This window comes from Amblyraja radiata, chromosome 19 (assembly GCF_010909765.2).
Source record: "Amblyraja radiata isolate CabotCenter1 chromosome 19, sAmbRad1.1.pri, whole genome shotgun sequence".
Lineage (NCBI taxonomy): Eukaryota > Metazoa > Chordata > Chondrichthyes > Rajiformes > Rajidae > Amblyraja > Amblyraja radiata.
Window position 1 is genome coordinate 7,478,805 of NC_045974.1, and position 61,680 is coordinate 7,540,484.

General features: G+C 47.3%; 1 protein-coding gene across 2 annotated transcripts; it reads right to left on the reverse strand.

The window, feature by feature from the left end:
* Positions 1-650: 650 nt before the first annotated feature.
* arhgap8 (Rho GTPase activating protein 8) lies at positions 651-47,024 on the reverse strand. 2 transcript variants are annotated; one of them, XM_033037591.1, is made up of 14 exons: positions 46,616-47,024; positions 31,259-31,333; positions 29,287-29,358; positions 26,077-26,164; positions 22,440-22,571; positions 19,562-19,648; positions 16,960-17,058; positions 13,216-13,326; positions 12,465-12,538; positions 11,369-11,446; positions 9,981-10,109; positions 3,623-3,726; positions 2,796-3,022; positions 651-1,526 (listed from the first exon to the last, which is right to left on the reverse strand). In XM_033037591.1, the coding sequence occupies exons 1-13, from the start codon at positions 46,698-46,700 to the stop codon at positions 2,825-2,827; spliced, it is 1,332 nt and encodes a 443-aa protein (XP_032893482.1). In that variant the 5' UTR covers positions 46,701-47,024; the 3' UTR covers positions 651-1,526; positions 2,796-2,824. The 2 variants fall into 2 exon arrangements, with proteins under 2 accessions (XP_032893482.1, XP_032893483.1); XM_033037592.1 differs by having other exon boundaries at positions 651-1,428; positions 46,616-47,023.
* Positions 47,025-61,680: the final 14,656 nt, after the last annotated feature.

The window sequence follows — 61,680 nt, forward strand, 5'->3', positions numbered from 1 at the left end:
TCTTTGGTGGAAATGACTTTAAAACAGTTCAATGCAGAATATTAAGTTAGTATAATGCCAATATTCCAATTATTTTCTCTACTTGTCCATTGATATCTTAAGAAGTAACTCATAGCTGCAACGAAGTATGAGATGCTAGCGACAAAGGTGGTCAACATAAAATCTCGTTTTACATGGCTCATGGAAGTTCTGGTAACACCACTAGTCTGAACCAGTATCTCAAACACATTTTAAGATGGTGCATTAGGAGGAAAATAATTAGAAGGAAGCATCTGATCAAGAGAACTCCCTTCCAGTCTGGAGGTTGTAGATCTTAAATCAAGTACCTGTACATAGAATTATTGTTAAATATTATTAGCAAAAGCTATTGGTCCAGGAATTCACTGAATATTGTGGAATTTTGAGGCCGTTAGCCACTGTGGAAAGAGTCCAAGGACATGGAACAATTACACCAGCCTCTGTCATGAGCTAGCATGGAAGACGTTGAGTGGTGACTAAATGAGTAGCAAAATATATTTACGAATGACCTTTTACCCACGATCTTTTGCAATGTACTTCTGCTCAGGTTTGAAAAGAACTCCCTTTCTGCATAATTTGCACATGAATCAAGTACCTTATTAGAGGAAAAATAATCATCTAGTTTGTGTGACAAAGTTTAAATCGCAAATCAGTTTATTGAGGGTGTAGAGAACACAAACGCAACAGAGACCAGTCGAGCCAATTGGCCTTTGTTACAGAACCTCATTGAATACAAGAAACAAAACACTAAACATGAAGTTTTGGGAAAAACAGTAAATTACAGAATATTGCAGACCTAATTGTTAAACATCTTTAATATAAATACAGAAAATTCAGCTTAGGATCTGGCACGTTTCTTAATTTTAATAACAAAAAGTATAAAAGAGCTTATGTTTATATCGCATTTAATTCTTTCCAAATGCAGGGCATAAGCTCAGTACATTTAAGATGGAAATAAAGTCACAAGGATTTTAGGCCACGTTGGTTTGTCATCGTTGTCCCTTGAATTAACCATTCTCTGCTCCCTTTGGGGAGAAGGGACCAGTGAAGACTCCTCGCCAGTAATCAACACTCTTGTCTTGAATGGTGCGAACCGTATCTCAAACAATAATGCTGAATAACATTTATATTTAATTGCCACCGTTTGTAGCAGTAGCAAACATGGAACTCAACCTATTCTAGACAGAATAAACTATCAAAAACATCTTTGAAAAAAATGATCATTTGCTGATATTAATAAAAAACTAGGCAGAGGCGTAGGTGCTAAATTTCTTGTTTTAAATGGATGAAAATGTAAACTCCTCTCCCTTATACATAAATTTCAAGTTGGCTGGATTCATTTGAACACTGGATTCATTTGAACACTGAAGCAAGTCTGGTCTGTTGAATTGAAAGTTTCTCCTCTGCCACCTCCAAAGTAAAAAATATTCCTACCAAACGACTGATTATTCTTGGCTCATGAAATTAAATCTTTCCGTATTAGTGTCTGGAGAGCCTAACGATAGAATCTATGTACGAAATACAAAAGGAAACCATAGGGCAGTGGAAGCTTTTTTAACCTATAACTTATTCTGCGCAGTTTTGAGATTTTACTGAAGTCACAAAACACATTCCTAAATGGCTCAGCCACAATATTTCCACTGGCTGCCCTTGGTAATACATGATTTGCATTTGAAACTTTTTAATTCTGATCGGTTCTCCCCCTCTCAGTAGTTAAAGGAACATTTCACTCAAATAATTATGTTATCCCACACCCAAACTGTACAATTAGAAAATAAGATCAAGGCTCGACGTGAATAGAATCTCGAGACCATGTGCACCCCGACCCAAATGAATTGTCCTTGCAGATTATTCATTTTGGTATCAAATTGTTAATGATGTTTCAGACTTTGTACCACACACACACAGTGCAGGAGGAGCGCCCGCCTATTCTTCCACTTGCATCTCTCCTTCTTGCACCATGGAAACCAGAACTTGGCAAGACGAGCTGGCCTCCCACGGAATGATCTTTAAATTCAACGCCACCATCATTGTAAAACACAAACAAAGTCTGTCTACAATTGTGTAGCATGGAAGAGGAATGAGGTTACATTTAAATACCATTTAAAACTGATGACAAAAAAAGCTGGAGAAACTCAGCGGGTGAGGCAGCATCTACGGAGCAAAGGAATAGGGGATGTTTTGGGTCGAGACACTTCTTCAGGCTGATGTGGGGGGGGGGGGGGGGTGGGAAGAAGAAAGGAAGAGGCGGACACAGTGGGCTGTGGGAGAGCTGGGAATGGGAGGGGAATGAAGGAGAAAGCAAGGACGACCTGAAATTGGAGAAGTCAATGTTCATACCGCTGGGGTGTAATGGTAAGCGGTATGAACATTGACTTCACCGATTTCAGGTAGTCCTTGCTTTCTCCTTCCTTCCCCACCCCTTCCCAGCTCTCCCACAGCCCACTGACTCCGCCTCTTCTTTTCTTTTTCCCGACATCAGTCTGAAGAAGGGTCTCGACCCGAAACGTCGCCTATTTCTTCGCTCCATAGATGCTGCCTCGCCCGCTGAGTTCCTCCAGCTTTTTTTGTCTACCTTCGATGTTTTCCAGCACCTGCAGTTCTTTCTTAAACACTTTCTCATCCTCGGCTCCTTCACCACCTTCGTGACAAATGACGTCCAAGTATTATGAAGGATGTCTATTTAGCAGTGCAATTGGTTCAAGTAATACAGGCAACACTGGGGATGTAGCTGGTCGAACAGTGATTCAGATCGCCACTTGGTTCAGTTCACTTACCAAGGTTATGCGCTGCTTCCAAAACGCATTTATGGTAATATCTCATTAGGCAGAATCCTGGAGCTGAAGACTTGGTCGTAGTATTCGATGATCAGCTCAGTAAACATGTTTATCGGGGGAAGGGCTTGCAGTGTTACAGGTCCTTTCGGGGGCCAGATAAGGTTCACTCCAAAGACTGAAGCCAAGTTTGAGGGGTTCATTTTATTGAAAATGCTCTGCTGGGATACCTAACGCAAAAGAGACTTCATTAGACTTTAACGACATGCACCGCATTAGACCATCAACACTCAGCTATCTGGCAATATCAAAGTTTCAACATCTGGCCACCACAGACCAAAGATCAATGAGCTCAATATACATTGATGCAGATCCTGGGACCTGGAGCAAAAGACTGCTGGAGGAACTCAACAGGTCAAGGCAGCATGAGTGGAAGGAAATAAGCAGTTGACATTTTGGATTTCTTGGATATCTCTTTTTCACACAGAGAGTTGTGAGTCTGTGGAATTCTCTGCCTCAGACAGCGGTGGAGGCCGGTTCTCTGGATACTTTCAAGAGAGGTAGATAGCGCTCTTAGAGAAAGCAGAGTCAGGGGATATGGGGAGAAGGCAGGAACGGGGTACTGATTGTGGATGACCAGCCATGATCACATTGAATACTCCTGCACCTATTGTCCATTGATTTGGACCCTTCATCTGGCACTGACCCATTTCCCTCCCCAGATGCTGCCCGACTTGCTGAGTTCCTCCAGAAAACTCAGCCTTTGCCCCTTGCAAAACCTCGGTCAGATCTTCAGTCCAGTTTAAAAAAATCCTTCTGCAAAAACTCACCATGTTGAGAAAGCATATCAGGTGCTTCACCACGATGTAGTTATGCTCAGGAAGTCTCTGCATTAGTTGCTTGCAGCGAGTCACACGTAAACTGCTTTCAACAGCTAGAAGTTAAAGTACACACCTGTCAGATTTTACTTTGATCCATGTTGTTTTCTGTGGCAGGGAAGTTTAACATGAAAACCATTTATTTTTCCACTTACTTCAATATCGATGAAAGAAAAAGGCTATTTATAGCCTGCATTAGGTGTGGAAAAGCTGCACAGTGAAGAACTATCAACATTATTTCTTGTGAAAGTGGATTTCTCTCCCCTGGAGCACTGACCCCATCTGTACGGCAATGTCTGACATGTACAGATAATACTGCTTTCGATTTCTTATCTTTCTGCGCAGAAAAACCTCTTCTCCAACACCTTTAGACATTCTCCTCACAAATACGTCTGGCAAATGCACTCGTTATTGAAATGGAAGTGCATTTCATTCTCATCATCACAGATCTCTCTCCCTGCAGTGACTGCATTCACCCCATGATTAAATATTTCACGACCGTATGCAATTGTTGAAAGATGCAAGGCTCATCTCTGGGGCAAGGCACGGTGTTTATACAACACCTTTCAATAGACAATAGGTGCAGGAGTAGGCCATTTGGCCCTTCGAGCCAGCACCGCCATTCAATGTGATCATGGCTGATCATCCCCAATCAGTACCCCGTTCCTGCCTTCTCCCCATATCCCCTGACCGCTATCTTTAAGAGCCCCATCTAGCTCTCTCTTGAAAGTATCCAGAGAACCTGCCTCCACCGCCCTCTGAGGCAGAGAATTCCACAGACTCACAACTCTCTGTGAGAAAAAGTGTTTCCTCGTCTCTGTTCTAAATGGCTTACTCCTTATTCTTAAACTGTGGCCCCTGGTTCTGGACTCCCCCAACATCGGGAACATGTTTCCTGCCTCTAGCGTGTCCAAGCCCTTAACAATCTTATGTTTCAATGAGATTCCCTCTCATCCTTCTGAACTCCAGAGTGTACAAGCCCAGCTGCTCCATTCTCTCAGCATACGACAGTCCCGCCTTCCCGGGAATTAACCTTGTAAACCTACGCTGCACTCCCTCAATAGCAAGAATGTCCTTCCTCAAATTAGCATCTGAGAATAATCCAGACGTCATTTAAGTTGGCATCACGCATCACTGAAGGGCCCGTTCTTTAGACTTTAGATTTTAGAGACCCAGCACAGAAGCAGGCCCTTCAGCCCACCGAGTCCGCGCTGACCAGCAATCACCCCGTATATCAGCACGATCCTACACACAAGGGGCAATTTATAATGTTTAACCAAAGCCAATCAACTTACAAACCTGCAGGTCTTTTGGAGCGTGGGAGGAAACCGGAGCTCCCGGAGGAAACCCACACAGGTCACGGGGAGAAGGTACAAACTCAGTACAGACAGCACCTGTAGTTACGATTGCACCCGGGTCTCTGGCGGGCGCTGAGAGGCAGCAACTCTACCGCTGCGCCACCGTGCCGCCCACTGAGAACAAATGTAGCTGCCATTGGAGGAGTCTCTTTCCTGTTGCATTCAGACAATGCAGCCCTCCGTCCGTCAGTGTTGCACTGAATTGCCAGCCTCGATTTAGATCTCATCTCATAACAGGTCATTCAACATAGGCAACATTTTGCAGTTTGTGCACAAATGAACATCATCTGGGAAAATGTCTGTGGCTCTAAATGTTTAAATTAAACAGAAATTGCCACAACAAGCCTTTGACGGCGTTTCATTCCTTTGGGCCTAGTTTCATTACAGAGCGATTTGGCTGGAGATGTATTGCTGATCGTTTAATAAAACGGAATAGAGGAGGGCGGACGGAGGGTGGAACTTTGTATCGAAGCAGGTTGTAAGTCTGAAGAAGGGTCTCGGCCCGAAACGTCACCCATTCCCGCTCTCCAGAGCTGCTTCCTGTTGCCGCTGAGTCACTCCAGCATTTTGTGCCTGCCTCTGTATCGGAGCAACAGGTTCGTGCATTTTCACCCCTTACAGTTTCTGCAAAAAAACTGAAAGAGAGTCTGGACCTTTTAATTAATTTTCAAGAACAGTTGCAGAACAATGCGTTGGCTCAGTGTTGTCCGTTGAAGCCATGTGCGGCGGCTCGGTGGAGTTGCTGCCTCACAGCGCCAGAGACCCGGGTTCGATCCTGACTACGGCTGCTGTCTGTACGGAGTTTGTACGTTCTCCCCGTGACCTGCGTGGGTTTTTCTCCGAGATCTTTGGTTTCTTCCCACCCTCCAAAGACGTGCAGGTTTGTAGGTTAATTGGCTTGGTATAAATGTAAAATGGTCTCTAGTGCGTGTAGGATAGTGTTAGTGTGCGGGGATCGCTGGTCGGTGCGGACCTGGTGTTTACGCACTGTATCTGTAACTAAACTAATTCCCTCCTCTCCTTGCAGGCTCCAGCAAACGTGATCTCATACGTGGGTCTTGTTGCATGTTTGAGCTACGAGTAATATTCTCACTGGGATCACTGCATACAATAGACAATAGGTGCAGGAGTAGGCCATTTGGCCCTTCGAGCCAGCACCGCCATTCAATGTGATCATGGCTGATCATCCCCAATCAGTACCCCGTTCCTGCCTTCTCCCCATATCCCCTGACTCCGCTATTTTTAAGAGCCCTATCCAGCTCTCTCTTGAAGGCATCCAGAGAACCTGCCTCCACCGCCCTCTGAGGCAGAGAATTCCACAGACTCACCACTCTCTGTGAGAAAAAGTGTTTCCTCGTCTCCGTTCTAAATGGCTTACTCCTTATTCTTAAAATTAAAGACAACATTACTCTTCTGTACTCTAGAATTTAGTTCAAATGTTATGGTGTCAGCTGAAGTCACTCCGAGCCATGGCGGCATACAGCGCAGAACAGGCCCTTCGGCCCAACTTAGTTCATAACGAATAGGAGTAGAATGAGGCCATTCGGCCCATCAAGTACACTCCGCCATTCAATCATGGCTCCCTCCTGACGCCATTCTCCTGCCTTCTCCCCATAACCCCTGACACCTGCACTAATTAAGAATTGCCCTTGCCCATGCCGACCAAGATCCACCACCATGCCTGTCCCACCTGCCTGCTTCTGGCCCGTATCTCATAGATAGCTACCTTAACGCATTGAATCAATAAAGTTTCAAACCTGCTCCTGGCAAATTGGTAAAGGTGAGCAACTTAAATAAATTCCACTGTAGATTAAAATAAAACAAACTTTAAATCCAGAACTGCCCTGAGCAAAGCAAGGCCAATTGTACCAACAATGTCAGAGTGTTATGGGCGAGGATTGCTGTGGGTTTAGTTTAGTTTAGAGATACGGTGTGGAAATAGACCCTTCGGCCCACTGAGTCCATGCCGACCCTCAATCACCCGTACACTAGTAGACAAAAATGCTGGAGAAACTCAGCGGGTGCGGCAGCATCTATGGAGCGAAGGAAATAGGCAACGTTTCGGCCCGAAATGTTGCCTATTTTCTTCGTGCCATAGATGCTGCCTCAAGACCCTGTCCCACTGTACGAGCTCATTCAAGAGCTCTCCCAAGTTTAAAAAAAAATCAAACTTGTGGTAAGCACGTAGAATGTACGTAGCGGGTACGTCGGAGCTCGGGGATGTCTCTTAGCGGCTCGTAACGCTAACGGCAGGTACACACGGGAAACGGCGTAAGCTCGGGAAGACTCGTGAAGATTTTTCAACATGTTGAAAAATGTCCACGAGAGCCCCGAGTACCTAGGAGCGGCTATTACCGTAAATCTCCGAGTTCGAATCAGGGCAAACTCGGGAGAACTCTTGAATGAACTCGTACAGCGGGACAGGGCTTTCGCCCGCTGAGTTTCTCCAGCATTTTTGTCCACCTTCGATTTTCCAGCATCTGCAGTTCCTTCTTTAACACCCGTACACTAGTTCCATGTTACCCCACTTTCCACATCCTACACATTAGGGCCAATCCTCAGAAGCCAATGAACCCACAAAGCTGCACATCTTTGGAGTGTGGGAGGAGACCAGAGCACCCGGAGAAAACCCACACAGTCACAAACTCCGCACAGATATGATCGGACCCGGGTGTCGGGCGACGTGAGGCCGCAACTCGACCGCTGCGACTCCGCGCCCCCCTCATTTCTCATTGAAAAACATCAAAATCCATTCTTCACGACGGCAAGAACCACGATGCATTGTGAGCAATTGCTTGTAAGCGTTTGCGTTAAAGGATGTCTGAATATATTTCACCAGTGTTCTCTTCCTGCAGTAAGCTATTGTTTACAGAGTGCACATTACAAGTGGAACACAGCCACAGGCAAAATGCTAATATTCACTGGCTTTGCAGAATCAGCCCTGTTCCCAGGGTTGGGAGATGATCCAGAATTTCATAAATGCCAGGAAAACAAGAAAAATACAAGTTAAAGGGTAAATTGTTGTTTTTTTTACATCTACATATATATTTGGACAAACCTCATCTTCTGATCCTCCATCTGTTAACACATGCCTGAGCACCACTTCAGACAATGATTCATTGGTAGATCAGGCACGCCGACAATAACCTTCAAACTGTTTAATTTAGAAACACACAGGGCTCATTTCTTGGATTAGCTCACAGCAGAGTGAGTTTGTTCCGCTTATAGATGTAGAGTCATGCAGCGTTGAAACAGGCCCTTCGGCCCAACTTGCCCATACCGGCCCACACGTCCCATCTACGCTAGTCGCACCTGCCTGCATTTGGCCCACATCCCTCTAAACCTGTTCCATCCATGCACCTGTCTAGGGGATCTTATTGAAACATATAAGATTATTAAGGGTTTGGACACGCTAGAGGCAGGAAACATGTTCCCGATGTTGGGGGAGTCCAGAACCAGGGGCCACAGTTTAAGAATACGGGGTCGACCATTTAGAACGGAGACGAGGAAAGACTTTTTCACCCAGAGAGTTGTGAATCTGTGGAATTCTCTGCCTCAGAAGGCAGTGGAGGCCAATTCTCTGGATGCCTTCAAGAGGGAGTTAGATAGAGCTCTTAAAGATAGCAGAGTCAGGGGATTTTGGGGAGAAGGTAGGAACGGGGTACTGAATGTGGATGATCAGCCATGATCACATTGAATGGCGGTGCTGGCACGAAGGGCCGAATGGCCTACTCCTGCACCTATTGTCTAGTGTAAATGAATCTTAAACGTTGCGATAGTCCCTGCCTCGACCACCTCCTCCGACAGCTGGTTCCATGCACCCACCACCCCTTGTGTTTAAAACGTTACCTGTCAGGTTTCCGTTAAAGCATGGAGGCCAATTAACCTGTAGCGCACGGGTTTGGATTTGCCATGGGTCAGGCAGGAATTGTCGCACGAGTTTATGCTCAGGGAATTTGAGGAACAAGAGTACAAATTAAATCGGAGCCACAATAGGAAATAATCTCCGGATATGCTTGGTGTGATCACTGATGTAATCTGAGAAATGTGGTTCAGCAAGTTCCCACAAACAACATTGCACAATGCTTCATGTAACGCAAGTGCAGAAGATTCATTGATCAAGGAGTCAAACAGACAACACAAGTTCACTAGAGTACAATTAGGCCATTCAGCCCATCGGATCTACTCTGTCATTCAGTCATGGCTGATCTCTGCCTCCTAATCCCATTTCATGCCTTCTCCCCATAACCCTTGTCACCCGTTCCAAAGGAATAGACTTCTTTATAGCTGCTTTAGTTTAGAGATACAGCTCGGAAGCAGGCCCTTCGACCCACCGAGTTCGTGCCGACCAGCGATCCCCCCGTACACTTACACTACTACCCTGCAGGTTAGGGGCAAATTACAATGTTATCAAGCCAGTTAACCTGTTGTTCTTTGGGATCCCGGAGAAAATCCACGGGGAGAACATGCAAACTCCGTACAGACAGTACAAGACATGGGGTTAGACACAAGAGACTGCAGGTGCTGGAATCCTGAGCAATAAGCGAATTGCTGGAGGAACTTTGTGGGCCAGACATCGTCTGTGGAGGGAAATGGACACGTTTTGGTTGGAGGGACTCTCGAGTCCCAAGTGCCATTGGTCCTTTTTCCTCCACAGATGCTGCCCGACCTGCTGAGTTGCTCCAGTGATTTTTCTCTAACTCATTATACAAACCTGTACGTCTTTGGAATGTGGGAGGAAACCGAAGATCTCGGGAAAAGACCCACGCGGGTCACGGGAAGAACGTACAAACTCTGCGCAGACAGCACCCGTAGTCGGGATCGAACCCGGGTCTCAATAGTTTTTAAATATTTTAAAAATCTGCCGTTCATTCAACAGAGGGAGAAACGGGTCTGCTTCGAGTTGTGCACATTGGGGGCGGATACAAGAGGAAAACAAAACCTTTACTCACTTCCAATGCTCTGGACGTGATCGTAAATCTGAGAGGTGAGGATTGGCTCCGGGAGTTCTCGCAGGAAGGTTTTTAAGATTACAGCAGGAACATGTTCATCTCCATATTCTTCAAACTTAATGGGTTTTCCTAAAGTTGAAGTTACAGATAATATTAGTCTCCACTGAATACATCAACATTCCCGTCTATTGGAGCGTCCATTCTGATACAAACATTGTTGCAAATAATCCCACCAGCAGCAGATCTTTAGTCAGAGGGCGGTGAATCTGTGGAATTCTTTGCCACAGACGGCTGTGGAGGCCAAGTCAGTGGATATTTTTAAGGCAGAGATGGATAGGTTCTTGATTAGAATGGGTGCCTATACCATTGGGCGGTGAGCTCAAATCCAATCAGCCACCAATGTATTGGTTACTGGTGGACCTGTAATACTATAGGTGCATACGATCCATCAAACTCGAGTACAACGGGTAGATCAAGGGTGACGATACTGAGGGTAGATCCTGGTTGCTCAGCATTGCAGAGTACCAGTTCCAGAGATGAAGTCTAATGTCTGCAATGAGGTTGGTTGGAAAATCAAAACCGCACCCTCATTTACAGAAGGACTGTTCAGGAGCCTGATAACAGAGGGGGGGGGGGGGGGGGAAGCTGTCGCTGAGTCTGGTGGTTCATGTTTTCTGTCGCCTGATGGAAGCGGGGAGAAGGAATGACCAGGACGAGACAAGTCTTTGATTATGTCAGCTGCTTTTCCAGGGCAGCATGAAGTGTAGATGGAGTCCATGGGAGGGGAGGGGAAGGGGAAGGGAAGGGAGGTCGAATCAGTGAAACTTGGGAGAACTCTTGAATGCCCTTAACTCTGGCGAAATTATCACGTTTGCATCTGACCCCTAAAAAAGTGCTTGAAGGAACTGCAGATGCTGGTTTGCACTGAAGATAGACAAAAAGAGCTAGAGTAACTCAGTGGGACAGGCAGCATCTCTGGAGAAAATGGAACAGGTGACATTTCGGGTGGAGACCCTTCTTCAGACTGATGAAGGGTCTCGACCCGAAACGTCACCGTACCTATAAATACAAAGATAGACACAAAATGCTGGAGTAACTCAGCGGGACAGGCATCATCTATGGAGAGGAAGAATGGGTGACGTTTCGGGTCGAGACCCTTCTTCAGGCCCGAAACGTCACCCATTCCTTCTCTCCAGAGATGCCGCCTACACCTGGCTGAGTTACTCCAGCATTTTGTGTCTATCTTCAGTGAAAACCAGCATCTGCAGTTCCTTCCTAAAAAAACGAAGCTGGTCACAGGGTTGAGAATACAACTTGATGTTTATTTCACTATCACCACTTTATGAATGAGTTGGTCTGGTGATCACGTTGACCAGGTGGACACTTACCCAGATTATATTGTTTCTGGATTTCCTTAATGATCTGGATGTTGGCCGATCTCCTGAATATTCCTTCCGTTTGAAGTGCTAAACACAAAAGAACATTAGTCTTAGAGATACAGGATACAGATAGGAAACAGGACCTTTGGCCCAACATAGGCTTTTCACTGTCCACACTGGTCAACCCGAGGAGCACCTTCAGCAACAGACCGGTCCCACCAAGATGCAGCACAGAACGCCACAGGAGATCCTTTTCCGCTGTGGCTCTCAAACTGTACAACTCCCCCCCCGCCCCCCCCGGTTTGGGACGGGACACTTCTTCAGACTGGAGGAGGTTCCCGATCCGAAGCGTTATCTGTCCGTGACGTCCAGGGACGCTGCCTGGCCCTCTGAGTTACTCCAGAACTTTGTGACTTTAGTTGAAAACTATTGTTCAGATTTAGAAAATGGCCAGGTAGGTTTTTTTCCATATTTTAGTTTTAGAGATACAGCGCGGAAACAGGCCCTTCGGCCCACCGGGTCCGTGCCGACCAGCGATCCCCGCACACTAACACTATCCTACACCCACCAGGGACAAGTTTTACATTTATCAAGCCAACTACCCTACAAACCTGGACGTCTTTGGAGTGTGGGAGGAAACCGAAGATCTCGGAGAAAACCCACGCAGGTCACGGGGAGAACGTACAAACTCTGTGCAGACAGCGCCCTGTAGTCGGGATCGAACCCGGGTCTCCGGCGCTGCATTCGTTGTAAGGCAGCAACTCTACCGCTGCGCCACCCTGACCGCTCAGATATTGACAACTGAATGGGAGGGATTGTAATGCCTCTGTCCCACTTAGGAAACCTGAACGGAAACCTCTGGAGACTTTGCGCCCCGCCCAAGGTTCCCGGAGGTTGCAGGTGGTTGCCGGAGGTTGCAGGTAGTGGAAGCAGGTAGGGGAGACTGACAGAAACCTCCGGGAACCGCACGGAAACCTTGGGCGGGGCGCAAAGTCTCCAGAGGTTTCCGTTCAGGTTTCCTAAGTGGGACAGGGGCATAACTCTCCACAGAGTAAATCACATCAAAAGCCAACATTCTTCACACAGAAGGGGAAGCACAACGTACCATTCTGTTTCAGGAACTGCACCGTCTGTCTCATTACCAGAGGAATCGTTTCTCCGTTCCCTTTGTCTCGGAGGCTGGTGGGTTTTATTAAAAAGAAAGGAATAGATTTCGGTAAAATAGTAACTTGGCTGCACCCATGTCAGTTCTGTGACAACGGCAAGTTAAAAAGCCACACAGAGTAATTCATTTACATTCATTTTGTAAAATATCCCAAGGTATTTTTACAAGAGTATTTTCAAACACTTCAGAGATTGGGCCAACTTGATGTGGAACTTGATGCCGAGGATGAAGGCAGTTTAAAAAATGGGGTTAACAATAAGAGAACGAGATGAAGGAGTTTCGAGAGGAGAATTTGATTTTGATTTCTTTGCGCCAATCACCATCTGCGAGAGGATTTTTCATGCAACCAGAGTGGTCCCCAGCGCCATCTCACCACTGTCTCCATCTCATCCATCGTCTTAAGTGATAGGTGCAGAATTGGGCCATTCGGCTCATCAAGTCCACTCCGCCATTCAATCATGGCTGATCTATCTCTCCCTCCTAACCCCATTCTCCTGCCTTCGATCGACAGGATCGAACCCGGGTCTCTGGCGCCAATGACTGGGATTGACCTGAAATTCACTACTAAAGCTTAAAATCAACTCCGATATTTATCCAAGCCACCGGTTGTTCAGATTAACAACTCAGTTTAAATACGAGATTGAAAAATCATAATTATAATAAATCTCAGATGAATCATGCAAATACTTACTACTGCAGACTGACACCAAACTGCTGCTGAGGAAGGGGTGGTCGGGGTGGGGGGGTCTTCGCTGCTTGGGGTGCTCCTCCCTTTTGAGAAACTCTCAGTTTCTCATCATACCTGACAGAAAGAGGCCGGGCGTGATTATCACTTCAAGCACATGTAGTTTAGTTTAGTTTAGAGATACAGCACGGAAACAGGCCCTTCGACCCACCGAGTCCACGCCCACCAGCAATCCCCGCACAATAACACTATCCTACAAACACACACGGACAATTTACATTTACACCAAGCCAATTAACCTACCAACCTGTACGTCTTCGGAGTGTGGGAGGAAAGCAAAGATCTCGGAGAAAACCCCACGCAGGGTCACGGGGAGAACATGCAAACTCCGTACAGACAGCGCCCGTAGTCGGGATGGAACCCGGATCCCTGCCGCTGTGAGGCAGCAACTCTGCCGCTGCGCCACCGTGCCACGCATGCAGTCTATTTATTTATTTATTTATTTAAAAACAATTTATTAGAAGCAAATGTACAACGGCATTTAAAACTATACAGCTATTGTACAGCTTCAATTTTAACTTTCTAGCTTGAGTTGGAAGAAAAGAAAGAAGAAAAAGAAAGAGTAAAAGTGAGATGTGCAAAGATAGACCCCCACCGCCCATGTAGTTAAAGGCAGTGTGGAACAGGCCGCCTGTTCTCTCTCTCTCTCTCTCGCTCCGAGTCCTGTATTTAGCAGCGGGTTGGCCCCATGGTTTTACACTGTGCGACTTCTATGTGTTAACCAGCAGGAAAATGCATGCCCTCAGCAAGCAGCATTGCCCTGCAGCCCAACACTCTTCCGCATGGACAGAGTGCTACAGAGCGCCGATCTGCTGCACTGAAACCTTCACCAAAACGACAGCAATGCCCATCATTGGTGACAGGGGCAGGGACTCGGAGGGCCGAAGGGCTCGTTTCCGTGCTGTATCTCAAAACTAAACCACGGGGAGAGTTTGGCCAGACTGTGTTTTATCCGGGACGCTGGAGGCAGCACGGAGAACGATGGAGGCGGGTATACTGTTGAGAGGCATAGACCCGGGTTCAAAGAGACCGTCACACAGAGAGTGGTGAATCTGTGGAACTCTCTGCCACAGAAGGTAGTTGAGGCCAGTTCATTGGCTATATTTAAGAGGGAGTTAGATGTGACCCTTGTGGCTAAGGGGATCAGAGTGTATGGAGAGAAGGCAGGTACGGGATACTGAGTTGGATGATCAGCCATGATCATATTGAATGGCGAATGGTGCAGGCTCGAAGGGCCGAATGGCCTACTCCTGCACCTATTTTCTATGTTTCTATGTCACCCAATCATCATTTATTTCAGGAAAACACAAGGACGTTGCGGATGACCTGAAGCAGTGACCCAGACAATGTCGTGTGCGTGCAGGGGAATGGGAATACGACAAAGGAAAGGTCACAATAATTAAATAAAAGTGCAGAGGAATTAGTTTACAATTCTGCAGAAGTGACCTGTGGGGAAAATGCAGGAACAGTGAAGGAGAGGTTACGGTCATTAAATATGTACAGGAATTAGTTAATCATTGCTGGGTGCTGAAGGTACGGTGGAGCAGCTGGTACAGCCGCTGCCTCACAGCCACTGACTGATCCTCGGGTGCTGTCTGTGTGGAGTTTGCACGCACCCTGGAAAAGTGTGCATTTACCCCGGGCAATTTGGTTTGGCAATAAGCGCAGGCCAGTGGATGATAGAGTCATACAGCGTGGAAGCAGGCCATTCAGCCCAACATGCCCACAATGTCCAATCTATACTAGTCCCCACCTGCCTGCGTTTGGCCCATATATCCCCCTAAACCTATCCTATCCATGCACCCGTCCAGCTGTTTCTTAATGGGCTGCGTTAAATTGCCATTGTGTGAGGGTGAACGTAGAGAGAATGGGATTCATCTAAATGGGTGGCTGATGTTTGCCGTGGATTTGGTGGGACGAATGGCCTGGTCAGTTCAGACATACATCATAGAAACCGGCCTTTTGGCCCACCGAGTCCCCGCTGACCACAAATCACACGCTCACACTAGTTCTGTGTGTTCCCAATTCCTCATAACCATATAACAATTACAGCACGGAAACAGGCCATCTCGGCCCTACAAGTCCGTGCCGAACAACTTTTTTCCCTTAGTCCCACCTGCCTGCACTCATACCATAACCCTCCATTCCCTTCTCATCCATATGCCTATCCAATTTATTTTTAAATGATACCTACGAACCTGCCGCCACCACTTCCACTGGAAGTTCATTCCACACCGCTACCACTCTCTGAGTAAAGATTATTCAACCTATCTCTGTAACTCATCTGCTCCCTACACACTGGGGACCATTAAACTACAAACCCAGATGTGGGGAGGAATGTGGGGGAAACACCCAGACAAAACCCTTGTGGTCACAGAGAGAACGTGCAAACTCCACACAGACAGCACCTGTGGGAAGGATTGAACCCAGGTCTTCCGCACTGTGAGGCATCAGCTCGGCCAGCTTCGCCAGCGTGCCACCCTGTTTCATTGCTGCGTCTCTCCACAACCGACTGCAGAGAAGAAAATTGCTGGAGTGTTGTTGTTATGTTTGCATTTCACGGTTAGCGCCAACAAGTTAGCGTGTCACCGAGCCGGTGGCTCTGGGAAGGTTGGGAATCTCAACGCTCCGAAGGTGCCTGCCTAACTTCAAAAGGTTTGGTCGCTGAGCTTTGACCATCTCTGGTCAATGTTAACTGGATTACCCCAGGCAACTGAATGCTGCAGTTACACTGATCAATGCTGTGTGAAGAAGTCCATTATTAAAGAATGCTAGTGATTGCCTTACGCACAACAACCATGGCCACAAGCTCACTCTTATACATTGTAAGGTATACAAGAGAAGGGTCAAACACAGGCAGGTGGGACTAGTGTAGCTGGGACATGTTGGTTGGTTAGTGTGGGCAAGTTGGGCCGAAGGGCCTGTTTCCACGTTGGGTAACCCGATGGCTCTACAAGAGGAGAAAGCAAAAGACACCTGCATACTTTAGGGCGCCAGAGATGGGGTTTCAATCCCGACTACGGGCGCTGTCTGTGCGGAGTTTGTACGTTCTCTCTGTGACCTTCTCCAAGATCCACACCTCAAAGACTACAGGATTGTAGGTTAATTGGCTTGGGTTTGTACACTAGGTATAAGTGTAAATTGACCCTACTACTGGAGTTTAGGAGGATGGGGGGGGGTTCTTATAGAAACATATAAGATTATAAAAGGACTGGCCAAGCTAGATGCAGGAAAAATGTTCCCAATGTTGGGCGAGTCCAGAACCAGGGGCCAGTCTCAGAATAAACGGGAGGTCATTTAAGACTGAGGTGAGAAAAAAACTTTTTCACCCAGAGAGTTGTGAATTTGTGGAATTCTCTACCACTGGGGGCAGTGGAGGCCAAGTCACTGGATGGATTTAAGAGAGAGTTAGATAGAGCTCTAGTGGTTAGTGGAATCAAGGGATATGGGGACAAGGCAGGCACGGGTTATTGATAGGGGACGATCAGCCATGATCACAATGAATGGCGGTGGTGCTGGCTCGAAGGGCCGAATGGCCTCCTCCTGCACCTATTTTCTATGTCTATGTCTATGAGTATGTGTTGGGGATCGCTGGTTGGTGCGGAAACGGTGGGCCGTATCTCCAAGACTTAAAAACTAAGACTATAGAAGGAAACTATAGCAAAAATAAAAAATAATTTCAAAGCAAACCTGATCACTTCTGGGGCAATAATGAGTTGATCGCAGTTGAGATGTTCCCTTAGTTCGCTTAAGTAATTCACATAAGTGACTTTCTTTCCAAATTTATGACTGAAAGCAAATTCAAGAATGGACAAGATTTTAAAAAAAAGCTTTTGGCCAGGTTGCAAATTACTTCAAAATATACACATTCTAACTCAATCCAAGAGAATCGTTCCCAACAATCAGCTCTGGGAAAGAGGCTTTTGAGGGAAGGTGTCACCTTCCCTCAAGGTAAAACACAAGCGGCAAACCGAACGACAAATACACCAGAATTAGTTGGGATACAGGACCAAAGAAGCCAAGTTACGAAGTGATTTAATTTTTGAGTCAATTGGGAAGGGGAAAAGACAACACATTCTTGGAGCCACAGCAGGCTGCAGAAGGTACAAAAATATCCAGAAACCAGGAAAGGGGCATAAGAGAAAAAATGAAAAATCTCAAAAAATAAGTGGTCAGGAGGAAAGTGTAAGGCACACAAGGGTGGCACAAGATGCTGGTTTACAAAAAAAAAAGTGTCGAGTCGAGACCCTTCCTTCTTCAGACGAAGAGAACATCTGAACTACCATCTACTCATTGTCCCACAAAAAGTCAGGCAGCATCTCTGGAGAACATGGAACCGTGAGATATAAGGTCCCAATAGACAATAGGTGCAGGAGTAGGCCATTCGGCCCTTCGAGCCAGCACCGCCATTCAATGTGATCATGGCTGATCATCCCCAATCAGTACCCCGTTCCTGCCTTCTCCCCATATCCACTGACCCCACTATTTTTAACAGCCCTATCTAGCTCTCTCTTGAAAGCATCCAGAGAACCTGCCTCCACCGCCCTCTGAGGCAGAGAATTCCACAGACTCACCACTCTCTGTGAGAAAAAGTGTTTCCTCGTCTCTGTTCTAAATGGCTTACTCCTTATTCTTAAACTGTGGCCCCCGGTCTGGACTCCCCCAACATCGGGAACATGTTTCCTGCCTCTAGCGTGTCCAAACCCTTAACAATCTTATATGTTTCAATGAGATCTCCTCTCATCCTTCTAAACTCCAGAGTGTACAAGCCCAGCTGCTCCATTCTCTCAGCATGTGACAGTCCCGCCATCCCGGGAATTAACCTTGTAAACCAGTCCCGAAACAACACCTTTCCATGTTCTCCAGAGATGCTGCCTGATCTGCTGAGATACTCCAGCACCTCTGCGGCTTTCTGTGTGGCAATTAGGTGGTAGTTCAGATGCCCTCTTCGTCTGAAGAAGGGTCTCGACCCGAAACTTCACCCATTCCTTCTCTCCAGAGATGCTGCCTGTCCCGCTGAGTTACTCCAGCATTTTGTGTCTACCTGCAGGTGTGCTCTTCATTCACTTTCAGCAGTTTACACAAGTTACTTCCTTTCCAAATTTATGAATGAAATCAAATACATTTTCTGTGAACTGTCCGTAACAAAGTTATTCAACATTTTGAGCAAATCGAATCTGCTTGTGATATTTCTTCTACTACCAAAAGAAATCGTATTAATTCTAATTTACGATGAAAACCAAACCAGTACCGACAATGCAGCTGCTTAAAATCTCCTGAAGTCCCAAAATGTCACCTACCCTTTTTCTCCAACATGATGATACAAAGAACTGCAGATGCTGGTTAATACCGCAGGCAGGCACAAAGTGCTGGAGTAACTCAGCGGGTCAGACAGCATCTCTGGAGAAAAAGGGATGGGCGACGTTTTGGGTCGGGACTCTTCTTCAGATTGCCACCAAAGATAGATGCAAAATGCTGGAGCAACTCAGCGGGTCAGGCAGTATCGTTGGAGAAAGCGGATTGCAGTCTGAAGAAAGGCCCCGACTGGAAACGTCACCCATTCCTTTGCTCCAGAATGTTGCCTGATCCACTGAGGTACTCCAGCATTTTGTGTCTATCTTCAGTATAAACCAGCATTCCTTTTTCTTATTACTTAAAATCTTCCATTCATTGTTCCAACCACAACCCCCACCTAATCCCATTACAAAAATGACAAGAGAGAATCACGACAGCATTCACAGCAATGAGCAAAGGGTCAATTTACTTCAATAGTCTAAAGCCAGCCTACATCCCTGGATAGGAAGGGGCTCACACTGGTTGGTGGAAGTGGTCAGGATTTCTAACCCAACCTATCCCACTGGTTTTTTTTGGTAAACCAGTAATTGCAGTTCCTCGAGTCCCCATCCCTCTGTTTTAAGGGCCTGTCCCACTATACGAGTTTACCCAAGAGCTTTCCCGAGTTTAAAAAAAAAAGAATCAAACTCGTGGTAAGTATGTAGAATGTACGTAGTGGGTACGTCGGAGCTCGGGAAGTCTCTTAGCGGCTCGTAACATTAACGGCAGGTACTCAGGAAACGCGGTAAGCTCGTGAAGTTTTTTTCAACAGTGTGAAAAATGTCCACGAGAGCCCCGAGTACCAACAAACGGCTATTACCGTAATTCTCCGAGTTCGAATCAGGGGAAACTCGGGAGAACCCTTGAATTACCTCGTACAGTGGGACAGGCCCTTTATGCTTCATTTTGCTCCTGGAACCTCGACCAGAGTAATTACAAGCCATTTCACAAAACATACCTTATAAGTGGCTTAAAAATATTCCAGAGAACTCGGATAAAGTTTGTCGGATGTACAACGTAGAGAGCTTTGAGATTTTTCTTGTATCTGGAAGAGAGAAAAAAAATTTTTGAACCAATGCTGTGGAAAAATCCCTGGTGAGTGTAAAGGGCTTGAACCACATACGCAATTTTTTTCGGCGACTGCCGGCACCCGTCATAGTCGCAGCAGGTCGCTGAAAATTTCCAACGTGTTGAAAATCCAGCGGCGACCAGAAACAGGTACGACTCTTTGGTCGACAACTCACGATCATGCAGGCGTCATCCCGCAAAGGAATGGGTGACGTTTCGGGTCGAGACCCTTCTTCAGACTTCGATTCTGCAGTTCACTCCCATCCTTATCTCTCTGTGCTCTCCCATTTCCCCAATGATGCTCAATAGAAACATCTCATCTTCGCACCAGGAATGTTACACTCAGCAATGTAGATATTTTCCAAATCAATCACCATTTACAGAACTTCCATATTTCCAACTTTTTCTTTCTCTTGTTGCAGTTCTACCCCTCCAGGCTTGCCATTCATTTCTTTACTTGCCCCATGCCTCATCCTCCATCATTCTATTTCTTTCACTTTTCATTCAACCACAAACCCCCCCATTCATTCTCCATTACCTAAAGAGAGGGGCTGATCAAGTCAAGAGAGTTTATTGTCATGTGTCCCAGATAGGACAATGAAATTCTTGCTTGCTGCAGCACAACAGAATACTGTAGGCATAAATACAGAACAGTACAGTGTGTCTATATAGCATAGACTATATATATATATATACACACACACACACATACATACATACACACATAAATAAACAGATAAAGTGCAATAGGCTGTTATAGTTCAGTTTGTTTGATGGTGAGTTTAATAGCCTGATGGCTGTGGGGATCAAGAAGCTGTTCCTGAACCTGGATGCACCAGATTTCAGGCTCCTGTACCTTCTACAGTAACTCAGCCTTCTACAGTAACTCAAATCTTTACTCACTGGAGTAAAAAAACTGGAAAGAGAGCAGAGAAGATTCACAAGGATGTCACCAGGACTCGAGGGCCTGAGCTACAGGAAATAGGCAACGTTTCGCGAGCTTACCCTGTTTCCCGAGTACCTGCCGTTAGCGTTACGAGCCGCTAAGAGACGTCCCAGAGCTCCAACGTACTCGCTACGTGCTTCCACGAGTTTGATTTTTTTTTTTTAAACTCGGGAGAGCTCTTGAATGAACTCGTACATTGGGACAGAGTCTTGAGGCAACATCTACGGAACTAAGGAAATAGGCAACATTTCGGGGCGAAACGTTGCCTATTTCCTTCGCTCCATAGATGCTGCCTCACCCGCTGAGTTTCTCCAGCATTTTTGTTTACCCTAGAACTTTATTCCTCTCAGGGCAGGTGACTGAGGAGTGGCCGCATAGATGTGATACAGGTAAAGTGGGATGGATATTAGTGTAGATGTGGCCGTGTAGATCAAGGGATATGGGGGGGGGGGGGGGGGAAACCAGGAACGGGGTACTGATTGTGGGTGGTCAGCCATGATCGTATTGAATGGCGATGCTGGCTCGAAGGGCCGAATGGCCTACTCCTGAACCTAGTTTCGATCTTAGTCAGTCAGCATGGACGTGTTGAACCGTTTCCTTGCTGTATGAGCGAGTCAGAAGGTCCTCGGCTTGAAACGTCACCCATTCCTTCTCTCCAGAGATGCCCCCCCCCCCCCCCCCCGTCCCGCTGAGTTACTCCAGCATTTGGTGTCTATCTTCTTGCTGTACAAGTCTGCGCCATTACGCCAAGAGTTCAGGAAGTGCTGTTGAATTCAACCAATTCAAACAATCGTCCCCTTCCCTTTACCTAAGCAAATGGCGTGTGTTTGGAATAAACAGAGGTAAACTGCATCTTTCTTCTGAATCTTCTGAATTTGTAGTCGGTACTCTGCCTATCGCCAACTTGGATGTATTGTGTACACTAATGTGCTGTTAGTGCCCCCTTAAAACTGTCTAGTGAAGGTGATTTGACTATATTGTTGTCTAGTTTATTCAATTCCCTTAAGGTTCTTACAAAGAATGAGTTCTTATAAATATCTGTCCTGGCGAATGGAATTTCTATTTGAAACATAGAAATTAGGTGCAGGAGTAGGCCATTTGGTCCTTCGAGCCTGCACCGCCATTCAATATGATCATGGCTGATCATCCAACTCAGTATCCCGTACCTGCCTTCTCTCCATACCCCCTGATCCCTTTAGCCACAAGGGCCACATCTAACTCCCTCTTAAATATAGCCAATGAACTGGCCTCAACTACCTTCTGTGGCAGAGAATTCCGGAGATTCACCACTCTCTGTGTGAAAAATGTTTTCCTCATCTCAGTCCTAAAAGATTTCCCCCTTATCCTTAAACTGTGACCCCTTGTTGTGGACTTCCCCAACATTGGGATCAATCTTCCTGCATCCAGCCTGTCCAACCCCTTAAGAATTTTGTAAGTTTCTATAAGATCCCCCCTCAATCTTCTAAATTCTAGCGAGTACAAACCGAGTCTATCCAGTCTTTCTTCATATGAAAGTCCTGACATCCCAGGAATCAGTCTGGTGAACCTTCTCTGTACTCCCTCTATGGCAAGAATGTCCTTCCTCAGATTAGGAGACCAAAACTGTACGCAATACTCCAGGTGTGGTCTCACCAAGACCCTGTACAGCTGCATATCATAATTGCATATCATTTCTCCTTCTTGTTCTTCTTTCTGTTGAGTATGTTATGTATCTATCTGCAGTTATGCCCACCATCCCCTTTTGAATCTTGTACAACATGTCTAGTCTGTTCCTTTTATACTAGCGAGCGTAGGTGGACCAACTAGGAAGAAACTGCCTCACTTTCTGTCGAATTCCTTGTAGGCATTCTGTAGCCAGCTTAAAGATGGCTTGTTGAAGCTCTTCAAGCCGTGGTGGAAGTAAACCAGAATGTAGTCGCTCTCTACGTACTGATCCAACGTATACTTCAGGTATCTAGACGGGGTAGAGAAAACAGTGTCAGAGGTTTCACAATTACTTCCTGCAACTCCGGCCAATTTTCTAAAATGACATTCTCTTTTAAACCCCGCCAAGGTCCACACAGACAAGCGGCAGAAACTGATATTGATCAGAGCACACGTTTCACCACACGGACAGAGATTAACCTCGGCAAAAATACCGCCGTTTTCTCGAGATCGACTTAGGAAATAAGTTTCACTGACAGGATGGTGGATTGCCAATCCCCAGTTTATCCAACTGATTGAAATCATAGCATCTCACCCCCACTCTAGTTTAGTTAAATTAGTGGGATATACTGGGGACTGGTGGAGTTGCTGCCTCACAGCACCGGAGACCCGGGTTCGATCCTGACCTCGGGTGCTGTTCGTGTGGAGTTTGCACGTTCTCCCTGAACGTGTCCCGGTTTCCTCCCACATCCCAAAGAATTAGAGGTCTGCAGGTTACTTGGCCTCTGTACATTGTGGACGGGTGATCGATGGTCGGTGTGAACTTGGTGCACTGAAGGGCCTGCAGATGCTGGTTTAAACCGACAACAGGCACAAAAAGCTGGAGTAACTCAGCGGGACAGGCAGCATCTCTGGAGAGAAGGAATGGGTGGCGTTTCGGGTCGAGACCCTTCTTCAGGTTCAATTTGATGAAGGGTCTCGACCTGAAACGTCACCCGTTCCTTCTCTCCAGAGGCTTAATTATAAATGTAAATTTGGCCCTAGTGCGTGTAGGATAGTGCGAGGGTCGCTGGTCAGCGTGGACTCGATGGGCTGAAGGGCCTGTTTCTGCGCAGCATATCTAAACTAAACTACCCATAGTTGAGAAAAGAAGGAAAACTGGGAACGAGGATTAAATTTGTGTGAATCCTAATGTCCCTTGTGCTACATTCCACAAGATGGCGCTGTCTGGCCAGTCTTTATCCTCAGCTAACAAGAACTTGCATTCATGGGATTCCAATCAGTCCATTCACCTACTGTTGCGACAGAGTAATAATCACGTGCATGCATCATTGCATTGGAGTGTTGCAAGACTGCGTGCAGGAGGTTCACTGGTTTACACCGAAGATAGACACACAAAATGCTGTAGTAAAGGGCCTGTCCCACTTGCATGCGTTTGGCGTGACCAAACGTGGTCGCTTGAGGCGCAAGGGCACCGTATGGCTGCGCGGGGCAGGTCCCACTTAGAAGCGCGGAGCCGGTCCTGACATCGCGCGGGGCTCCGAAAATCTGACCGTGTCCGAAATTTCCGTGCGCCAACGGCGCGGACTCGGTGGGCTGAAGGGCCTGCTTCTGTGCCGTGTCTCTAAAATATAAAGTCTAAAGAACGGGCCCTTCAGTGATGCGTGATGCCAACTTAAATGACATCTGGATTATTCTCAGATGCTAATTTGAGGAAGGACATTCTTGCTATTGAGGGAGTGCAGCGTAGGTTTACCAGGTTAATTCCCGGGATGGCGGGACTGTCATATGCTGAGAGAATGGAGCAGCTGGGCTTGTACACTCTGGAGTTTAGAAGGATGAGAGGACATCTCATTGAAACATATAAGATTGTTAAGGGTTTGGACACGCTAGAGGCAGGAAACATGTTCCCGATGTTGGGGGAGTTCAGAACCAGGGGCCACAGTTTAAGAATAAGGAGTAAGCCATTTAGAACGGAGACGAGGAAACACTTTTTCTCACAGAGAGTGGTGAGTCTGTGGAATTCTCTGCCTCAGAGGGCGGTGGAGGCCGGTTCTCTGGATGCTTTCAAGAGAGAGCTAGATAGGGCTCTTAACAATAGCGGAGTCAGGGGATATGGGGAGAAGGTAGGAACGGGGTACTGATTGGGGACGATCAGCCATGATCACATTAAATGGCGGTGCTGGCTCGAAGGGCCGAATGGCCTACTCCTGCACCTATTGTCTATTTATTAAAATCTGACAATGTGCACTTTAACCACATGTGATTTTTTTCTATTACAAATCTCAAATTGTGGAGTACAGAGGCAAATAAATAAATGATGGGTCTTTGCCCCAAACATTATGGAGGGCACTGTATAAGTTAATTGGCTTTGGTGGAAATTGGAAATTGTGCCTAGTGAGTAGGATCGTGTTCGCTGGTCGGCGCGGAGTCAACCTGCTGAAGGGCCCGTTTCCACACTGTATCTCTAAAGTAACAGTCTAATGAAGAGTGGAGATAGGGGTAGTTGTGGAGGAGAACTCCATGTGTATTCCATGTAACTTATGATCCCGTTTAATGGGAGGTTCTACCTTGCTTAGGTTTTTTTTAGTGAAACCAAGTGCAAGTGGTTCTTTTTTAGAGATACAGAGCGAAACAGACCCTTCGGCCCAGCGAGTCCGTACCGACCCTATCACCCCGTACACTAACACTACCCTGCACAGGAGGGACAAATTACGATTTTTGTACCGAAACCAATTAACCTACAAACCTGCACATCTTTGGAGTTTGGGAGGAAATCGGAGCACCCGAAGAAAACCCACGCAGTCGTAGGGAGAAGGTACAAACTCCATACGGACAGCACCCATGGTCAGTATCATACCCGTGTCTCTGGCGCTGTGAGGCTGCAACTCTACCACTGCGCCACTGTTCTGATGTAACCACATGCAAGTTATTTAACAAATTTCACAAAATATGTTCTTCTTTATGAATCTTTCAGAAACATTTCATGTGTTATTGCGTATGTTTTCTTGGATCTCATGCGTTTTTAGTTTTAATAATACAGCATGGAGACAGGCCCTTCAGCCCACCGAGTTAGCCAACGTTCCATGTTAGCCCACTTTCCCATCCACTCCCTACACACTGGGACCAATTACGCAAAAAACCTGCGTGGGAGGAAACCAGAGCACCCAGAGTAAACCCACTCGGTCGCAGGGAGAACGTGCAAACTCCGCACAGACAGCACCCGAGTTCAGGATTAAACCCGTGCGTTAAACGCTACGAGGCAGCGGCTCTACCCAGCTGCGCCACCGAGACAGTAATTGTAGAAGTTTCATACGTCATGTTTCAATTCAGAGCAAACAAATTCCCTCGTCAGCAAAGAAAGCCACAAAGAATGGTGCAGATTAGGACGGCCGTGTGGAGTCTCTTGCCCATAGTTGGGGAACCGAGAAACGGAGAACATATGTTCAAGGTGAGGGGGGATAGATTTAATAGGAATCGAAGGCTCAACTTTAAAAAAAAATTACATTAAAAAAATATTATTTAATTTTTTTACGCAGAGGGTGGTGGATGTATGGAACGAGCTGCCAGAGGAGGTAGTTGAGGCAGAGACTATTACAATGTTTCAGAAACATTTAGACAGGTACATGGATGGGACAGGTTTAGAGGGGTATGGGCCAAATGCAGGCAGGTGGGATAATGTAGATGGGGCATGTTGGCCGGGGTGGGCCAGTTGGGCCGAAGGGCCTGTTTCCACTCTGTGAGGAGAGGACAGAAATAACAACACGATTCTTGCAAATAATTAATGAAGGGATGGTTCCGGAAAACAAACTTACTCAAGGAGCTTCTGGTGGTTGAGTTGGTGTGACGGAGGCATCCTGCAGCAGCTAAAAATGACCAACTTCCTGCCGTAATTATCATCACCTGATTGGAAACAGAAAACTTATTTTACATAATAAAATTAAACGAGAGGTACACACCCGAACACACACAATGAGAGCAGAATTTCAGCTCACATACATTGTCATTAGAATACAGCCATTACAATTCCACAGTTGAAAACAACATTAACAACACTGAAGTGTTAGTGCAGAGACCGGTAACATGGGGCAGATTGGATTGAACAATCTATCTCTATCTCTATCTCACTGAAACTCTGATTTATCTTCTGGTTTGTGCGGTCTTTCTATTTGCGCAAGAACAGTTCACTCACCGTTCTCCTGTGCTGCGATTGCACCAAGTTTCGTTCTGATCGGTTGAATGTCGTAAAAGTTAGCGAGATTTAAAAAAAATCTTAAAAACCGTGCGTGCGCAGATCGATCTCTTCTCCTGCCATTCAGCACCGTGCGGATTAGTCTCTTCCCGTCACTCACCGGGACGGTCCGCCCCTTCCTGCGCCATCGCGTCTTTACTGGGGCTGAGGGTGGCCGGACACAATTTTCGGAGGGACCCCCAAGCAGCCCAGCCCCGAGCAGCCAAGCGTGGGAGACCCAGCATCGGCGACACAGCCCAGCCCAGCCCAGCGTGGGAGGCCCAGCCCAGAGTCGGAGATGTCGCCAAACGGAAAGCGTAGACTCTGATCCCGGTGGAGGAGAACGACCAGCGCCCAGTACCTGCAGCGAGTCCCCATCACACCGCCAATTCCTGCCACTACCCCTCTGGTCCACCTCGCCGTATCCTCCCCTCTCCCCCCGTGATACCCCCCTCTCGCCCATGGCTCTTCCCCCCCCTCCCTCCCCCCCGTCTTTTCTCCGAGCACACTCCCCCCCTCCCCTTGGCCCCAACACCCCTCCCCCCCCCCCACCCACACACCCCTCCCCCCCCCCCCCCCCACACCCCTCTCCCCCCGCCCACATATTCTGCCCATCCAGTCTACTCCGCCATTCAATCATGCCTGATCTATCTCTCCCTCCTAACCCCATTCTCCTGCCTTCTCCCCTTAACTTCTGACACCCACACTAATCGAGAATCTATCTATCCCTGCCTTAAAAATATCCACTGACTTTGCCTCCACAGCCGTCTGTGGCAAAGAATTCCACAGATTCAACGCCTTCTGACTAAAGAAATTTCGCCTCATCTCCTTCCTAAAAGAACATCCTTCAATGCTGAGGCTGTGACCTCTGTGTATGGCACTGACAAGGTCACACAGTATTCATTATGGCCCCCAATGGTCTTCCTTGGTTACCTTGCACTAAACATTTATCCCTTTATCATGTATCTACACTGCAAATGGCTCGATTATAATCATGTATTGTCTTTCCGCTGACTGGTTAGCACGCAACAAAAGCTTTTCACTGTACCTTCTTCAGACTGAGAGTCGGGGGGAGAGGGAGACACAGAGATTGTGTCCTGGTACACCTGACAAGAAACTGCTACTTTTTACCGCAGTGTCAAATCAGCTTCTGGTCAGAAGTACGTCATTAGGTGTAGAATGCTGCAGGATGTTGTGATTACATTTTATTTAAGAAAAGAACTGCAGATGCTGGAAAAATCGAAGGTGGACAAAACTTCTGGAGAAACTCAGCGGGTGAGGCAGCATCCGAAACGTCACCTATTCCTTCGCTCCATGTTAAAAATCACAATTTGCTGCTAGAATTCTGTTGTTTACTGCACAAAATATCGTCTCTCGCACCAACTCTATCTGTGCTGACCAGTGGTCACTGCAGTTTGGGTCTTCAGCAGGAATAAAGATGCCATGGAAGCATAAAATCAAATCATCCATTCATTAAAAATGTGCAGCATGGATACAGCCCATCATGACCATGTTGAGTAAGCCATTTAGAACGGAGACGAGGAAACACTTTTCCTCACAGAGAGTTGCGAGTCTGTAGAATTCTCTGCCTCAGAGGGCGGTGGAGGCCAGTTCTCTGGATGCTTTCAAGAGAGAGCTAGATAGGGCTCTTAAAGATAGCGGAGTCAGGGGATATGGGGAGAAGGCAGGAACGGGGTACTGATTGTGGATGATCAGCCATGATCATATTGAATGGCGGTGCTGGCTCGAAGGGCCGAATGGCCCACTCCTGCACCTATTGTCTATTGAAATGTGATCCCCGTCGATGCCAACACCACTCGCCCACATTCGACCCGTATCCCTCTGCTCCTGTCCTATCCGAACACCTATCTAAATGTCTTGTGAGTGTTGCAATATAAATCTGCTACCACGACCATGTCTAGCAGCTTGATCCAAATATTCACCATCCTCGGTCTGCCAGGTCACAGACTCACCAGTCATCTCCGAGTCTCCTTAAGCTTGGAGAAAGATTTGTTTATGGGTGTAAAGACGTCCGGGTTTTGTAGGTTAATTGGCTTCTGTAAATTGTCCCTCTGTGTGTGTAGGATAGAACTAGTGCACGGGGTGATCGCTGGCCGGCGTGGACTTGATGGGCCGAAGGGCCTGTTTCCATGCTGTATCTTTAAACTAAACTAGCGATAATTGTTTGTGTGTAGGAAGGAACTGCAGATGCTGGTTTACACCGAAGATAGACACAAAATAAGCTTGTATTCACTGGAGTTTAGAAGGATGAGGGGATATCTTATAGAAACATATAAAATTATAAAAGGGCTGGACAAGCTAGATGCAGGAAAAATGTTCCCAATGTTGGGCGAGTCCAGAACCAGGGGCCACAGTCTTAGAATAAAGGGGAGGCCATTTAAGACTGAGGTGAGAAAATACTTTTTCACCCAGAGAGTTGTGAATTAATTGAATTCCCTGCCACAGCGGGCAGTGGAGGCCAAATCACTGGATGGATTTAAGAGAGAGTTAGATAGAGCTCTAGGGGCTGGTGTAATCAAGGGATATGGGGAGAAGGCAGGCACGGGTTATTGATTGGGGACGATCAGCCATGATGGCAATGAATGGCGGTGCTGGCTCGAAGGGCCGAATGGCCTCCTCCTGCACCTATTTTCTATGCTTCTAAAATGCTGGAGTAACCCACAGCGCGTTTCAGGTCGAGACCCTTCATCAGAATAGGATAAATAACAATAATGATTTCCAGGGAACGATGGGAATAAAGGAGGAAGGACTATTTAGAGATCTGTTTGCTCACCTGCCACTTGGACTATCCCATGCCGAGCCACATCATAAAATGGGTGACTGAGATCCAAAGGGCCATCTCCAGCTAATAAAATAAAGCACAGTGACAGAATGCTCATCAGTCAAAATCCTCTCTCTTTCCTCAACCTTACAAACCACTGACAAAAACCATCCCGACAAGCATCTATCGGTACACTTGCGTAGGTTTTCCGAGGAATTTGTATGTGTGTGGATATATGGGTGTGTGTGTGTGAATATGTGTGCTTGTGTGTGGATATGTTTGTATGTGTGTTAATATATGGGTGTGTGTGTGTCTGTGTGTGAATATGTGTGTATGGGTGTGTGTATATGTGTGTGCGTGAATGTATATTTGTGTGTGTATATCTGTGTGTGTGTGTGTGTGTGTGTGTGTGTGTGTGTGTGTGTGTGTGTGAATATGTGTGTGTGTGTGTGTGTGTGAATATGTGTGTATGGGTGTGTGACCATGTGTGTGCGTGAATGTGTGTGTGTGTGCGTGTGTGAGAATGTGTGTGTGAATGAGTGTGTGTGTGCGTGTGTGAGAATGTGTGTGTGAATGAGTATGTGTGTGAATTTGGCGAGTTATCATCTTTAGGAGACACAAAATACTGGAGTAACTCAGCGGGACTGCCGGCATTTCTGGAGAGAAGGAATCGAGACCCTTCTTCAGACTGAGTCGGGGGAGAGGGAGACAGAGAGATAAGGAAGGGCGAGGAGTGAATAGGAGAGATCAAAGTGCAAGAGGTTCAAAGAAAATGTTGAATGGATGATTGTTAGTCAAGGGGAAGGTGACAACGAGGCATACGATCAGTAAAATTTAATCAGGAGGACGGTGAAACTCACATTCCAAGTGTTTTCTTGCAACCATCATTACATTATCAAAACGCAAACCCAGTCTACTGGGATGACACAACTTCATATATTAAATGTGCGCTTCAAAGACAGAGCTATTTCCAGTTTGAAAATTGGGAGAGGTGAGGGGGGAGGGGTAGATTAACCAAGAGTTACATTTTTCAAACTGAAACTATATTTATAAGGTCAATAAACGCCAAAGTAAATATACATCAGAAAATCTATTTGAACAGCATGTTGAAATGGAGCAAAGCTTCCATCCCATTGCAACAAGCTTTCTCCGTGTGTGTGTGTGTGTGTCTGTGTGTGTCTGTGTCTGTGTGTGTCTGTCTGTGTGTGTGTGTGCGTGTGTGTGTATATGTGTGTGTGTGTGTGTGTGTGTGTGGGGGGGGGGTGTGGGTGTGTGTGTGTGTGTGTCTGTGTGTGTGTCTGTGTGTGTGTGCGTGCCCGTGTGTGTGCCCGTGTGTGTGTGTGTGTGTGTGGGTGGTGTGGGGTGTGTGTGTGTGCGTGTGTGTGGTGTGTGTGTGTGTGTGTCTGTGTGTGTGTGTGTGTGTGTGTGTGTGGTGTGGGGTGTGTGTGTGTGTGTGTGTGTGTGTGTGTGTGTGTGTGTGTGTGTGTGTGGGGGTGGTGTGGTGTGTGTGTGTGTGTGTGTGTGTGTGTGTGTGTGTGTGTGTGTGTGTGTGTGTGTGTGTGTGTGTGTGTGTGTGTGTGTGTGTGTGTGTGTGTGTGTGTGTGTGTGTGTGACCATTTTTCTCAGTCATTTATTATATAGTTACAGTGTACAATGTTTACATATTCTGTTGAGCTGCTGCAATAGGAATGTCATTGTTCTATCTGGGACAGATGACAATAAAACACTCTTGACTCTTGTGTCTATCCATGTTAAGAGGACTTAATACTTCTGTGAACCATGCGGCACTATATTTCTACAGATGATTCTAGATGTTATAAATAGTCATTTTATGCAGGAGGATCTATCATTCGTCATCTCCAGTAAAGCTGCCAGTTCCCAACAAACTTAAGTGTTTCACAACTTTTCACATTTACAAGAAAGTTTTCTAACGTTCCCGTTAAATTCCCGACAGCCGGACTCAAACACAGCTGGCCACATGTACCTTGCTCCAAGCTCATGTCAGCTTCTTTGTGATGTTGTTCACACACTTCCCTCTGGTGAACGGCCACACTTTTGGCTAAATTAGAGACGGGGTGTAAAAAAAACAAAAAAAACTGATTTTTAAAATTGATATTAGTGGCAATTTCCCAGCTGTCCGACAACAGGCTCAAGATGAGTCGCAATTCATCACAGCTTGACTCACAAATAAATACATTAGTGAGTCATTTACGACAACCTCATTTAGTTTGATGAAGACACAAGGGGCTGCAGAGGCTGGAATCTTCAGCAAAATGAAACAGTGTTGGAGGAACTCAGCGGATCAGGCAGCATCCGCGGAGGGAACTCCCCCCCCCCCCCCCCCCACCCCAAAAAATAAACTTTATTCAGAATAGAAATATACAAAACGAGAGCGGTGGTGCAGCGGTAGAGTTGCTGCCTTACAGCACCGGAGACCTCGGTTCGATCCTGACCACGGGTGCTGTCTGTAAGGAGTTTGTACGTTCTTCCTGAGACCGTGTGGGTTTACTGCGGGTGCTCCGGATTCCTCCCACGCTCCAAAGACGGAACAGGTTTGTAGGTTAATTTGGCTTTGGTAAAAATTGTAAAAACGTCCCCAGTGTGTAGGATAGTGTTAATGTGTGGATATCGCTGGTCGGCGCGGACTCGGTGGGCTGAAGGGCCTGCCTCCGAGCTGTATCTCTAAACTAAACTGTGCCAAAACGCCTGACATTCTCAGCGTTTGTACATTCATTAGCGTTATATTTGGTAGTGTTCGTCAACCAATCTTAGACCAAACACACTTGCCACTCGCGTGGCCCCCCCTGGGGTGATATCCCTGCCCTTGTATGAGTGTTGTCCCCACCACGCCCTGCACCTCAATGTCCAGCAGCAGAATCACCCTAGACTGTGGTCCTCCCCCACAGAGCCTTGGCGTTGGCTGCACCAAACTTCAGCGAGTCCCCCAGCGTGTGCTCCTGCAGTCTGGAGTGGGTCAGTCGGCAACATTCCCCGACAGACAGACAGACATCTCGGGAGGTCAACAGGTGTTGGACAGAACAAAGAGCATCGCGACCCTTCTTTACCACTAGAGTAGAGGGGAGAGGGAAGGCTCACAGAGTCCACGTCGACCAGTGATCCCTGTACACAAGCACTATCCTACACACTAGGGACAATTTACAATTTTACCAAAGCCAATTTATCTACAAACCTGCACGTCTTTGGAGTGTGGGAGGAAACCGAAGCCGTTGGGGACGGCACAGTAGTCTGAAAACTAACGTTCAGATTGACAAACAATCAGGTCAGTAATCCTACAAACTCTAATTCAACTTTGAACCACAAACTAGATTGCACTGGCGACTTTGGGCTTTGTTTTGTTTTGTCCTATATTCGATCTTTTTTTAATTTATTGAACTATTTGTTTGTTTGTTGTGTTAAGAACGGTTTACAAACCTGCTGCTGCTGCTGAGAGTAAGAGTTGTATTGTTCTGATTTTGGACGCATGATAATAAAACACTCTTGCATTCACATTTTGAGCATCTAGTGCCATTAATTCATCTAAAACCCTGCGTTATATCCACCTGGAGTTTTAAATATTTTATTTTCTATTGTTTCTCAGCCACGATTGCCCTCTACTCCCTACTGCCTCTGAAACACAGCCGCAACCAGCTGGTAGAGCTGCTGTCCCACGCTGCCAAAGAACTGGGTTCGATTCCGACCTCGGGTGCTGTTTGTGTGGAGTTTGCGCGTTCTCCCTATAATTGCAAAGATTTGTTCCGGGAGCTCTGGTTTCCTCCCACATCCCAAAGACTTTAAGGGCCTGTCCCACTTGGCGATTTTTTCGGTGACTGCCGGCATCATTGACCGACGTGTCAGGTCACCGAATAATTAGCGGCAGTGACGGGGCCGCGACGACGTATTCACGTGCGATGTTTTTTTCAAGTGTCGCATCTTTTATTTTGTCGCCGCTGGATTTTGAAATGTTCAAAATCTTCGGCGACAGCGATATGAGGCCGGCAGTTGCCGAAAATAATCGGCCAAGTGGGACAGGCCCTTGAGGGTTAATTGGCCTCTGTAAATTGCCTCTAGTGCGTAGGGAGCGGATGAAAAAGTTGGATCAGTGAGAACGGGTGAACGACCGTCAGCATGCACTCGCTGGGCCGAAGGGCCCTTTTCCATGTAGTTTCTCTAAACTAAACTTCCTAACTCAATGAAAATCTCCTGAAGGTCTCACTGCCACCCAGCCTCCAGACTCAGGAACAGCTTTATTCCCAGAGCTATAGCGGCTCTGAACCGGCCCTGCTGAGTGTCCCCCATCCCCATGGACTGTCTTGTCGCAGACACATCTGCACTTTAGTCTGTTTGAACTGTTCTTTTACAATCCATGTTCTCGGGGTATCTGAATCTAAATTTTATTAGTTAAGTTAAGACATCGGATGGAAGCTGCATACCAAATCTCGTTGCGCTTATGTGCAATGACAATAAAAGATATTATTATTATTATTATTATTATTATTATGTAATGTGGTTGCTGATAATTCTTTAGGCAATATTCCAGCTTCGTCACAAAGCCAGCAATAAAACTCAGCTATCTGGCTGCGGCTCGTTCAACTGTGTTACAACAGCGGCCAAACTTCAAAGGAAAATAAACATCGTTAGCTACAAACAACAATAATAAAAGTTAACAACAAACTCCAATATCAACCCTTGTAATAGCCCTGTCCCACGGTACGAGTTCATTCCAAGAGCTCTCCCGAGTTAAAAAAAAAAAATCAAACTCGTCGTAAGCACGGAGAATGAACGTAGCAGGTACGTTGGAGCTCGGGGACGTCTCTTAGCGGCTCGTAACGCTAACGGCAGGTACTCGGGAAGACTCGCTAACGGCAGGTAAGCACGAGAAGACTCGTGAAGATTTTTCAACATGTTGAAAAATGTCCACGAGAGCCCCGAGTACCGACAAGTGTCCATTACCGTAAAGGGCCGGTCCCACCAGCATGCGACTGCATGCATCTAGCGCGACCTAACGTGGTCGCTTGAGCCGTACGGCCCCACGGGGCCGGTCCCACTTCGATCGCCGGAACAGTATGGAGTTGTGCGGAGCTGGTCCCGACATCGCGCGGGGCGCCGAAAAACTGAGTGTCCAAAATTTCTGCATGATAATGGCCTGTCGGCCCACAGCCGTCTTGATGCCGTACGCGTCTTGACGGCATACGCCTAGCGCGTGGCGTTGCGCGATGACGTAACCCGCCCGGTGTGCCGTTGCGTGATGACATAACCGCCCAACGCCGTTCGACGTCCAAATTCAGTCGGCCCGCCTCCTGCCCAGCTGATTGGTGAGTATGATGTCAGGACCAGCCCCGCACAACTCCAGACGCCTCCACGGTTGGAAGTGGGACCGGCCCCGCGGTCCTTACGCCTCAAGCCACCACGTTTGGTCACGCTAGACACATGCTGGTGGGACAGGCCCTTAAATCTCCGAGTTCGAATCAGGGCAAACTCGGGAGAGCTCTTGGAATGAACTCGTACCGTGGGACAGGGGTTTGAGGCTGGGCAAGAGTGAAGAGTAAAAATACAGCAGCAAATTTATGATAGATTTGACAAGAGGAGTATAGAGAGCACTGTGAGGTCTGTGAGACGGGTAGTTGAAACTAAGAGAAGATTTTACTTCAACAGACATGGTAAACCAACTCAGATAGTCACAACATGCTGGAGTAACTCAGCGGGACAGGCAGCAACTCTGGAGAAAAGGAATGGGTGACGTTTCAGATCGAGGCCCTTCTTCAGACACTCAGCATGATGAAGGATCTCGATCCAAAATGTCACCTATTCCTTTCCCCCATAGTTGCTGCCTGACCCGCTGAGTTACTCCAGCATCTTGGGTGTAAATCAGCATCTGCAGTTCCTTCCTACACATCGTAAACTGACTGCCGTTGTGAGTTTATTGTTGCTGGGTGATAACGCTGCATTTCACTTTTATGATACACATACCAGCTCACAATCCTTTCATTCAATTATATCTTGCCTCAACAGAATGGAAATCAAATATGCTGCACAGTGTGACTTCCTGTCCAATACCAAGCTTCTTTTGATATTTAAATTGAACAATTTCTTTGAAAACAGTTGCTAAAGAGATAAAATGTAGTTAATCCACAATTTCATTTCTCCCTAAATGAATTTTATGAGCTACAATGGAAGATAAATAAATTGCCTACCGCTAAATATGACAAAAATATTCCGACTGTAATTCATAAAATCACATTCAATTATTTGGCATAAGATATAGGCTGTGAAATTACAGCAGCATATTAAAAAAAACTATTTTGACAACATTTTATGCAATTGTTTTAATTCAATTTTTAAGAACAATCTACTTAGTTTAGTTTAGAAATACATCATGGAAACAGGCCCTTCGGCCTAACGAGTCTGACCCGACCAGCGATCCCCACACGTGAACACTATCCTTCACACGGGACAATTTTTACATGTATACCAAGCCAATTAACCTACAAACCTGTACGCCTTTGGATTGTGGGAGGAAACCGAAGTTCTCAGAGAAAACCCACGCAGGTCACGGGGAGAACGTACAAACTCCGTACAGACAGCGCCCGTAGTCAGGATCGAACCCGGGTCTCTGGCGCTGTGAGGCAGCAACTCTACCGCTGTGCCACCCTTATTTATTTAATATTAATAATTAATTGTTATTATTTATAGTACATAATATTAGAAAAACATAGAATATAAGTAGTGTGAGGCCATTCGGCCCTTTGAGCCAGCACCGCCATTCACTGTGATCATGGCTGATCGTATATATATATATATATATATATATATATATATACACACATTATATATTATGATAATTCATAATTATTAACAATAACTGCTATTAAAAGTCCTCTAAATAGTGAGTTTATAAAAATAAAGGGGAACTTTACCATCTTTTCATTATTTACAATAAGTAAGCCCCAGGAAAAAAAAAACCATTGTTGAGAAATTTCCAAAAATATTATATTGAACTTGATCTTCCTTTATATTCACCTGAAGTTTTGTTAGAATTCCATAGGTTTTCTACATAGAGAGTATTGGCTGAAATGCAAGGCCACAGTTATCTACCAACTTCAACAATGGGAAACGATGGCAGGAAGCATCCGAAAAATCAATGGCATGTATCGTCTGATGAATGATCACCGATTTCAGAAAGTCATAAGTAATAGGAGCAGAATGAGGCCATTTGGCCCATCAAGTCCACTCCGCTTTTCAAACAGGGCTGATCTATCTCTCCCTCCCAACACCATTCTCTGGTCTTCACATGCTTGATCAATGGTGTTTTATCATTAATGCTTTCTTATTATTAATGTTTAGTGTTTTCTGAGTCATTCGTAACTGTCACTGTTGTCATGTTGTTACTTGTGGGCGGAGCACCAAGGCAAATTCCTTGTATGTGAATACTTGGCCAATAAACTTACTTACTTACTTTCTCCCCATAACCCCCGACACCCCTACTAATCCAGAATCTATTTATCTCTGCCTTAAAAATACTAATTGACTTGGCCTCCACAGCCTTCTGTGGCAAAGATTTCCGCAGATTCACCACCCTCTGACCAAAGAAATTCCTCCTCCTCTCCTTAAAGGAACGTCCTTTAATTCTGATGCTATGACGTTTGGTCCTCGACTCTCCCACTAGTGGAAACATCCTCTCCACATCCACTCTATCCAAGCCTTTCACTATTCAGTATGTTTCAATGAGGTCCCCCCCTCATTCTTCTAAACTCCAGCGAGTACAGGCCCAGCACCGTCAAACGCTCATCATATGCTAACCCACTCATTGCTGGGATCCTTCTGGTAAACCTCCTCTGGACCTTCTCCAGAGCCAGCACATCCTTCCTCAAATATGGTGCCCAGAATTGCTCACAATACTCCAAATGCAGCCTGACCAGCACCTTATAGAGGCTCAACATTACACCCCTGCTTACACCTCTGGAAGTAACTGAGAAATGCTGACTCACTATTTCACCCTGAAGTATAAACACTTCATTTTGTAAAACCAGTTCTTTTAAGAGGGGCTTTCGGCTATTAGTGTGCCTTGTGACATCCTGTGAAATGATGTCATTGAAAGTACATTTCACAAGAAGAATGCAATTGCAATGCATCATTGAACAGCCCTGAAGGGTTGGACTCTACAGCTCAGTTTCATGCACTTCATAACTCCAAAGATAACGTTGAACATGGAGCACTACAGCACAGGAACAGGCCCTTCGGCCCACAATGTCCATGCTGAACATGTTGCCAGGCTAAACTAACCTCCCCTGCCTGCACAGGTGGTGCAGTGGTAGTGCTGCTGCCTCACATCGCCAGAGTCCTGGGTTCGATCCTGACCACGGGTGCTGGCTGTACTGAGTTTATACCTTCTTCTGATGACCGCTTGCGTTTTCTCCGGGTGCTGCGGGTTCCTCCCACATTCCAATAACTCGCAGGTTTGCAGGTTAATTGGCCTCTGTAAATTGTCCCGAGTGTGTAGGATAGAACGAGTGTGCAGGTGAGCACTGGCTGGCGTGGACCCAGTCGGCTAATGTTCCAATATCCCTCTGTATCCACGTGCCTCTCCCCTCTACTCTAGTCTTAAAGAAGGGTCCCGACCCAAAATGTCCTCTGGCTGGTAAAAGATGCCTCTGAAATGTCGCTATTGTATCTGCCTTCACTTCCTCCCGCCCCTAGCAGCACATTCCATGCACCCACAGTCCACATATGTCCGACCTCTCATTATAGCTAACACCATCTAATTTAGGGAGCACTTTGTGTGTCCCCCGATGTTGAGGGAGTCCAGAACCAAGGGTCACACAGTTTAAGAATAAGGGGTAGGCCATTTAGGACTGAGATGAGGAAGAGAGTTGTGAATCTGTGGAATTCATTGTCACAGAAAGCAGTGGAGGCCAATTCCCTGGACGTTTTCAAGAGAGAGTTAGATTTAGGTCTTAGGGCTAACGGCATCAATGGATATGGGGAGAAGGCAGGAACGGGGTACTGACTGGGGATGATCAGCCATGATCACATTGAATGGCGGTGCTGGCTCGAAGGGCCGAATGTCCTACTCCTGCACCTATTGTCTATGTTTCTGGTTAACCTCTTTGGCACGCTCCCTAAAGCCTCCACATCCTTCCTGTATCTTCACTTTGTTGTGCCTATCTTCAATGGAGTACTGTTCATAGTTCTGCTATAAATCTGCCATCGACACCCCCGGGAAAGCACCTGGATCCTCTCCACCCTTCAGGCCCTGTCCCACTTGGCCGTCATTTACGCAACAGTCGCGCGCGTCATCATTTGACCGCATAGGCGTCTGGCGCGCGTGACGTCATTTGAATACCCAGTTTATGATATTTATGGTGATTTTCTAAAATGTTCCAATTTCTTGAGTGGTGCTAGCAATTGGAAAAACTGCAGATGTAATGCCCCTATTCAAAACAAAGAGGTGAATGAAAAGTAGCAAGCTGCAGACCAAATTAATCTGTGGGAAGGAACTGCAGATGCTGGTTTAAATTGAAGAGACACACACAAAATGCAGGAGTAACTCAGCGGGACCGGCAACATCTCTGAAGAGAAGGAATGGATGATGTTTCGGGTCGAGATTCTTCTTCAGCCTGAAAAGAAGGGTCTTGACCTGAAACGTCACCCACTACTTCTCTCCAGAGATGCTGCCGGTCCCGCTGAGTTACTCCAGCCTTTTGTGTCTATCTTCAATCGTCTTGGCCCCGCTCTGGGAGTAGAAGTGGGGGCGGATCCGGAACGGCTGAGAGCCCCAGGCCGAGCTCGGCGATCGCTTGCCTGCTTCTGCTGCTGCAGGAGGTGAGATGTTGCGTCGCGCCAGGGTCGTGGGCCTGTCCCACTTTGGCCGTCAGTTACGCGACAGGCTGGTGGCGCGCGAAGATTCCGTGCAGCACGAAATCCTGGCTCGCTGCGCGATACCGCACGCAATTCCCCACTCCTCCACGCCACTCCATGCGCCCGTCCCGCGCTACCCACACGCTACCAGGTCGTGTAAATGGCGCGCAAATGATGGGCAAGTGGGACAGGCCCTTTACAAGCATCTGCATCATCTCCACCCACCGTTTCCACAATCCTTGCATTTGCTGCCCAAGCTCTGCCCCACCTTCCCCAAAGCGGAATCATTGAACTCCTTTTAACGCTTCCCGTCAGACCATTTAGTTTTGTTGGCCCTGTTCCCGTTCTGAAACAATTCGCATAGTGAAAGGCCCGGACAGAGTGGATGTGGAGAGGATGTTTCCACTAGTTGGAGAGTCTAGGACCAGGGGTCGTACCCTCAGAATTAAAGGACATTCCTTTAGGAAGGAGATGAGGAGGAATTAATTAGTCAGAGGGTGGTGAATCTGTGGAATCCATTGCCGCAGAAGGCTGTGGAGGCCAAGTCAATAAGTATGTTTAAGGCAGAGATAGATAGATATATTCTTGATTAGTACGGGTGTCAGGGGTTATGGCGAGAAGGCAGGAGAATGGGGATGAGAGGAAAAGATAGATCAGCCATGAGTGAATGGCAGACTTGTTGGGCCGAATGGCCTAATTCTACCCCTATCGCTTATGAATGATCACCTGACTGCAGCTTTTGCGGTGGCCAACCAGACTAACGGGAGGACTCACACCCTTCTATTTCTCGCTCGAGGCAATTATAGAACTAGCAGGGTGTGAATCCTCCAGTTAGTCTGGTTCCACAGTCCCCTCGATCCGGGTATAGTGCTGGAGGAACTCATCGGGCAGGCAACATCTGCGGAGGGAATAGACAGGCGTGTCGGGTTGGTTCTTCAGACTAAGTCTTGAAACGTCGTCTGTCCATTCCCTTCACGGATGCTGTCTGGCTCACTGAGTTTTGCTCAAGATTCCACCATCTGCAGTTCCTTGTGTCAACAACATTCCAGGGTCATTAAGGGATGAGGGAGGAGAGTCACTGCCTAAATAACACAAGGGATGTGACGAGGGGGGGGGGGGGGAAAGAGACGTGAGAATTCAGATCCAGAACAGAGGAGGGGGTGGAGTGGGAGGGAGGGGGCACCATTCTTTTAGAGATTTGGTCTGGAGGCATAGGGATGGCGAGGAGCTGGAAAGGGCACAGAGAAGATGTACGAGGATGTTTCCAGGACTCGACGGTCTGAGCTATTGGGAGAGGTTGAGGAGGCTGGGACTCTATTTCTTGGAGCGCAGGAGGATGAAGGGTAGGAAGGGGTCTTATCAAGGTGTATGAAATCATGAGACAAATAGATCGGGTGGAAGCACAGTGTCTCTTGGCCAGAGTAGATGAATCGAGGACCAGAGGACATAGGTTTAAGGTGAAGGGGAAAAGATTGAATAGGAATCTGAGGGGTAACTTTTTCGCACAAAGGGTGGTGGGTGCATGGAACAAGCTGCCAGAGGAGGTAGTTGCGGCTGGGGCTATCCCAACGTTTAAGAAAAAGACAAGCATATGGATAGGTACACAAAAATGCTGGAGAAACTCAGCGGGTGCAGCAGCATCTATGGAGCGAAGGAAATAAGCAACGTTGCCTAGTTCCTTCGCTCCATAGATGCTGCTGCACCCGCTGAGTTTCTCCAGCATTTTTGTGTACCTTCGATTTTCCAGCATTTGTAGTTTTTCTTGTGTGTATGACTGCAGAAACAACATTTCATTTGAGCCTCTATGAGGTTCAAGTGACAAATAAATTGTATTGTGTATTGTGTAGTTCCTTCTTAAACACAAGCATATGGATAGGACAGGTTTGGAGGGATATGGACCAAAACACAGGCAGGTGGGACTAGTGTAGCTGGGACATGTTGGACAATGTTGGCAAGTTGGGCTGAAGGGCCTGTTTCCACACTGTATCACTCTATGACTCGGGATACTGAAGGCCATGAGGTCTTCACAGTAGTAGGTGCAGGTTACGAGGAGGAACCCGGAGAAGGGCTTGGTCTCTCATTGTTATTCACAGACTTGTTGGAACCTGCAATGCCTCCGCCAACCAAGAAAGTTAATTAAATCCGGAGAAATTATGTCATTGTCATCGAATTGCAAAATATTGCAGCAGAAGCAGTTTCACAATCATCTTCTCCAACACCTTCCTTTGTTCACAAAATGTCTAGACGGGCAGCAGAACACAGGCGGCTGGTGACAAAGTGGGTCAGGTAGGAATGCAGGACACTGATCACCATGTATCTCACAAATTCCACACATACGTGCCACCGGACTATCTTACATAGAAACATAGAAACATAGAAAGTAGGTGCGAGAGTAGACCACCAGGTCCGTCGAGCCCGCACCGCCATTCGCTCATGGCTGAACACTAAACAGACACACTTACCCACAAACAGTAGACACAAGACACAGAACACAAGACACTACCCTCCCCTTTATACCGCTATCACCCCTCTCCACCCCAAGAACCGCGTGATCTCCTGGGGGAGGCAAAAAACCGGATAAAAACCCAGGTCCAATTCGGGAAAAAAATCCGGGAAATTCCTCTCCGACCCCAATCCAGGCGATCGACACTTGTCCAGGAGATCACTCAGGTCTTACTATACTAACCATACCTAGGTCCATATCCCTGCCCTCTCCCCGTAGCCCCTTATCCCCTTGGCAGCTAAAAAACCATCTATTTTAGACTTAAATATATTTAACGTTTCTGCTTCCACTGCTCCCTGGGGCAGTGAATTCCATAAATTAACCACCCTCTGGGTGAAGAAGTTCTTCCTCATCTCAGTTTTAAAAGAGCCCCCCCTTATTCTGCAACTATGTCCCCTAGTTCTAGTTTCCCCGATCATTGGGAACATCCTCGGTGCATCCACCCGATCAAGGCCCCTCACGATCTTATATGTTTCAATGAGATCGCCTCTCATTCTTCTAAACTCCAAAGAGTAGAGTTCCAGCCTACTTAACCTTTCCTCATATGTCAATCCCCTCATTGCAGGAATTAATCTTGTAAACCTTCGCTGCACTGCCTCCAGGGCTAGTACATCCTTTCTTAAGTATGGACCCCAGAACTGTACACAGTATTCCAAATGTGGTCTCACTAATACTGTGTACAGCTGCAGCAAGACCTCCGTGTTTTTATACTCAATCCCCCTAGCAATAAAGGCCAAAACTCCATTGGCCTTCCTGATTGCTTGCTGCACCTGCATACTAACTTTTAGTGATTCATGTACTACTACCCCTAGATCCCTTTGCGTTGCATTACAACGCAGCTCCTCCTCATTTAGAAAATAACTTGCCCTATCATTTTTTTTCCCAAAGTGAATGACTTCACATTATTAGTATTAAATTTCATCTGCCAAGTTGTTGCCCACTCACCTAGCTTATCTATATCCTTTTGCAGACTCTTCCTATCCTCCTCATCCCCTACTTTTCCTCCCATTTTTGTATCGTCCGCAAATTTTGATATATTACACTTGGTTCCCTCCTCCAAATCATTTATATAAATTGTAAACAACTGGGGTCCCAGCACCGACCCTTGCGGAACCCCGCTAGTTACCGGTTGCCATCCCGAGTATGAACCATTTATCCCCACTCTCTGCTTCCTATTTGTTAGCCAATCCTCTACCCATGCTAATATATTACCCCCAATCCCATAATTTTTTATTTTTAGCAATAGTCTCTTATGTGGCACCTTGTCAAAAGCCTTTTGGAAGTCCAAGTATACCACATCCACCGGTTCCCCTTTATCCACCCGGGTTGTTACTTCCTCAAAGAATTCGAGCAGATTCGTTAAACAGGACTTCCCCTTCACAAAACCATGCTGGTTCTGTCCGATGAAGTCATGTTTATCCAAGTGCCCCGTTAGTGTTTCTTTAATAATTGTCTCTAACATTTTACCCACCACCGATGTTAGACTAACCGGTCTATAGTTACCCGCCTTCTGTTTACTTCCTTTTTTAAATATAGGTGTTACATTGGCCATTTTCCAATCCACTGGGACCGTTCCTGCCTCCAGGGAGTTTTGGAAAATTATCACCAATGCATCCACAATCCCCACCGCTATCTCCCTCAAGACCCTTGGATGTAATCCATCAGGCCCAGGGGATTTATCCTCCTTCAGTCTCATTAATTTCCCTAATACCACCTCCTTGGTGATCTTAATAGTATTTAGCTCCTCCATTCCTACCGCCCCCTGTTTATCCAGCGTTGGAATATTTTTTGTGTCTTCTATGGTGAAGACTGATACAAAATACTCGTTTAATGCCTTTGCCATTTCCATGTTCCCCACCAACAACTCTCCAGTCTCACCCTCCAATGGACCAACGTTCACCTTAGCCACCCTTTTTCTTTTTATATAGCTATAAAAACTCTTACTATTAGTTTTTATGTTGTTCGCTAAATTCCTTTCATAGTCTATTTTCCCCGTCTTAATTAATCTCTTAGTTATTTTTTGCTGACCTTTAAATGCTTCCCAATCCTCTACCCTCCCACTATCTCTGGCTACCTTATATGCCCTTGCCTTCAGCCGAATACTATCCTTTATAGTTTTACTGAGCCATGGCTGACTGTTCTTACCCTTACCCCTTTTTTTCTTCATAGGAATAAATTTTTCTTGAAGGTTATACAGTAGACCCTTAAACGTACACCACTGCTCATGTACCGTCTTATTCTTGAGTCTGCTATCCCAGTCAACTTTGATCAGCTCAGTCCTCATACCTTCATAATCCCCCTTATTTAGACTAAGCACCCTAGCCTGAGTTTCAACCTACTCCCCTTCTATTTGAATATGGAATTCGACCATATTGTGGTCACTTGTTCCCAACGAGTCCCTAACTATGACATTTTTAATTAATCCTGCTTCATTACACAGGACCAGATCCAAGATTGCCTCCCCCCTTGTCGGTTCTGTGACATACTGTTCTAGGAACCCGTCTCTAATACATTCTATAAACTCTTCCTCTAGTCTACCCTGCCCAGTTTGGTTTGCCCAATTAATATGAAAATTGAAGTCCCCCATGATTACAGCAGTTCCCTTTTTACATGCTACTTATGCAGAGTCGTCACATGGAGACCAACTTCAATGCCCATCACTGTAGCTGAACCCCAGCCTCATTATTGAGAGCAATGCACAGCAGTCACTGCACAAAACAGCCTTACCTGCCCTTTAGAAGGCACAAAATGCTGGAGTAAGGAGGAGGGGGGGGGGGGGGGGGGGGGGGGAAGAGGGGGGGGAATGGGGAGGGGGCTGGAGAGGAAGGGGTAAAGAGGGAGGTGGGGGAGTAAAGAGGGAGGGGAAGAAGGAGGTGGGGGGGGGGGGGGAAGGGAGAGGTGAAGGGGGAGGTGGAGGGAGAAGGGGAGAAGGGGGAGGTGAAGGGAGAAGGGGGAGGTGGAGGTGAGAGAAGGGGGTGGAGGTGAAGGGGAGGTGGAGGGAGAAGGGGGAGGTGGAGGGAGAAGGGGGAGGTGGAGGGGAGAAGGGAGAAGGGGGAGGTGGGAGGGGGAGGAGAGAATAAAGTTATTTCGTATCACTACCTTCCCCTTATACCTCTGGTCACAGCTACTGAAACTTACTGAAACCAGGGCCTCTATCAATCTGTGCAAACCCACACGAGCTTTATCCACGGCACCTGTTTCGTTCAGTGATTATTATTTTCCACCTGACTTATCAGAGTTCTCAGTTTGTCCTTCAATCAGAGATAAAGCTGCCGTGCCTTCTTTTATAGTCTTTAAAAACGTTTGTTTTCAAGTCTGCAATTGAGATTTCACCTCGAGTGGCTAAATTGGGTGAGGATTAGCCCGGACAGATCAAAGTGGACACATGGTAGCCGGGTCACAACTCATGGACCAAGAGGTGCCTTGGTGTTGTTACACATTCGACACAGAATATGGTCAGAAGACTATTCTGTTTCCCAAGTGCTGCTCTAAAACCACGCATGGTTCAGCATTAGGGCTTCAGCCAAATGTTTTCAGAAATGGGTCGCAGGTTCTAATCCAGCAACCTCCCCACGTCACACACAGAACAGTAGCTTCCCGGGACGGCAACGGGATTCTCTGGTCTATCTACCACTGTAAAATATTGTGGCCCACAGCTGTGACCTCCATGTAAGAGCAAATAATCTCTCAACTCAACTATTGCTCCCCGGCCAACTCCCCCTCCCTCCCTCCCCAATCTGCGGCAAAGGAGAGAGGGAGGAGAGAGGGAGGAGAGAGGGAGGAGAGGGGGGGAGAGAGAGGGAGGAGAGGGGGGGAGAGGAGGAGGGGAGGAGAGGGGGGGGGAGAGAGAGGGAGGAGGGGGGGGAGGAGAGAGAGGAGGATGAGGGGGGGAGGAGAGGAGGGGGCGGAGAGGAGAGGGGGGGGGAAGAGAGAGGAGAGGGGGGGGAGAAGAGAGAGGGGGGGGAAAGAGAGAGGAGAGGGGGGGAGGAGAGAGGAGAGGGGGGGAGGACGAGAGGAGAGGGGGGGGATGAGAGAGGAGAGGGGGGGAAGAGAGAGGAGAGGGGGGGGAGAGAGGAGAGGGGGGGAGAGAGGAGAGGGGGGGAGAGAGGAGAGGGGGGGAGAGAGAGGAGAGGGGGGGAGAGAGAGAGGAGAGGGGGGGGGAGAGGAGAGGGGGGGGGAGGAGAGAGAGGATAGGGGGGGAGAGGAGAGGGGGGGGAGAGAGAGGAGAGGGGGGAGAGAGGAGAGGGGGGGAGAGAGAGGAGAGGGGGGGGGAGAGAGGAGAGGGGGGAAGAGAGGAGAGGGGGGGCGAGAGAGGAGAGGGGGGGAGAGAGAGGAGAGGGTGGGGGAGAGAGGAGAGGGGGGGAAGAGAGGAGGGGGGGAGAGGAGGAGGGGGGAGAGAGAGGAAGGGGGGGCGAGAGAGGAGAGAGGGGGGGGGGAGAGGAGGAGGGGGGAGGGGAGGGAAGAGAGAGGAGAGGGGGGGAGAGAGAGGAGAGGGGGGGGAAGAGAGAGGAGAGGGGGGGAGCGAGAGGAGAGGGGGAAGAGAGAGGAGAGGGGGGAGAGAGAGGAGAGGGGGGAGAGAGAGAGGGGAGAGAGAGGAGGAGGGGGGAGAGGAGGAGGGGGGGAGAGGAGAGGAGAGGGGGGGAGAGAGAGGAGAGGGGGGGGGAAGAGAGAGGAGAGGGGGGGGAGAGAGAGGAGAGGGGGGGAGAGAGGAGGAGGAGGGGGATGAGAGAGGAGGAGGAGGGGGGGAGAGAGGAGGAGCAGGGGAGAGAGAGGAGGAGGGGGGATGAGAGAGGAGGAGGAGGGGGGGAGAGAGGAGGAGGAGGGGGGGAGAGAGAGGAGAGGGGGGAGAGAGGAGGGATGAGAGAGGAGGAGGGGGGGAGAGAGGAGGAGGTGGGGGGGGAGAGAGGAGGAGGAGGGGGGGAGAGAGGAGAGGGCGGAAAGGGGAGAGTTGTCGTTTAAAGTGGATGAGCTTGCATTAAATACCTGAAGCGGGGTCCCTGCTGCCTTGTTCCGGAGATGAATCGATTCCGACCGGGATTTGCGGCAAACTATCCGAGTTCAGGTGCATGTGACCATCCCGGGATATCTGCCCCTCTCCCTCCCTGTCCCCGCCGCTCCTGCTGCCTCTGGGTCGGGTCGTGTGTGAGAGTGGGATCCTTGCAGCCTCTCCCCCTGTCCAGCCTCTACCCCTGGTAGTTCGCGCTCACTCTCTCTTTCTTTCTTCCCTCTCTCTCACTCACCTGTTCTTCCCCTTGTTTTTTCTTTATCTTTCTTTTTCTCTTTTTCTTTTTCTCTCTCTCTCAACTTCTGATAAGGAGAGTTGCCGGGAGAACGCATGCGCGTCCTGTTCCTATCGGGACTTGTTTCCGTGTTTGTTGTTTGAAGTTGTTGCCTTTCACCAAATCCCGGTGGAACCCGCCTCGACCCGCCCCGACCCGCCCCGATCCGCCTCGACCCGACCCGCCCCGACCGCCGCCCGGCGATCCCCACACGGACCACCGCGACCCCAGGGGGGAGACAACTCCTCACCTCCACAGTAATTCACTTCAATTCCTGTCCCATTTCTACACCAACATCTTAGATAAAATTGAAATGGAGACACGGTGAAGTACAGGTGCTGGAATCATGATCAAAACGCCAAGAGTGCTGGAGAAACTCAGTGGGTCAGGCAGCATCTGTGGAGGGAATGGCCAGATGATATTTTGGGCGTTTTCAGACCCTACTGTAAACGCTGCCTGTCCATTGCCACCTCGGGTTCTGTCTGAGTTCCTCCAGCACTGTGCGTTTAGCATTAGGTCCACACTCTACATAAGAGTTTTTTTTAGAGATACAGCGCAGAAACAGGCCCTTCGGCCCAGCGTGTCCACACTAACCAGTGATCCCCGCGCATTAACACAAGCCTACACCCACTAGGGACAATTTACCAAGTATACAAACCTCGAGTCAATTAACCTACGAACTTGGAGTGTGGGAGGAAGCCGAAGATCTTGGAGAAAACACACACGGTCACGGGGAGAACGTACAAACTCCGTACAGACAGCACCCGTAGTTGGGATCGAACCTGGGTCTCCGGCGCTGTCGGGCAGCAACTCTGTCACTGCGCCACTGCGCCGATAGAATGAAAACAGATGGAGCCCTGGAACTTCACTGCTGTACAAGCACAAGATACCAAACAGTCATGAGCACGATGTATTGTGGACACTGTGTGCCAGAGTCGTTTGGAATAGTCTGAAGAAGGGTCTCGACCCAAAAAGTCACCCATTCCTTCTATCCAGAGATGCTGCCTGTCCCTCTGAGTTACTCCAGCATTTTATGTCTATCTTTGGTTTAAACCAGCATCTGCAGTTGCTTGCTACACAATAGCTTTTCTTCTTACTGCAAATTCCCATTTATCCACAAGCAATGCCATGCCATTGCCTGGACAGAGTGGATGTGGAGAGGAAGTTTCCACTAGTGGGAGAGTCCAGGACCCTCTAGATTAAAGGACTTTCCTTTGTAAAGGAGACGAGGAGGAATTTCTTTCATTAGAGGGTGGTGAATCTGTGGAATTCTTTGCCCCAGAACCCTTGTGGCCAAGCCAATGGATTTTTTAAAGGCGGAGATAGATAGATTCTTGATTAGTACGGGTGTCAGGGGTTATGGGGAGAAGGCAGGAGAATGGGGTTAGGAGGTAGAGATAGATCAGCCATGGTTGAATGGTGGAGTAGACTTGATGGGCCGAATGGCCTAATTCTGCTCCTATGGCTTATGACCTTATGAACCATCTGTCTTAGTTCTTCCCTTCACTGCATCCAGAGATTCGTTGACCTTCTATGTGAAGTACCAATTTGTCTATCTCTCTGATAGACCATACTGCAGTGGGTGCTCACATAGGGGCTTCCTGTACTTTGGAGAACACACATTGGGAGACCACTGTGTAGAAGCTCTGACTTATTTTCAAGGTCGCCCTTGTCCTCACTTGAGCTGCACGCACTCATGGCCATAGATTAACTAATGCCTACATCGTTGGCAGCTCATTATGTGGGGTGGGAGATTGCAACCTTCACGTGGTCCGCCCTGTTTTTCGACGAATGCAATCAACCCGGCGTGCACAATCAAATAAGATCAAATAGAACAAGTTGTCCTGCAACTTTAAGGGCCCTTCCCACTTTCAGGAGTTATTCACAAATTCTCCCGGGTTTTCTCCTTGATTCAAACTCGTAGAATGTTCGTAACTAGTCCGTGGCTATATGGTAGCGACTCGTTATGCCAGTCGTAGGTACTTGCGGCTATTTTTTTACTTGTGGAGATTTTTCATCAGGCTTGAAAAAACGTCCCGACTTACCTGATGCCCCGACTACCTACGGCTGGCAGAACGAGCCGCTACGATATATCCACAGACTCCTACGGACTCGTCTGCGAGTTTGAATCAAGGGGAAAACTCAGGAGAATTTGTGAATAACTCGGGAAAGTGGGACAGGCCCTTTAGGCTGTGCACGCCACACGCAAGAATAAAAAGATCATTATGTTAAGCTTCGAGGGGGAAATAGTTTTTTTTAAAATATTTATTTTATTAGAGGCAATTGTACAAGGAGAAAGTAATCGACATGACAATTATACAATTTTCGTACAGCTTAAGTTTTTAACATTTTATAAACTAATAAGTGAATCGGAAAAAAGTAAAAAAGGAAAGAGGGAAAGGAAGAAGAAAAGAAAAAGAAAAGAAAGAATTTCGAAAAAGACGCAAAAGAGAAAAAAGAAAAACCCCTGAACTAACGAAGAAGTGAAAAAAGCGGAGATATATCCCATTGCCCTTCCCTACGCCCGCTTACCCGGCCCTAGCGTCGGTTTTGAATTTGTGTTCAACCATTATGTTGTTCGGAAAATAGTATTTAAGATCAATTTTGTGAACTAGCCAGACATCAGAGAAGGAAGTGGAGTAAACTAGTTTTACTTGTTCATTTACAGGCCAGGCCAATTTCTGATAGTGTTCCCAACTCCTGACCATAATGTGTCCCAACCTGCTTCCGTCTTGTTTTTGTCTAAATATGTCAGGAAAAAATTGCCTCTCGTGTCATTGGAACATTCCAGTGTTCTGCACCCGGCATGACTTGGTTTAGTTTAGAGATACAGCCCCTTAGAGAACCAGGCCCTTCGGCCCACCGGGTCCGCGCCGACCAGCGATCCCCGCACGTCAACACTATCCTACCCACACGAGGGACAATTTTACATTTATACCAAGCCGAATTAATTTTCAAACCTGCAAGACTTTGGAGTGCGGGAAGAAATAGGAGCACCAGGAGAAAACCCACGCGGGTCACGGGGAGAACGTACAGACTCCGTACAGACAGCACCCGTGGTCAGGATCGAACCTGGGTCTCTGGCGCTGGAAGGCAGACATTAGACAATAGACAATAGGTGCAGGAGTAGGCCATTCAGCCCTTCGAGCCAGCACCGCCATTCAATATGATCATGGCCGATCATCCACAATCAGTACCCCATTCCTGCCTTCTCCCCATAATCCCCTGACTCCGCTATCTTTAAGAGCCCTATCTAGCTCTCTCTTGAAAGCATCCAGAGAACTGGCCTCCACCGCCCACTGAGGCAGAGAATTCCACAGACTCACCACTCTCTGTGTGAAAAAGTGTTTCCTCGTCTCCGTTCTAAATGGCTTACCCCTTATTCTTAAACTGTGGCACCTGGTTCTGGACTCCCCCCAACATCGGGAACATGTTTCCTGCCTCTAGCGTGTCCAAACCTTTGATAATCTTATATGTTTCAATAAGATCTCCTCTCATCCTTCGAAAGTCCAGAGTGTACAAGCCCAGATGCTCCATTCTCTCAGCATATGACAGTCCCGCCATCCCGGGAATTAACCTACGCTGCACTCCCTCAATAGCAAGAATGTCCTTCCTCAAATCAGCCACCACGCCTCCCTGATGTAAAGCAGTCGGCAGCTCAAAAAAACAGCTAATATCACCAAAGACCCATGCAGTGTATATAATAGTGTATATAATGATAACTGTAACTTCCTAAGAACTGAGTACCAGAATGGTATGATTTGCGTCATATAATATATTCATTATCTTATCAGTCTTTGTGAATATGTGCGAGTATGCGCAGTGCACTGTGTAAATATAGAATAGAATAGAATAGAATGGCTTTTATTGTCATTCAAACATCTTGGTTTGAACGAAATTGCATTTCTACAGTCTTAACATTACAAAAAAAAAATATATATATATATGAGGAAGACTCCTGCACCTATTTTCACCTACAACAGCGTGTACTGCAAACCTGCGCTTCCACATGCTAAAGCCGTAATATTTACCGACCCACACCACCCTCACTACCACTATTTGGGATAAAGGGTGCAGGAGGCTGAGAACGGTGATCTCAGCTTCTTCCCTGCAGCCGTCACACTGTCGAACACTTGTGCAACACCAACTACAGCCCCACCTCGGCAACTACAGGCATGAGCTGCTGTGCCCATTGAATCACTTCTACTGACTCTTGTGAGCAACAGTGCTCTGTTAAACAATGCCATTCAAAGCCTCTGGTATTTTTAGCTGGCAGTAGCTAAACCAAACTGATTGCTGTTGAAAAGTTATTTACTTTTGCAAATCCTGTGTGAAAAGTAATTTTCATTGCAAGTCTAAAACTCCCTAGCCTCTAACCCACTTACCCTGCAAATATTTTTGTAACACGATTTTCTATAATATGAATTTTCTTGGGAACAAAACTATCATTGTCATGTGTAGGAAGGAACTGCAGATGCTGGTTTAAATCGAAGGTAGAAACATAGAAAATAGGTGCAGGAGTAGGCCATTCGGCCCTTCGAGCCTGCACCGCCATTCAATATGATCATGGCTGATCATCCAACTCAGTATCCTGTACCTGCCTTCTCTCCATACCCCCTGATCCCTTTAGCCACAAGGGCCACATCTAACTCCCTCTTAAATATAGCCAATGAACTGGCCTCAACTACCTTCTGTGGCAGAGAATTCCAGAGATCCACCATTCTCTGTGTGAAAAATGTTTTTCTCATCTTGGTCCTAAAAGATTTCCCCCTTATCCTTAAACTGTGACCCCTTGTTCTGGACTTCCCCAACATCGGGAACAATCTTCCTGCATCTAGCCTGTCCAACCCCTTAAGAATTTTGTACGTTTCTATAAGATCCCCCCTAAATCTCCTAAATTCTAGCGAGTACAAGCCGAGTCTATCCAGTCTTTCTTCATATGAAAGTCCTGACATCCCAGGAATCAGTCTGGTGAACCTTCTCTGTACTCCCTCTGTGGCAAGAATGTCTTTCCTCAGATTAGGAGACCAAAACTGTACGTAATACTCCAGGTGTGGTCTCACCAAGACCCTGTACAACTGCAGTAGAACCTCCCTGCTCCTATACTCAAATCCCTGCTCCTGAAGAATGGAGAATTTTGTAAAAGCTGGAGAAATTCAGCGGGTGAGGCAGCATCCATGGAGCGAAGGGTAGCAGTGCATTAGTTAGTCCGCCTATTTTTGGAAGAGTTGAGGTTGGCAGGGTTTCGCAGTGGCACAGTTGCCGCCTTTCAGCGCTAGAATTACCGTGTTCGATCCTGACTGCGTGCGCTTGTCTGTACGCAGTTTCGCACCTACTCCCTGTGCCCAGCTGTGGGTTTTCTCCGGGTGCTCCGGTTTCCTCCCACACTCCAAAGACAGACAGGTTTGTAGGTTAATTGGCTTGGTAAAATTGTAAATTGTCTCTCGTGTGTGTGTGTGTGTGGGACAGTGTTGGTGTGCGCGGGGATCGCTGGTCGGCGCTGGACTCGGTGGGCCGAGGGGCCTGTTTCTGCGCTGTGCCTATAAACTGTACTAAACTAAACTGAAGGAAGACAAAAGTGCTGGAGTAACTTCAGCGGGTGCAGCAGCATCTATGGAGCGAAGGAAATAGGCAACGTTTCGGGCCGAAACCCTTCGGGTTTCGGCCCGAAACGTTGCCTATTTCCTTCAGGGTTTCGGCCCAAAACGTTGCCTATTTCCTTCGCTCCATAGATGCTGCTGCACCCGCTGAGTTTCTCCAGCACTTTTGCCTACCTTCGATTTTCCGGCATCTGCAGTTCCTTCTTAAACTAAACTGAAGTTGGATTATTGACGTACCCGCTGGAAGATACTACATGAACTGGACGTGAAGAGACAGGTAGTTCCTCGTGGTATGTGTTGGTCTGCACCCACCACGAGTGCATGTGACAATGCAAACTAAATCTGTCAACATAGGCCCAATGCAGCTGGGGTCGGACAAGAAGTACACAGTCCTGAAGACACAAGGAACTGCAGATGCTAGTTTACAAAAAATAGACACAAAGTGCTGGAGTAACTCAGCAGGTCAGGCAGCGTCTCTGGAGAACGTGGGTGGGGACTCTTCTTCGTACAGTACCCGCCCCTTCTCTGCAAAGACTTTTTCAGATCACTTTGCGATCCCTTTATAAGGGCCAAAGACTTCATGGCTCGGACCCTGGCTCGCACTAAACAGCGCATCATGGATGTGTAGGAAGGAACTGCAGATGCTGGTTTACACCGAAGGTAGTCGTCTGAAGAAGGGTCTCGACCCGAAACGTCACCTATTCCTTTCCTCCAGAGATGCTTGCCCGACCCGCTGAGTTACTCCACGGAAGGTTTCCAGAACAAGGGGTCACGGTTTAAGGATAAGGGGGAAATATTTTAGGACCGAGATGAGGAAAACATTTTTCATACAGAGAGTGGTGAATCTCTGGAATTCTCTGCCACAGAAGGTAGTTGAGGCCAGTTCATTGGCTATATTTAAGAGGGAGTTAGATGTGGCCCTTGTGGCTAAAGGGATCAGGGGGTATGGAGAGAAGGCAGGTACAGGATACTGAGTTGGATGATCAGCCATGATCATATTGAATAGCGGTGCAGGCTCGAAGGGCCGAATGGCTTACTCCTGCACCTATTTTCTATGTTTCTATGGAGGCCAAGTCAGTGGATATTTTTAAGGCAGAGATAGATAGATTTTTGATTAGTTCGGGGTTATGGGGTAAATGGGGTCAGGAGGGAGAGATAGATCAGCCGTGATTGAATGGCGGAGTAGACTTGTTGGGCCGAATGGCCTAATTCTGCTCCTATCACTTATGACCTCATGACCAGTTAGTGCCATATCCCTAGCAGTGGGTGGCAAATCCTACACAGGAAATGCTGCATCCCTTCAATAAATATAAACTCCAGCGTATGATGCCTGGAATGTTAATGGGATTGTAAATGGTTTCCCACTCACTTCATTGGTGGCTGGTTCTTAGGCGATGACAGAAGAAAGGCTTTTTAATTGCGGAAATCACTTTAACCGCAATCAAAAAGATTGAGTTCATTCTCATTTGTTTAGTTTAGTTTAGAGATACAGCGCGGAAACAGGCAATTTGGCCCACCAGGTCCGCACCGACCAGCGATCGCCGCACATTGACACTATCCTACACGCATGAGGGACAATTTACAATTTTACCAAAGCCAATTAACCTACAAACTTGTACGTCTTGTGTGTGGGAGGAAACCGGAGATCCCAGAAAAAACCCCACGCGGTCACGGGGAGAGCGTACAAACTCCGTACGGACAGCACCCGTAGTCGGGGTCGAACCCGGGTCTCTGGCGCTGCAGGCGCTGTGAGGCAGCGACTCTACCACTGCGCCACCGTGACCGCCCGTATGGTTCTTCCTTCATGGCTGTTATTTCTTCTGGAGCAAGGGCGCACCTTCCGTTCGTGCCCTCTGGGTATTCTTTGTGTCGGAGCAGGGAGGTCGGAAAGATTCATGGAAATAAAGTAACAATATAATTCAAGGAAGCGTTTGTGCTCTCTGTGTCAATGAGCATGAAGGAAGGTCCCGACCACAAGACATCGGCAAAAGGACACAAAATGTTGGAGTAACTCGCAGGTCAGGCAGCACCTCGGGAGAACATATATAGATCAGTCTGAAGAAGGGTTTCGGCCCGAAACGTCGCCTATCCCCTTCGCTCCATAGATGCTGCTGCACCCGCTGAGTTTTTCCAGCATTTTTGTGTACCTTCGATTTTCCAGCATCTGCAGTTCCTTCTTGAACATATAGTTGTCTTTTTGGGTTGAGATCCTTATTCAGACCCAAAATGTCACCTGTTCAATCTATCCCCAGACAAAATGGAGATGAGGAGGAATTCCTTTCGTCAGAGGGTGGTGAATCTGCAGAATTCCCTGTCACAAAAGGCTGTGGAGGCCAAGTCAGTGGATATTTTTAAGGCGGAGATAGATAGATTCTTGATTAGTGCGGGTGTCAGAGGTTATGAGGAGAAGGGAGTTGAGAGGGAAAGATAGATCAGCCATGATTGAATAGCAGAGTAGACTTGAATGGGCCGAATGGCCTAATTCTGCTCGTGGAACTTATGAACTGCCTGACCTGTCTTTTGCTCGAGATTCCAGCATCCACAGGTCCTTTTATCTTCTAATGTGCGACTGAGTTTGGTAACTTCTTGCAACCAATATATCGGCATAATAAGTTCAGAAGCATTTTGCGTTCAGAAGCATTTTATTTAAACGTTGGAATGAATGGGGTTTCTGGAAACAAAAGTTCTTCCTATTAAAGAGGAAAGAACCAATATGCAAATGTAATATGCAAACTGTATGCAAATATGTAATATGCAAACTGATTGTTAATGTAGGGAATATGCTGCATTTTGGTTCTGGAGTGAGAGGATAGCCACATCGTGGTAAAGCTCGTTGACAAAGACCAGTCTCTCGAAGGTCTGTGCACAGAGGAAGGTCCATTTATTCACCCACAAAACCATCAGAAGTCTGACTCTTCTTTGAGGTTGAAAGATTGTCGTTTTTTCCTCTCTTCATAATTAGACAGAAGCCATTTGCCAGAGGGTGGTGAATCTGTGGAATTCATTGCCTTCAGAAGGCCGTGGAGGCCAAGTCAGTGGATATTTTTTAAGGTAGAGATAGATAGATTCTTGATTAGTACGGGTGTCAGGGGTTATGAGGAGAAGGCAGGAGAATAGGTGAGAGAGTCCGATCAGCCATGATGGAATGGTGGAGTTTACTTGATGGGCCGAATGGCCTAATTCAGCTCCTATCACATTGAAGCCATCACACACGGAAAATGTTGACAGGGTTATTCCCCAACTCCAATAACGAGTTCAGGAGCTGTTGATTACCAGTGCCAACATTTATACAGTATGTGGGGAGCCAATATCTATTTAGTGCATTGTCAAAACTAGCCAAAGAAAACAAGCATCTTAACATGAACTGAACCTGACAATCAAAATATAAAAATTATTTATGCTGGGCTAAATTTCCTAATTAGGTTTCCTTTTTTTCTACATACATCAAGTAAACTTAATGAGTTTCAAAAGGGCAGAAGATATAATATCACATTCCTCCACTTCTCAACCTTTTGTTCTAGATTTCTTTTGATATGAAAAATAATCTTGGTATGTATCATTAAGTTTCCACCGGGTGGCGCCACCTTTGCGGCCGCCTCGCCAACAGTCTGTCTGTCCTTACCACTGTTTTTATTATTTTAAGTATGTTCTAAAAGTTTGTTTCAATGTTTCTTGGTTAGTTTATGTGGGGGGTGAAGGGGGGGGATACGGGGAAACTTTGTTTCAGTCACTTACCTCGACGGAGATGCGATTTTCTCCGTGTCGCATCTCCGCCCCCCCCCCCCCCCACCCCCCTTTGCGGCCTAACAATGTGGAGTGGTGCGGTTTTCCTGGAGACTGGCCCGGAGCTTCAAGCCGCGGGCGTGGCACGGACTTACCATCGCGGAGCCGGGGATCCTTTGCCGAGGATCACCAGAAGAAGAGCTCCGACCGCGGGGCCTGCGGACTTTAACACCGTGAAGCCCGCGGTCTCCGGTAAGAAGCGGCCGACTCGGGAGCTCCATGCCGCGGAGTGTTCCCGACGCCGGAGTTTCGATCATCCCGACGAGAGGGCTTGGACATCGGACAGTCGGCAACAGCAAGTGCGGAGGGTTCAAGGCCCCGACCACGGGGTGAACAAAGAGGAAGATGACTGAACTTTATTGCCTTCCATCACAGTGAGGAATGTTTGATTCCACTGTGGTGGATGTTTATGTTAAATTTATTTTATGTGTGTATTGTGTCCTTTTCACTTAGTATGGCTGTATGGTAACTCAAATTTCACTGTACCTTGGTGGGTTAGGTGACAATAAACGCGGACTTGAACTTGAATTCCTGCCAACACAACATTCTGTGTTACCCCATCACCTGTAAACTGGCTGCTCGTATTTACTTTCATTGCTTTTTGCTGTTTCCTCTCAGTTATTTGGGAGCTGCAATGCCTAGTTTAGTGTAGAGACACTGCGTGGAAACAGGCCCCTCGGCCCATCTATTCCGTGCTGACCAACGCTCATCTGTACACCGGTCCTGTGTTATCCCAGTTTTGCATCCTATACTCTCCGGGCAATTTACAGAAGCCAAACAGCCCACAAACAACCTTCTTCAGTCTGAAGAAGGGTTTCGGGCCAAAACGTTGCCTATTTCCTTCGCTCCATAGATGCTGCTGCACCCGCTGAGTTTCTCCAGCACTTTTGTCAACTTTCGATTTTCCAGCATCTGCAGTTCCTTCTTAAACCTACAAATCTGCACATCTTTAGAATGTAAATCTTCTTCTTCTTGCGAATGAAACTTAAACCAAAGGAATAGTTAGATCTCAAGCCGGGAGTTGAGCAGCCGGGTTGTTGACTCTGCGTCAATGAATGTGGGTGAAGCCGGACTATTCTACACTCTGCATTTTCCCCTTTTCTCTATCGAACTTGAGTTTGGCTTTATTGTATTTATGTATAGAAGTATCTGATCTGATAGGATGGCATGCAGAAACAAAGCTTTTCGCTACGCCTCAGCCTTGGAGACACCAATAGGTGAAATCTAAACGATCTTATTGAATGGAGGAGCAGGCATTGAGTGCCCGAAGGTCTGTTCCTGCTGTTATTTTGTTTATGTCCGGATGTAGCAGAGGACTGAATCAATGAGAAGAGCACCTTGAAGAGCAATAGGTGCAGGAGTAGGCCATTCGGCACTTCGAGCCAGCACCGCCATTCAATGTGATCATGGCTGATCATCCCCAATCAGTACCCCGTTCCTGCCTTCTCCCCATATCCCCTGACTCCGCTATGTTTAAAAGCCCTATCCAGCTCTCTCTTGCAAGTATCCAGAGAACCTGCCTCCACCTCCCTCTGAGGCAGAGAATTCCACTGACTCACAACTCTCTGTGAGAAAAGGTGTTTCCTCGTCTCCGTTCTAAATGGCTTACCCCTTATTCTTAAACTATGTGTGGCCCCTGGTTCTGGACTCCCCCAACATCGGGACCATGTTGCAACGCAGGAGGAAGGTAAAATAACCGGGGCAACAATGTAGTGCCTGTTGTATTCTACCTTTGGTAAATCCTGCGGATGCTGACTATCTGAAGGAGAACCTGGAGAAGGAGCATCTTGCCTCTCAGCGCACATGGAAACCAGACCCCCAGCTGCGGTTTGTTTTAACAGGGGGAGGAGGAAATTGGGACAAACATAATGAATGCTCGGGTTTGACAAGCTCCCAAACTGAAGTCTCCTCCTGCCGTCAACTCTTCATTTTCTCCTCACTTGCCCCCGGGGGCAAGATGCAGAGCGCTTCACTTTCTCAAACGCAAAACAAAAGAACATATTTATGGTGTCTCATTATGCAGCTTGATAAATACACATTGACTGAGTCAGCGTGGAAACGTAACAGACCGAGAGTTAAAATGAATGTGTAACTAGGATTGCAATTACATTCTGGGAAGTGGGCCAATATCCAACCGCTCGAATGTTCTGCGCCATGAATACTTAATCAGAGTGTTTTCAGACATTGTTGAGATTGTCTTAATGTTTCTGCAAATAAAAAAGATGCTTGGTGTCCTTGTTCACGGCTTGAGTCTATACTCCCCGCAGCGCACAAGCTGAACGCAGTTTGCTTAGGAATGAAACTGGGATTCTCCCAAACGTTTACTTCAAGTCACTCCAAAGACTGTCACCCTCGGGCTGGTCCACATCCGAATCGTTGTGGTCCCTCGCTCGGTGAGTAGACCAGTCCACGGACCAGAAATTATAGGAGCAAAGAGGTCCTTCTGCAGTTGTACAGAGCCCTAGTGAGACCACACCAATGGTGTATTGTGTGCACAAAAATGTTGGAGAAACTCAGCGGGTGCAGCAGCATCTATGGAGCGAAGGAAATAGGCAACGTTTTGGGCCGAAACCCTGTGTACAGTTTTGGTCCCCTAATTTGAGGAAGGACATTCTTGCTATTGAGGGAGTGCAGCGTAGGTTTACAAGGTTAATTCCCGGGATGGCGGGACTGTCATATGCTGAGAGAATGGAGCAGCTGGGCTTGTACACTCTGGAGTTTTGAAGGATGAGAGGATATCTCATTGAAACAATTGAAAGATTGTTAAGGACTTGGTCACGCTGGAGGCAGGAAACATGTTCCCGACGTTGGGGGAGTCCAGAACCAGGGGCCACAGTTTAAGAATAAGGGGTAGGCCATTTAGAACGGAGACGAGGAAACACTTTTTCACACAGAGAGTGGTGAGTCTGTGGAATTCTCTGCCTCAGACGGCGGTGGAGGCAGGTTCTCTGGATACTTTCAAGAGAGAGCTAGATAGGGCTCTTAAAAATAGCGGAATCAGGGGATATGGGGAGAAGGCAGGAACGGGGTACTGATTGGGGATGATCAGCCATGATCACATTGAATGGCGGTGCTGGCTCGAAGGGCCAAATGGCCTACTCTCTGGTTCAGGTAGGATGTGATAACAGCTGGGAAGAAACTGTCCCCGAATCTGGATACTTAAAGTTCTACGCAGGCCAGTTGCATTTGCAAACATATTTTGTTACACCCATTGCTTTCTGACCTTTACAGGTGGGTCAGCGAGATTTGCCAACTTGAGGGTGCAATTGAGCAGTCTTTGTCACTCCTCGCCTTCCTGCCAATATCAGAGGCACTTCAAGCATTAGTTAGCACCACTACGGTGCTGGCTCGAAGGGCCGAATGGCCTACTCCTGCACCTATTGTCTGAAGAAGGGTTTCGGCCCGAAACGTCGCCTATTTCCTTCGCTCCATAGATGCTGCCGCACTCGTTGAGTTTCTCCGGCACTTTTGTCTACCTTCGATTTTCCAGCATCTGCAATTCCTTGAACCTACAGTCTATTGTCTATTCAAGTGTCCTCACAGCGCCTCACACTAACCTAAGAATCGGAGCAATATCTCTTCCAAACTGCTCCATAAAACAGCCATAAAGGTTTCTTTTTCCCCCAAAAACGATTGCTGTAATTCCAAGTTAAGATCAGAAAACCGTGGGTGTAACAAAACGATCGTAGCGACTGCAACTGGCCCAGGTCGAACTTTAAGTATCCTTCTGCTGCTATTTATAGTGCGGGCCACGTCCATTACACAAGGCTGGCATGAAACGGCTTGCAGCTCTCAACCTAACAATCAGGAGGAAGTATTGCTAGGTGGCTGGTCGGTCATGCGGTAATGATTAACATGTCCGCAAATCCAACCTTTGCAATGACATCAGTGCAGTCAGTGTGAGGTGCTGAGAAAGGATGAGGAGAAACAGTGTCGCAATAACTCAGCGAGTCAGGCAGCTTCTCTGGAAAACATGGACATGTCACGTTTCGGGCCGGGATCTTTAGATTTGAGATATAATAATAATAATGGATGGGATTTATATAGCGCCTTTCTAATACTCAAGGCGCTTTACATCGCATTATTCATTCACTCCTCAGTCACACTCGGTGGTGGTAAGCTACTTCTGTAGCCACAGCTGCCCTGGGGCAGACTGACGGAAGCGTGGCTGCCAATCTGCGCCTACGGCCCCTCCGACCACCACCAATCACTCACACACATTCACACACAGGCAAAGGTGGGTGAAGTGTCTTGCCCAAGGACACAACGACAGTATGCACTCCAAGCGGGATTCGAACCGGCTACCTTCCGGTTGCCAGCCGAACACTTAGCCCATTGTGCCATCTGTCGTCCCAATATGGCACGGTAACAGGCCCACCGAGTCCGCGCCGAGCAGCGATTCCTCGACACTAGCACTATCCTACACACACACACACACACGAGGGACAGTTTACAATCTTTACCAAAGCCAATTAACCTACAAACCTGCACGTCTTTGGAGTGTGTGAGGAAAGCAGGCCCCCACCTGTGGAGAACCCACGCAGGTCACGGGGAGAACGTGCAAACTCCGTACAGACAGCACCGGTAGTCAGGATGGAACGCGGGGTCACCGGCGCTGTAAGGCGGCAACTCTACCGCTGCGCTTCGATCCTTATCTCACACTTCTTTGTGTTTTCATCTCTGGTCTTTGTCCAACCATCTGCCAATCAACACTGGAGACTCTGTGTACTGTCTCAGTGTACTGCTGTATACTTGTAGTGTATCTGTGATGCTTATGTATCTCAGTCCTTATGTTTAGTGATATTGCATTGAACTGTATACAGACATGAATTTCACTGTCCCTCGGTTCATGTGACAAATTGGTAACCTTACCATACTAGAGTCTGAAGAAGGGTAGTGAAGATGGTTGTGAACGATTGCAGCAGGATTTGGATCGATTGGCCAGGTGGGCTGAGGAATGGTTGATGGAATTTAATACAGAGAAGTGTGAGGTGTTGCATTTTGTGACATCGAACAAGGGCAGGACCGACACAGTGAATGGTAGGCCTCTGGGTAGTGTTGTAGAGCAGAGGGATCTAGGAGTACGGGTGCATGGTTCCTTGAAGGTCGAGACACAGGTGGATAAGGTGGTCAAAAAGGCTTTTTTGGCACATTGGCCTTCATCAGTCAGAGTATTGAGTATAGAAGTTGGGAGGTCATGTTGCAGTTGTATAAGACGTCGGTGAGACCGCATTTAGAATATTGTGTTCAGTTCTGGGCACCATGTTATAGGAAAGATATTGTCAAGCTTGAAAGAGTTCAGAAAAGATTTACAAGGATGTTGCCAGGACTAGAGTGTGTGAGCTACAGGGAGAGGTTGAGGATGCTGGGTCTCTATTCCATGGAG

What these genes read in the sequence shown, in the direction of transcription:
- arhgap8 (XM_033037591.1), bottom strand. Translation starts at nt 46,700, where the DNA reads ATGCACCTGAACTCGGATAGTTTGCCGCAAATCCCGGTCGGAATCGAT. An exon ending in TACAAGGAATTCGACAGAAA is followed by an intron (nt 19,649 to 22,439) that starts GTGAGGCAGTTT and finishes TCTCTCTTCCAG; the next exon opens with ATACAAGAAAAATCTCAAAG. An exon ending in ATTGCCCCAGAAGTGATCAG is followed by an intron (nt 13,327 to 16,959) that starts GTTTGCTTTGAA and finishes TCTTTCTGTCAG; the next exon opens with GTATGATGAGAAACTGAGAG.